This window comes from Spermophilus citellus, assembly GCF_964194105.1.
Source record: "Spermophilus citellus genome assembly, chromosome: 1".
Lineage (NCBI taxonomy): Eukaryota > Metazoa > Chordata > Mammalia > Rodentia > Sciuridae > Spermophilus > Spermophilus citellus.
The window spans coordinates 109550719-109622807 of record NC_138182.1 but is presented as its reverse complement, the minus strand read 5'-3'; the positions used below and the strand labels follow the sequence as shown (position 1 = coordinate 109622807).

At 35.0% G+C, this 72089-nt stretch overlaps 2 long non-coding RNA genes across 2 annotated transcripts; both read left to right on the top strand.

The window, feature by feature from the left end:
* Window positions 1-10942: 10942 nt before the first annotated feature.
* LOC308651710 lies at window positions 10943-15045 on the top strand. Its single transcript, XR_014022647.1, has 3 exons — window positions 10943-11130; window positions 13362-13468; window positions 14984-15045. It is a non-coding gene; the product is annotated as an uncharacterized lncRNA (long non-coding RNA).
* Window positions 15046-17962: 2917 nt separating this feature from the next.
* LOC308655580 lies at window positions 17963-30522 on the top strand. The gene is made up of 4 exons (XR_014023478.1): window positions 17963-18016; window positions 18685-18788; window positions 30121-30235; window positions 30392-30522. It is a non-coding gene; the product is annotated as an uncharacterized lncRNA (long non-coding RNA).
* The last annotated feature ends 41567 nt before the right edge of the window (window positions 30523-72089 follow it).

The following is a 72089-nucleotide window of genomic DNA, read 5'->3' as shown; positions in this document are numbered from 1 at the left end:
TATATAAGTCCTTCAAGCATATTGCTTCAGGGGCAACATTAATTCCCTCATGTTTACTGCAAGTAATAAAAACATAATGGATTTTACCATCTTAGCCATTATTATAGACTGACAGATTAATTTTGTTCAAATTATAATTCAAAATAAAGAACTTACAAGAGTGACAGGCTTATTGCGTATTTTATTTTACAGTCCCAAGCTCTATTAAGTATCCCATTTTGTAATGCCATTTGAACATTCTTAAGTTAGATATGCAAATAGTTGTTTTGTGTTAAAATATGCTGGTATTTTAAATCTATAATTTTCAGTTAGGAATAAATTTTCTTAAATGATACTTAAAAAAAATCAAATAGTAATTCCTTTAAAATAACATCTTAGCCATTTTAGGTGTGTAGTGGAGTAATATTAACAATTCACATTGTTGGAACAACCTAGGTACTCTTCAACAGATGAATTGATTAAGAAAGTATGGTGTATATATACACAATGGAATATTACTCAGTCTCAAGGAGAATGAACATATGGCATTTGCTTGTTAATTGATGGGACTGAAGCTGTCATGCTAAGTGATATAAACCAGTCTCAGAAAAACCAAAGGCCAAATGTTCTCTCTGAGATGTGGATGCTAACCCATAACAAGGGAGGGGAAGTATAGGAGTACACTGAATTGGACAAAAGGGAATGAAGGGAGGGGTGGGAAGAAGAAAAAGAGTAGAATGAATTGCACATGATTTTTGAATGTGCATATGAACACATGAGCAGTATACCTGCACAAGAATGGGATAAAAATTGGAATGGTTTGCACTCCATATATGCATAATATGTTAAAATACATCCTAGGGTCATGTGTATGTAAAAAGAAACAAATTTAAAAAAGGAGAAATAATTTTATATAGGTTTTGTATTCAAATTAACATATTTTATGCTGTCAGTGATGAGAAATATAATAATGTTCTCTGATAAATAAAAAGAATCAGTATTTGCATATTTTCCTTTCCTAGAATGTTTATATGATCATTTGCTTTTTTTGTTATACCATTCTTTTGTTTCCACTTGAAAGACTGCCTGTAGCAATTCCAAAAAGGAAGTCTAGTGGTAATTAACTCACTTAGCTTTTATTTTTTTGCCAAAAAAGTTGTTATTTTTTCTTAATTTTTAAAGGAAATTATTGCTGGTGCTCTCTTGTCAGTTGTTAAATTGTTTTTAGTTTGTGTGTGTGCATCCTTTTTCTTTGAAAAATTAATACATCATATCTGACCTAAAGTTTTCTTCCAAAAAATCTGCTGGTGTTTTTCTGAAAGCTCCATCTTAGGAGATAAATCACTCTTCACTTCTTGTATTCAAAATTTTTAATTTTCATTTTATTTACTTATTTATTTATTTTCTAGTTGCTGATAGACTTTAGTTATTTATTTACATATGGTGCTGAGAATTGAACAGACTTTTATTTATTTATTCATATGAGGTGATGGGAATCAAACCCAGTGCCTCACACTTGCCAGGCAACTGTGCTTCTGCTGAGCCACAGCCCCAACCCATCAAAAATCTTTATTTTTAAATTTTGATTGTTACAATTTTCCTCAATATGGGTCCTTTTTGGATTCATCTTAATTATTTTTCTTTGAGTTTCTTGAATTTGGGTATCCAATTTCTTTCTCATAATTGAAAAAAAAAACGTCTTTTATTTTTTCAAATGAGTTCTACTCACCCTTCTCTTTCTCTTCTTTAGAGATACATGCAAAACACATATTTGTCCTTGTGATGTTGTCTCATAAGTCCCTTAGAGTTTCTTCACATTTAAAATTTTATATTTTTAATTTTCTTTTTGTTTCAATCAATAATTTCAAAAAAATATTTTATTTCAATTATTGTTTTATTTAAATACTGTCATGTTGGCATTTTTACACTTTACATGCATTTTCCTGATTTTGTGTCATTTTTTTAATATTTATTTTTTAGTTGTAGTTGGACACAGTATCTTTATTTTTTTTATGTGGTGCTGAGGATTGAACCCAGGACTTTGTGTGTGCTAGGTGAGTGCTCCACCAATGAGCCAGAATCCCAGCCCTTTTGTGTAGTTTTCTGCTGTTTCCTCATAACACATGTAGGTATTTTTACAAGGACTATTTTTCATTTCATGAAATTATTCATAGACCTTCAAAGTCTTAGGATTGGTCTTTGTAGAGTTATCTCATTTATTTGATTTATTTGTGTTTCTGTGTTTCTTCACGTGTCTTGTTATTTCTGTTATAATTTTTTGTTTTGTTTTTGCATTTGAAGAAACAGCTACCTCTTCCAGACTTTGTGAATCAGTTTTGTATGGGGGACAAGTTTCACAAATTAGCCAGAAATTTTGGAAGCCCCTTGGATCTTTTATGGGAGTGGTTCTTTTCTGGACTTGAAAAATGATTTCTGAATCAGGTTTGCTGGTTTCTTTAAGAAAGTCTTGTACTCTCTTCCTCCCCCTGGTGTCTCATTGCTGTATGGTAGAATCTGATGCTTAGACAATCCTTTTGAGCTCTCTCTGGTTCTCAGCCCAACTCAGGTACTGAAAGTAAGAAATTTCCTCATATGAGCCTTGAGACAAGTGAGACAAATCATTTCCTCAGACATCTCTCTCTCCCTAAACAACACCTATAATATTGGAAGCATCTCCACCCTTCCTCCTAAGAAAGTAGTCATGAATTATGTTTGTCTTGCTGGGTTGGGCATGGGGTTGATAGCAAGTGAATGGAAATGGCCTTTTTTTTTTTACCTCTTTAAATACAACTGTGTATTCCTGGAATACCCCAATTTCATAACTGGCTTATGCAATGTTCTTATGGGATCATTGGACCATAATCTTTGTATGTCAATATTTGTGAGGAAGTGAGGTCTGGGGCTTTATATTCTGAAAAATTTCAGACATCACTCAAGGAAAACATTTTTATTTAATAAAAAAGTTGATAGTAGGCTATTCATATTATAATGTGACTTTCATTCAAGTATAATTTCTTAAATGTGAGCTACATTGTAGCATAACATTCATTTTACAGGAAAGCTTCAATATACTTCGGCCACTTTTATCTTATGACCATTGAGTAACTACAAATAATAACATTTATGATATTTGTGGTATTGTTTAAATATCCTAAACCTTTTGGGTTTTCAAGTTGCAATATTCTTGTAAAATATGTATTATTTAAATTATTTTTCAATGCTGAATAGCTGAATGTATCCAATTAAAGCCATATGCATTCTCCAAGTTCATAATTCAATTTTCTCAAGAAAGTTTAGTCAAATAGTATTTTTTGTGAGCCCTGAAATAAGGGAATCTAATGAGCACACCTAAGATTTTTATATTTTAAGGTGTTAGATTATAAACCAAATCTGAAATCAAAAAGTTTTCCATTTAATTTTTAATATTTGATATTTTTTCTCTCATTGTTTTATTGAAAATATTTTTTCATTCCTTTAATTTGTTCCTCAGAGCCCCATACATCCTAGATTTTACCTTTTAATACTATCCCGTATTTCATGAAATTCAGCTCCTATTCTCTTAACATCTTTTCTCCATGCCAAGATTATGTATATTGCCTTTATTATGTCAATATCTATTTTTCAAATGATATAGTCTGTTGGTAATGCTTTCCATTAAATTTTTAATTTGGTTTATTGATTCTTCAATTTCAAGAGTTTCCAAATTATCCTTCTTCAAAATCTATATCTCCTTCTTGACATGATCTTTCACTTCGAATATTTTCTCTCTGATTCCAATCTTTACCTCATTTTTTACCTCTTATGTCTTCTTATCTTTGAACTTTCTAAATTTATTCCTTGACATTTCCTACACTGCAGTATCAGTAGAGTCTATTGTTGAATCATTCTGTTTTGGATGTTTTCTTCTCTTGTTTTTTTTTTTTTTCATATTGTTTATGTATCAACCCATCTATTCAAATGGATCTGAAACAGTGGGGTTTCTACTCTACCAGCTTTTAGTTATCCTGTAATTTTCCAGTGCCTCAGAGATTAAGGGAAGTCAAATAACTGCAAAAACCCATGCATATAACGTATAGGATTAAATTAAGTACTTAGTTCCTATTATGACATGTACGATGTTGATTGACACAATAAACAGAAATTGTAGGGTCAGCAATTTCTATCATTAAAGATAGTAGTTAATCATGAATTATGTCCATCAAAAACTCAAACAATTGGTATTACCTATGACTTCCAGTGTTTTAAATGCTTCTATTGCATTAGTGATGGGGTCTGACATTATACAAACTAACCAGTGGTAAGAGAAGTTAAAAATAGAGATAATTAAGAGTAAAGAAGAATATATTAGGGAGACAAAGATTTGCAATTTCAAAATAGGGCTGATCCAGTAACAACCTATTGTTCATTATTTATGAGGGGGAAGAGAAGAAATAAAAGTAAAAGAAAAATTAGAGGAAGAGTGAAAGAACAATGAGTCTGGCTTCTGTTGGTTTAACATCTATTTATTTATAGATTTTTAAATTACTGCATTATAGACATACACAACATTGAAATTCACCATGCTTTATTCATAGATGTACAAAGAGAGTTTAGTTTGTTTATTCTACTGTTCATCCCTCTGTTTGTCCTCCATGCCTTCCCTGTAACCCCTTCCACAGATATCTCTATTGAATGCCCTCTTTTCCATTATGTGGTCGAGTATTCACATATGAGGGGAAATATTTGACCTTTGGCTTCCTGAGTATGGCTTATTTCACTTAGAATTGTGTTCTCATTTCATCAATTTTCCACCTAGTGCCATAATTTAATTCTTCTTAATGACTAAGTAAAACTTCATTGTGTATATACACCATGTATTCTTTATCAATTACTCTGTTGATGGGTTTGATGGCTGGTTCTGTAATTAGGTTATATTGTGTTGCTATAAGCACTGATGTGCCTGTGTTTCTATAGTATGCTGATTTCAGATATTTTGGTATATTACCAAGGAATGAGACAACTGGGTCAGATGGTAGTTCTATTCCAAGTTTTGAAAGGGCTATTCATCCAGTTTTCAAGAATGGCTGTACTAATTTGAAGTCCTACCAACACTGCATTTCCCCATGAATTATTCTTTTTTTCTTTTTAAAATTATTTTCAGGTGTATGTACAGTAAAGTGTATTTTGACATATTATACATACATGGACTATAACTTTCCATTCTTGTGCTATATATACTGTAGAGTTACACAGGTTGTGTAATTCATATAAGTACATAGGAAAGTTATGTCTGTTTCATTCTACTATTTTTCCTATTCCCATCCTCTCCTTTCCCTTCATCCTTCTATGTCTAATCCAATAAACTTTATTCTTCCTTTCCCCCCAAATGTTCTGTCTGGTATGTGGATCTCTGCACAATATTCTTGATAATTGATATTTTGAGTGGAGTGAGATCTCCATGCAGTTCTTTTTGAATCTAATAGTTTTATTGAAGTATAGGGAAAGAGCAAGGACATTATAACAGACTTTCTCTTCCTTGTAGTTTTGATTGTCATTTCCCTGATTCCTAAATATGTTTTATGTATATTTATACACACACACAAACACACACACACACACACCATTTGTATTTTTTTCTTTTAAGCAATGTTTTAGATTTTGTGCCTGTTTTGTTTAGTAATTGGGGTTTAATATTTTTTATGTTTTTTATTATTCTGTATATTAATTTCCTGAGGAACAGATGAAAAATATTTTATCAGATTGGTAAGCTCTTTGTTTACATTCTTGTTTCCTTTGTTGTGCAGAAGTTTTGAAATTTGATTTCATCTCATTTATTGACTGTTAGTTTTATTTCTTGTGCTTTGGAGGTCTTGTTAAGTTGATGATTTTGTCAATATGTTGGAGTGTTGGGCCACATTTTCTTTAAGCAACTGTAGAGTTTCTGGTTTAATTCCTAGGTCTTTGGTACACTTGGAGTTGGCTTTTATGCAGGGTGATAGGGATCAAGTTTTATGTTTTTCACATATGAATATCCAGTATTCATAACACCACTTGTTAAAGTGTTTCTGTTTTCTTCAACATATATTTTTGGCCCCTTTGTCGCATATCAGGTCACTTTATCTATGTGGGTTTGTCTGTGTTTTCTTTTCCATTCATCTTCAGGTATGTTTTGGTGCAATATAATGCTGTTTTTTTTTGTTTTTTGTTTTTTTTTGTTTTTACTAAAGCTCTGTGATATAATTGGATATCTGGTACTGTGAAGATCTCAGCATCACTCTTCTGGTTCAGGATACATTTGGACGTTCTATGTCACTTCTGTGTCAAAATGAATTTGAGAAATGTGTTTTGTCTGTGTGTTATGAAGAATGTCTGTGTTGTGAAGGATGTCATTGATATTTTGACTGGGATTGTACTGAGTCTGGTCACTGGTTAAGGTAGTAAGACCATTGGGATAATATTAATTTTGCTTTTTTCAAGAATATTGAAAGTATTTCCACTTCTTAAGATTGTCTTTTATTTGCTTTACTTCACCATTTTATAATTTTCATGGTTGAGGGTTTTCATCTCCTAAATTAGATATTTTCCAAAGTATTTTCTTTAGGGGTTTTGAATGAGACATTTTTCTCAATTGTTTTGAAGAGGGTTTGCTATTGCTTATAGGACTGCAATTGATTTATGTATTATTTTCTTGTATCATCTTTTAGTAGATTTGTTATCAGCACTATAAATTTTCTGATGGAGCATTTTAAATCATCTAAGTAAAATGTTCATGTCATCAGTAAACAGAGGCAACAGGACTTCTTTTTCCTATGTGTATGAAATTAGTTTCTTCCCTTGCCTCTTTGCTCTTGCTGGGAATTCAAGGAGTGGTTTTGCTTTTGTTTTTAGAAAAAATGCTTCAATTTATTTTAATTCAGTTTGATGTTGGCATTTGGTTTCTCCTTCTATCACTAGACCCTCTGGTGTTTTTAACCCAAATGGGTGCTGAGTGTTGTGAACAGGCTTTTCTGAATCTGCTGATTATATCATGGTATTTTTGTACTTAAATTTGTTTATACAGTAAATTTTGTATATATGTGTGTGTGTGTGCGCTCATGCATGCGTGTGTGCATATGTATATATGTACACATATATGTACTTAAATTTTTTTTTGGAATTGGGAATTGAACCAAGGCTTGATTTTCCAGTTAGGTTCATGTGCCACTATCCACTTCTTAATTTTTTTCATATTTTTGTAAATGCATTATAGTATTACACAACAATGGATTTATTGTTACATATTCACATATAAATCTAATATAAAAATTAGCAATATTGTACCCCAGTGTTTCCCTTTTTTTCCTTCCCTCCCCCAGGTCCTTTTACTCATTTTTTATTTCTTCTTTTTAGATATATGTGACAGTAGAGTACATTTGGAGACATTATATATGGATGAGATATACCTTATTCTAATTAGGATCCCATTCATGTGGTTGTACATGGTGTGGAATTTCACTGGTCATGAATTCATATATAAACATAGGAAAGTTATGTTCAATTCATTCTCATGTCTTTCCTATTATCATGCTGCTCTCTCACCTTCATTCTTCTTTGTCTACTCCAATGAACTTCGATTATTTCCTCCCTGTCCCTTATTGTGTATCAGCATCCACATATAAAAGAAAATATTTGGCCTTTGGTTTTTGGGACTGATGTATTTCACTTAGCTTGATAGTTCCTAGTTCCATGAATGTATTGCCAAATGCCTTAATTTGATTTTTCTTTAAGGCAGAGTAATGTTCTATTGTGTATATATAACCATATATTCTTTTGGATATTTTATTTTAAGAGAGACTAGGATGAAGGGTCAGAAGCTTGGAAGAGAAAAGCTATTGGTATGATTCTGTAATTCCCAGGTGTCCTTATGGAGAATAAAATTGACACTTTTACCCCAGGCCATCTGTTCAAGACTACAACAGTACATCTCAAGTAGGGTACATGACAGTCACTTGGAGAGCTCACTCAAACTCAGACTTCTGGGCCTCAACTCAGAGTGTCTGACTCAGGGCCCGGGGTGGCCCTTCTTTATTTCTTACAAGCACTCAGGGTTTGCTAAAGTTCCTGGTCTAAACACTTCCAACTGATGGCCCTGGTCTAGAAATTTCAGGGGCAGTGAAGGTGACATAAGGTCCTCCTTGGGTCCAGTCTTCACCTTCTTCCCTACCTCTTTTCCCAGTGCCCTACAGAGAAACCTACTGTAGCTCCTACTTAGATCACACCTGCATATGTCCATGATAAGTTGGAGCATGTGGGATCTTCCAGTCTCATGGGCCTTCCACAGTTTCAGATTTTTTCCCTGAAGACTGCAAGCCCTATCTCTGTACTTCAACCACTCTCTTCATATCAGTTTTTAGAATCTCATCTTTTGGATTGTTGATTTCCATGTGAATTTTAGAACATCATTTACTCTTAGAATTCCACACTGCATTTTCATGATATTTTATCCTGGACTTTGTGGACACAGGATGTTGCTGATGACAATGGGATTCCTCTTTTTCCCTTTTATGAAAGGAAGCTACCAGTCTGGGACTAACTCCTGTACTGAGTGTCAAGGAGGAGCCAAACATGGGCCCTTTTGGGTTCCTAGGACTACTCTGAAAAATAATACTTACTGGGTGTCCTAAAAGATCAATTTATTGTACCACAGTTGTGGAGTCTAGGAGTCCAAACTGAATTATTATAAGGTATCTGTTCTGGAAGGTCTAGGGGAGGATTTTTCCTTGTCTCCTCTAGCTTTCAGTAGTTGTAGGAAATTCTTGGCATACCTTGACGTGTAGATTCATCTCTCCTTTTTCTGTCATGATTATCACATGTTCTCTCTGCACAGGTATACTTGTCCAAATTTCCTCCTCTAAGGTCATGAATCATTAGATTATAGCCCACTCTAATTGACTATGGACTCATACAACATTTTTATGTGCAAAAACCTCATTTCCAGATGAGGTAATAAGCTGATATGCTGGGAAGGACATGACTATTCAACCCAGAGCATGTATTGAGCACTTAATGTGCCCTATTCCCTGTATTTCCCATGGCAGCACTGTGAGGTACACACAGGCATCACTCACACCGAATATACTAGGATATGAAGCTCAGTAAAGTTGTGCTCCAGCCAGAAGCACATGGAACACACAAGGTTGTAGTCACAGTGTAGCTGTAGCATGGGTCCACCTGTCCATTGAAAGAACCAAAGGCCAAATAATCTTTATGGTATGTGGATACTAACAAATAATCAGGAGGGAGAAGGAAGAATGAGACATGTGTAGACATGAGACTGCTTCCCAGAAATAGTCCCAGAGTACTACAAAGGACTTCAAATCTTTTAGTAGCTGCCTCTTTGAGAATCTTAGAGCAGGAATTGATGAATAAAATAACAATGCTCAAATTTACTCATCAATTATCCCAAAAGTTGCAATATTACTCTTCTAAATTTAGATTACTAGAATTTCATTGAACATCCTATGCGGGTTTATAGTATGGAATTAAAAATATATTTTTCTTCACTATTTAGATATATAAATGACAGTAGAGTGAATTCTGAAATATTATATACACATAGAGTATAGCATATAACTTATTCTAATTAGGATCCCATTCTTATGGTTGTAACATATGGGGCTTCACTGTGTGTGTGTATTCAGGGGCGAACATAGGAAAGTTATGTCTGATTCATTCTGTCTTTTCTATTCCCATTTCCCCTACCTTCTTTTATTCCCTTCTGTCTAATCCAATCAATATGTATCCTTCCCTCTCCCCCCTGATTATTTGTTAGTATTCACATATCATTAAGATTATTTGGCCTTTGGTTGATAGGGTCTATTATGCTGATTTTATGTCCTTTAGGTTTATACTGAGAAGTGGGATAACTTGGTAAAATTGGTGGCTCCATTACAAGTTTTCTGAGGAATCTCCATACTGCTTTCAAGTATTGGTTGCACCAATTTGCAGTCCAACCAGCAACATATGAGTGAACTTTTTTCCTACATCCTCTCCAACATTTATTATTACTTGCATTCTTGATAATTGTCATTCCAATTGGAGTGAGACAGAATGCCCGTGTAGTTTTAATTTGCACTTTTCTAATTTGTAGTGATGTTGAAATTTTATTTCATATATTTGTTGGCCATTTGCATTTCTCCTGTGATGTGCATGTTCAGTTCCTTTGCCCATTTGGTGATTGGAATGCTTGTTTATACAGTGTTAAATTTTCTGATTTCTTTATATATCCTCGAGATGAATGCTGAACCTGATGTGCAGGTGGCAACAATTTTTCTCCCATTGTTGGTTCTCTTCACATGCTTGATTGTTTTCTTTGCTGTAAAGAAGATTTGTAAATGGGCAACTCATGTCCCTCTTGAAGCAGTTCAATAATAAATGATACATGGAAAGCAAAATATAAATTACTTGTGTGTCACGCTCATTTAAAGAGTCATAATACCTTCAAGAGATAAAGGCAGTGATAATCCTATTTAAAATCATGAAAGTAGGTTCATTAAATGTAGGCTCTTTAGCCAAATCCCAGTTTAAGTAAGTCATAGAGTACAGATAGAAACCTAGTTCTGCACTGTTATTTGTGTTTTCCCTGAGCCAAGCTGTAGTAACAGGCCCAAAAATCTAATGAATTCAGTTTGTTTGAATAGAGATAATAAGCCATTCTTATTAAAACCCACTGTCCCAGATAGTATGATGGTTTAGCATTATGTCCTCTTTGCCAGTATTAGATGTTGACAATTTAAAATATTGTTTAGGATTCATCATTGATTTTCTAAATACAGATGTTTGGGGTGGGTGAGGTAGGGAGGGAGGCTCTGCTTGTAATATTAAAAAAAACAACAAATTGCCTCATTCAAAAGTTGACAGATATAGCTGAAGGATGTTAGAACAGTCAGTGAAAGAACTCAAAGAACTCAGAAGTAAGCCTGTATTCTCGTTTCAATTGTATATATATATATATATATATATATATATATATATATGTATGTATTATTACAAACTGTCATTTGTTTTGCCCGTTTTATTCCCCTTTTTTTCCCATTTTGACATCAGAAGAAAAAAATAAAAAAGAAAGTGCATAAAAAAGACACAGGAACAGATAAGAGAAGCAAAATCGTAAGACCACAAGCATATGGAAGAGTAAGTAAAAAGGGTCTTCTCTCCTGTACCTGGGAATGATTTTATTGTGCTTCAGAGTACCAGGTTTATAAGTAGACAGGGCCCCTCTCTCTGTGAATTTCTCCACTGATTAACTTTCGAAATGATCACTAAATTTAATAGAGATCAACCAGTGGGTAGTTGCATAAAAGTTTGTGGCGCATGCAGTGCCTTTTATATAAAAAGATTTCAAGAAGTTAGGAGATGCTTAAAACACCACTATCTGAATTGTTCAACATCCTTCATTCAGAGCACATGATGAAAACAAAACTAGTATCCTGGGAGGCACCTGACCTTTGTCCAACAGCTGGCAAATAGTACCCTCCTAGGAGTAATAAGAATGGTGGAAGTTCATTTTGAAGTGTGAGGTTCCAGATTAGTTGGTAAAATGATCCCTTGCTTCAGGGAGAAGATAAAGATGGTCTCCTACACCCTAGAGGTATGTGGGCTCCTGATTCTTTACACTCTGTAAGTGGTGTGTGAGCATTTTGTGAGCTTGTTGAGCACTTATGGAAGTAAATACAATGCCTTGCTGTACCTTTTGATCACTAGCACCCTGAGGAGTTGCTACAGGGTGTAAGCACTCCATAATCAGTGTTTCTTCACAAACCATTATCTGTATAAAGGGGCTACTTTGAAAATAGAAAATAATCATTTGTGGACACATGAACCTATAGACATGATGTAAAAGGGAGTTTTTAAAAAGGAATTTGGAGTCACCATCAGTGATAGAGAAGACTGGCAGACTCCAGGTGTTACCAGATCCAGGTCCAGGCTCCTCATCACTGGAAAACCAGTAGTCAGGAGATGTGAATTAGTGGGAAAGAAATCAGGTTTACTGAAGGTCCAGCACACTGGTAGAGGGAGGGTGCTGTCATCCTCATAGTGTCCTCTTGGGAATCTCAGGGACACAAAGGATTTTTATAGGAAGAGAAAGATGGGATTGTGAGGCAGTGGGAGAGGTTTCTTTAAGCAGAACTTTTGTCATTGAGGGTGTGTTTCCTTTTCTTTCTTTCTAAATGGACCATCACAATGGAGCTTGACTTTCTGGGGCTAGTACCTATACTTTTTTTGAATCAACATATTTCTTTCTGCATGGTAAATATCACAGAAATTTGCTTGTTTTGTGTTGGTATATAGCTGAAGACTAAGAAGAGGCATGACACATTCTGATTTTATCTGAGAATCACCCGATATTCTGGGCTTTGTAAATCTAAAGGAACATTATACAGCAGTTCACATCTTAATCAGTTAGCCACAGCTTCTCTCCAAAATTTAGAAACCTGTGTGGAAGAGAGGGTGTAACTCTGTGGGGTGCACGGGAGGAAAGCTAAAGTAACTACCTAGGACAGCTCCCAGTGGTGATGTCCTCCCCATATTTTTCTTTTTCTTTTTTTTAAAGAGAGAGTGAGAGAGAGAGAGAGAGAGAGAGAGAGAATTTTTAATATTTATTTTTTAGTTCTCGGCGGACACAACATCTTTGTTGGTATGTGGTGCTGAGGATCGAACCCGGGCCACACACATGCCAGGCGAGCGCGCTACTGCTTGAGCCACATCCCCAGCCCCTCCCCACCTTTTTCATTGATATTTTTTAATGAATCCAGAGGCACTATAACAAACAACTGAACTTATATATTTTTATTTTTAAAAAACATTTTTGTTCCAATCTCTCATTAAGTTGTTGAAACTTGCCTCAAAGTTGAGATATTCTGTCTCGGCCTACTGAATAGATGAGGTGACAAGTATACACCAGTGCACCTGGATAAGAGTGGCAACTGTTACACAGAAGCAGTCCTTATTTTTATTTTTTAATATATTGTTATTAAAATGTTTAAACACTCACAAAAATATAAGTACATGGAATACCGTCCCACCCTTTTCTGTTATCACACTGTTTAAAAACTTAGCTCTAAAGTACTAAATATGGAAGGATAATTCTTGACCAGGCCAGCATATGATGAAATGTACAGTATAGATTAAAAAAACTTTTAATTTAAAGAAATGTACAAGCTTTTGAATTTTTCTGGAAATGAACCTTTTTTCATATGTACTTTATTATGGATAGAAGAGGAACAATGTAGATGACAAGAAGAGCTCATGGAAAAACAGGAGGTAAACTTTCAGCAGATTCTGGATGGGGAGCCAAGGTAAATACAAATGACATTTAATCTCAATTCAGTAAGAATTAAAAACTTTCTGCTTCATGTAAGCAGGGTTACATTCCCAAGAGGCTGGCCTGTGGTACCTGGAGTCTTCTGTACCATCCTGGATGACATCACCTGCCAGCCCAACCCCATCCTGGAAGGTCATCCAGCAGCAGGTAGGGAAGGCTCTAGGGTGACCAAGGGGAGTGGGAGGTGTTTCATTCTTTGTCAAAAGAAGTTCCAGGGGACCAGCACAGTGTTGCTGAGGAAGGTTGGGGTGAGAAGGAGATGGGGGAGGGGAGACCATTGAAGCCTGTTCAGGGGTTCTGTGCAGAGCAGAGGAAGTGGAGGCTGGGTGTTTGTTGGGGGCAGCAGCTTTTCAGAGGTGGTAGCATGCCAAGCTTGGGAACTGGAACGGCTTCAGGGTGTGGGAAGCACACTTGGACTGGAATAAAGGAGAGATTTCTTACATAAATAAGTGTCCTGAAGCGGTGTCATTCAAAGTCAAGGTTCAGAATGTGAGCTGACAGTGGTTGTGTTTCCTCTGAAGAAGAACTTGCAGGGTTTTAGTGCAGGTGTATACTTCACCTGATTAGTCTCAGGAGTGGTTATTTTCTTCTTCACTGATCGTTCATCCCAGTTCAACTGAATGGCAGCGGTCCACTCTTTTGTATGCTAAAGATTTCCACATCCATGCACAACTTAATGTTGTCAGAAACATTTTGTGTACTTCTTTCTTGACTTTTATTTGGTCTTTCCCAATAAGCAGAGTAGCTGTCCAATGTTGTTTATTAACATGGTCCCCAATGTCTATACAGACATTTAGACCACTGTAGATCCTTTTTTGAAGTGCGTGATGAGATGACTTTTAGCCCAAATAGAATTCACACATGTGCAATTAAGTACTCAAAAATATTTTGAACCTGAGGGGGACCATGACATTCTCAAGTAGGAAAGAAAAAGGATACTGCAGTATGATCCTTCAAGATATCTCTGAACAGAAAAGCATTATATGTTGTGAAAAAAATTAGCTATATATTGAGATTTGTGTGTATCTTTTCTAGGTGGAAGAATCTAGAATTGTTTTAGTTTAGCCTTGATCTGTTAGTACTGTAATAATGGTGAGGACATTGCCTTGCCTTTCCTTATCTTTCTTGCTTCCAGTTTCCTTCTGTATGTAAACCTAAAAAAAAAAGTCGAGTGTGAGTGAAGTTCTTATTTTCTCTCTCCTTCTTTTGTAAATGATGTTTATATTTTGACCAGGAGAAACTTAGATGTACCAGAGTTGTACATATTCGTGGTAGTTAAATATATTAACATGGTTATTTTAACTCATTCTGTTTGTGCTCAGTTTTGATAAATGTATCCCTGTTGTCTGAATGCTTAGTAACACACTGTGTTTGGTATTAGAAGTGTATGGAAATAGCAGCATTGTTGCCTCTGATCCTTGGCCTGGTAGTTTTCAGGGCTTGCTTGCTGAGTAGAAGTTTTATGAGCCTCAAGTCAGTGAACTGGTTTCTTGTGAAGAGTATTTCCTGATAGGGTTGCACTCTAAATTCCATTTTTGTGTATGACAGGTTGTGTTGATGGGATGGGACACCAAGTATAATGGGAAGAATGGTGCTCCAATGCTAAGGGAATGACTCCTAGAAACATCAGTTCTCACACTCAAACCAAGTGTGATCTTGCAGGTGCTGGAGAGAGAATCTGAGGCTGACCATGAATCAGTGGATTGGAGACACTTGGAGACCCTGCTGCAAGCTAGGAGGCACTGGTTTGCAGTTGAGCAGAAAGGCAGTGTGGGCTCTGGTTCAACATCCACTTGGCAGACACCATCACCAGTGCTTAAGGATGGAAGGGAGCCCCCGATCTGGATTCTTCTTGACTCCAGGGGAATGACTCAAATTGGAGGTTAGTTGTGGCCTACATGATGGGGAAGTGTGCTCCTGAATATTGCTACTGAGAGGACCACCTGCCTTCTACATGTACCACAGTGCTTTGGATGCCTGGAAGCCCTGGGATGTGTGTCTAGGTATTAGTGAGCAGCAGGAAAGTGGGAGGCAGTGGGAGCTTCCAGAAAGTGGAATTGATAGAATGCAGGACCCTGTCAGGACAGGGTTCTTGTGGGGATTAGGCTGGGAGTCCTGGGAGAAGAAACAGTGGGAGGCAGTGCAGGGGCAACTGGCTGAGGAGTAGCAGTTTGGGTCTGGACATTGGCTGATTGATCTTTGAAGAGGTTAGAGAATGCCAAGCCTGGAGACACACACCAGTAAGGATGTGTGTCCTCAAGGTAGGGCCTGTACCTGGGGGTGAGGTAGGGTTATTACATGGAGGAGGAAGTATTTTATGGTGACTGATTGTGGGCATTGGTTAGAGAGAAACTTCCTTTTGTTATTAAGCATATTGAAATAGCAAATATGAAATCCAGGTTATGAAAAACATTTAGCACTTTCTTTTCCTCAATGAGTCTCCTGCAAACTTGTGACTTTTTCACCATAGTCAATAGGTCATAGCTGGTTGGTAGGGTTTCATTGTTTTGTATACCAGTGACTTCTGTAATTTAAAACAAGCTTACCTTGCCCAAAGCTCTTTTTATCTCTCTTCTGGTACTTTGAATTTTATTTTACCTTTGCCAATAAACAGTGTCTTACCACTGACATTTGTCATCAAGTTGTGCAAGCTGAGTACTCAGTAACTTTGCTGTCTGTCCCATTCAATGTTTTAAGCTCACCCATCTTAAAAACTACCTTGCCACTGAAAAGCTGAATATCCAGGTGTCCTGGTATAAATGCCAGTGTGTTGCACTTTGTACCCTCAACCCCCAACAACCACAGCATGCCAAGATGGAGGATCCTATCTTGTTGAGACCTACAGCTCCAGGAGCAAAGCCTCTTCCATTTTTGTGCTTGAAGGGAAGAAGGAACCCTCAATGCTGGCAGCTGGCTTGGATTAGGGAGGCCCAGCAATTGAGAAGCAAGATATCACAGGAGCTAGAATAGTGAAGTGGATCTTCTCAAAATCACAAGTAGAAAGAGAAAAAGGAAAGACCAATATCTAAGATCAGTGTTGTTAAGAAACAGATGCATAGGGGCTGGGGTTGTGGCTCAGCAGTAGAGCACTCGCCTTGCACATGTGAGACCCTGGGTTCGATCCTCAGCACCACATAAAAATAAAGAAGTGAAATAAAGGTATTGTGTGCAACTACAAGTAAAAAATAATTTTTTTTAAAAAAAAGAAAGAAACAGATGCTTAGTGCTAGTCTGACTTACTCATATATTGAGGTTTGGGGTTGAGAGAACAGGAAGTTGTTCTGACCAAGGAAGTAGAAGCTGTGAATGGATGGGGTCTTCATATTTTTGAAAAAGTAGAATTGTCTGGTGATTGGTCTTTGGCTGACACCATGCACCCCATTTTCCATGAACATCAACTCTGCTGCTGGTGACATCAGCATTCAGCTCATGGGCCATTATCAATGTGTGCCTCTTTGGTAGCTCTGTTTGGATATGTGGAAGTTCCTGCAGTACTGTTTGCTAGTCAAGACATGATGTTGTTGGTCCTGGTGCATTAGTAGCTGATCAGAGCAGACTGTGTACTTGCATCTGTATTGGAGAACCAGCCTTTGAACATGGACTTGAGGATATTTGAGGAAGGAAGCTGTGACATACAGCAGAATTTGAGCAAAAACAAAGATGGCAATATGGTTATTGATATTGTACTTGGGAAAGACATTTCAAAACCCAACAATCTATCAATATATGTGAAAACCATGACTGAAGTGAAGAAAGTGAGGAGTTCTGGCATTCTTCTGAGAGAGTGCCAATAGCCCTCCACTCACTCACTGCACTCTGTACTGCCTTCTGGCGACTTATGAATGAATTCTCTCCATAGCCTCAGTTGATACATGTGCAATGTTTCTTTCCTCTGGCAATTAAATCATATGATGTTTTTTAGGGCATAAATATTGCTTTTAATTTATTCCTCATTGAGAGAGAATTCTCAGAAACTTCAGGGCATTTTTATATATTCCAAAGTACATTTCATCCTGTAGCTACTGCTTTACCCTCTTAAGTCTTTGTAACCAGTCAGGTGGCTCATCACTGTGTGATCTTCTTTCTATTTTTATGTGATCCCTGTTTGTTCTTAATTTTTCTCTCTAGCTTTTTCATAGGGTATAAAACCTTCAACCCTTTGCATTCTGTGTCTGATTATGTCACTGATCATGTCATTCCTTGTTCCGTTCATAACTTTGCTGGACATAGCAGTCTTGGTTGTTAAGTATATACTTTCAAAGCTTGGAATACTTTATTCCAAACCCCCTTGATTTTAGAGTCTGAGGTGAGAAGTTTGAAGTGAAGCTTATAAACATAAATATAATTAAATTTATACAAACAAATATAATTTTATATAAATGTGACCTAATGTTTTTCATGTGTATCTTTTACTATTTTTCTTTATTTCCATTGTTAGATCCTTTGATTATAATATGTCTTGCAGAGCTGCTTTTTATCTTAATGTTTTTTCTTTGGGATTCTATATGTATAGTGTATGTATATGTCTATCTTATTTTTAATGTTTGAAATTTTTTTTAGTGTTATTTTATCAAAAAGGTTGACGCCATTAGCCTGAATCTCTATGTTCTTCTCCAACTTTGCCCAAGATTTTCTATTTGACCTTGAACCCAAAGCAGTGGTGTTTGCCAACCATGTACTGAAGGTTTTGAAAATGTAAGCAAAAATAAACTTTCCTTCTTAAAATTGTTGTATGGTATATGAGTCATATTAATATATAATTATTAACAGGGAAGGAGATACTTTTTAATCAAAATTTTGAGCTTTTGTTTTTTATTTCAGTTTATTCTTTTCCAGGTTTTAAGGCTATTTTGAAGTGGAACTTAATGTATCTCAATTTTATATATTAAGGTTTACATTTTCATTTATACTGCTTTTGCTTCAATGTTGAGTTTCTCTTCAAAGTCAAATTGGAAAAAAAATGATTGAGACTATAAATTTGATCCATTAGCTCCTCCAGGATATATTCTTATTTAATATACATAAGCTTATCTCAAATGATTTGGAGAGTTCTTCAGGCTGGGCTACTTGATTTGAAGAGAAGGAAAATTTAAATTAAAAGCTTCAAGTTATAAATGCATTTTGGAACCAACTCATATCCTTCTCAGCTATATTGGTGTTTATATATTGTGACTTGTTAACCACCTGTGGGAAATTTCACTGAGCTGTTCCAATTATTATCTTGCAACTGTTGTTTTAATATTAAGTGATATTTTTCTCAAGACAAATCATAAGTATGTTTTCCACTGTTATTTTGAGAGCCATATTCACTACACAGTTTTTAAATAACAGATACTTTTATCTCTAAATCTATTTTCTGACAGGGTACAGTAAGCAAATGTTTTGTGGATTTGTATGGAAAATTAAATAACTCTACCCAATGGAAAATATAAACATTTGACCATGTATCTGAATCAAAAACATCAAGGTATGTTTCTATTGTAGATGTAATAAGATTTTGAATCACTCCTTCTTCATACTTATAAACCATTCTTTTAAAAATGATTGTAGTAGAGTGACATGAATTTAATGAAATTCTTAAAACTATATGAGCATCTCAATTACAGTTGAATGGCATTCCCTTGTCTCTCATTAATACTTGACCATATGACACAGAATGAGAATTCAGTAATGAACTTTCCTATGGTTGGAAGAATGATTGATATTAGTGTAGAAACAGAAGATCTGTCCTTGAACCATAAATGCTCTTCAGCAGGGAGTAAATGCTCATATAATTAAATACCTATAACTATAAGCTACCATAACTTCTATATTATGATATGTAAGTAAGTCATTTTATGTTGCCTTTATAAGGTATATGGGTAAGGTTACTTTTATAGTTTTCTATTTTTTGATTCTTATTCTTTGTTATTCAGAAAGTTTTTCCTTGGAACCTATTTTCGCATTTAGCAGTACTTTGGATGCTGGAAAATATATAATAGCATTTTTATTTGGTATTTAATAAATTTACTTTTAATATTGGACAGGTTGTCTATCCCGTTCTGTTTTAGAACATGAATATATCTGTAGGGATATCAAATTGGGGTTAAAATAAATAAAGGACCCAAACAAAAAGCACTAAAGTTAGAAAACCACAAGCCATTATATAAAGAGCATAAATCATGTTGTCTTTAGTTAAGTGGGTCCACATTTAGAAGGTCAGGGGCTCACCCTGCTTATGAATAGGTTGAGTTCTTTTGTAAGTCTTGAGTGTCATAATCTATCTATCTATCTATCTATGTCTATGTTTAGCACAGTAATATAAAAATGCAGAAAAACTTACACATACATGTGTACGTATGTAATAGGGCTTCCAAGAGACAGAGCATCATTAAATGATTATAGATATTTGTAGATTTTTAAGCTGAAACAATCAGTTCATACTGGCTATTATTTTTTTTTCAACATTTTTAAAATTTGTGCATTATAATTGTACATAACAAGAATTTGTGTTATATATTTATACATGCACAAAATTTAACAATATAATTTGGCCAATATTGCTTCCCAGCACTTCTTCCCTCCCTGCCTACGTCACAACCCTTGGTCTTTTTCTTTAATTATCTCCCTTTGATTTTCCTGAGATCATCCCCAACACCTTTCTATTTCTTTTTCCATTCTAGCTTGCACATATGAGAGAAAGCATATGATTTTTGATCTTCTAAGTTTGACTTATTTTGTTTAATATTATGGTCTCCACCCATTTTCCTGCAGATGACATAATTTCATTTATTTTATGGCTGAGTAAAGTTTCATATTATCTCACTTCTTTTTGAATTCCTAGCATTAGGCACACAGGGAAGCTAGTGTTAGTCCATCATATTGATGATAGTAGTAGCACAGCCCTCCTTTCTTGTTCGCCTCCAATTTTGTTGTTCCTCATGTGTGCCTGCCATGATCCTTTGGGTGATCTTTCATCCTTGTGGTGGAATAGTATAACTTGCAGTAAGGATGAAGGATACTAAGCCAGAGAAGGAAACAGATGGCTGTGGAGGGAACTCCATTAGTTTGACTCCATGTCCATCATCTTTTTTCCTTGAGAAGCGTGGGTGCCAATTTTAAGCCAGAAAATGTCTGCAATATGAGGATTGCCTTCATCTTATAAAATTTTATTCTTCTTGTATGTATCACAGTGTTTTTCACATGTGAACTATAATTCTGTATGTAGTATAATTTTGATAATTATTTGACTTTCTCATTTTTTCTGGTTGGGGATATGTTAGTATTGTAATAAGGTTTTTCATTAATGAAATAGGTGGATTGGATCAGGTGATTTCTAATTCTGATTTCATCTTTGATACACCTTTTAATCTTTTACAGTTATTTGATATGTGTTTCTTTTTTTCTGAGCACCTAAAAACATTTTTTATTCATTCCATTTAGTTGTACATGGCAGTGGAATGCTCTTTGACACATCATACATAAATGGAGCATAACTTCTCATTCTTCTGGTTGTATATGACGCAGACTCAGTGATCATGTAGTCATATATGCACATAGGGTAATTATGTCAGATCCATTCTGCTATTCTTCCTACCTCCATTCCTTTCCCCCTTCCTTCACTCCCCTCTGCCTTATCCACAGTACCTCTGTTTGTCCCTAGGAACCCCAACCCTTATTGTCAATTAGCATCTGAAATTCAGTGAAAACATTCAGCCTTTGGTTCTTTGGGATTAGTTAATTTTGTTAAGCATGATATTCTCCAGTTCTATTCATTTATCACCAAATTCCATAATTTCATTCTTATTTAAGGCTGAGTAATATCTGGTTGTGTATGTATACCACATTTTCTTTATTCATTCATCTGTTGAAAGGCACTTAGACAGGTTTCATAGTTTAGCTATAACATTGACGTGGCTGCATCACTGTAGTATTCTGACTTTCAATCCTTTGGGTATGAACTGAGAAGTGGGATAACTGGGTCAATTCCAAGTTTTCTGAGGAATCTCCATGCTGCTTTTCATAATGATAAATTGAAGATTTGCCTTCCCACCAGCAAGGTATGAATGAACCTTTTTTCCTACATCCCCCCAACATTTATTGGTGCTTGAATTCCTGATAATTGCCATTCTGACTGAAGTGAGATGAAATCTCAGTGTAGATTTGACTTGCATTTTTATAATTACTAAAGATGAACATTTTTTCATATATTTGTTGATGGTATTTTCAGATCCTTAGTCCATTTATTGATTGGGTGGATGTTATTGTTGTTGTTATTATTAATATTATTATTAGTAGTAGTATAATGTTTTTGAGTTCTTCATATATCCTGGAGATTAATGCTGAAACTGAGGTGCAGGTGGTAAAGATTTTCTCCTGTTCAGTAGGCTTTCTCTTCATATTATTGTTTCTTGAGCTGAGAAGAATTTTAAAGGCTGCTTCTTTGATTCCATCCCATTTATTGATTGTTGATTTTACTTCTTGTGCTGTACTGGTGTTGTTAAGAAAGTAAGTTCCTAAGCTTACATTCCTACTTTTTCTTCAGTTAGTTGCAGGGTCTCTATGTTCTAATGCCTAAGTCCTTGATCCACTTTGAGTTGTGTGCAGGGTGAGAAGTAGGGGTTTAATTTCATTTTGCTACATGTGTATTTCAAGTTTTCCCAGCACCATTTGTTGAAAATGCTATCTTTTCTTCAGTGTTTGTTTTTGGTGCTGTTTTATAATATTAGATAACTGTACTTATGTGGGTTTTTCTCTGTGTCTTCTCTTCTTTACCATGGTTCTGGTACTGATTGTAATGCCTCCTGCATCACTTTTCTTGCTAATGACTGCTTTGCCTATTCTGATTCTCTAATATTTCCAAATGAGTTTTATGGGTGATTTTTCTATTTCTACAAAGGAACTCATTGGTATTTTTATAGGAATTGCATTGAATCTGCAAAGCACTTTGGGTAGTATGGTTAATTTGACAATATTAATTCTGCCTAAGATAGGCAGAATTAGGGCCTGGGAGATCTGTCCATCTTCAAAGGTCTTTAATTTCTTTCTTCAGTATTCTGTAGTTTTCATTGTAGAACTATTTCATACCTTTTCTTATATATATTCCAAAGTATTATATTGTTTTCTGAGGCTATTTTGAATGGGATATTTTTCTAATTTCTCTTTCAGTTCATTTGCCATTGATATATAGGTACATAAATTATTTATGGGTGCTAATAACCCAATGAATTTTGATGTATTCTATCCCTGTTCCCATTTATTTCTGAAATTTTTTCTCCCCTGATTGTATCTGTTTTCCAATCCTAATCCAGAGTTGTATATTTTAACCTCCAGGCATTAAAAGGTTTGTTTTTTGTCATTAACTTTTTATTTCTTTCATTTATGATCTTATAGGGTTCAAGAAGTTATCTCTATTTCTTGTTTTTACCTTGTACTCAAAAATATGATTTTTTTTTTGGTTCAAGGGATTGAACTCAGAGGCACTTGACAATTGAGCCACATCTCCAGCCTTATTTAGATACAGGATCTCACTGAATTGCTTAGCACCTTTTGTTTGCTGAGGCTGGCTTTGAACTTGCAATCCTTCTGTCTTAGATTTCTGAGCTGCTGGGATTACAGGTGTGCTCCACCACGCCTGACAATATGAACTATTTCAAACAATGGTCATTGTTTCATGGAGAAGCAAATGAATTTATTGTTGATGGATTAAATAGTCCATAGATGTCTGTTCAGTCTATCTGATTAATGTTTTCCATTTAGTTCTGAAGAATCTAGGCTGGCAAGTTTTCTTTTTGGGTGGGCATGGTACAGAAAGGTTTCCCCAAACCTCAGCAGTGCAAAGAGTATGCAGTGTGGTCCTCACAAGGCCTTTCATCTGCCACAAAAACTCTGTGTTCCATATATGGCTCCCTCCAATTGTCACCTCAACCAGCCCCCCAACACTAGACCATTTTATAGGAATCTTGTTTTGTTTAAAAGCATTGACCCAGGTGTTGGGTATATGGCTTAGTGGTAGAGGGCTTTAGCATGTATGAGAACCTGAGTATGGTGCCTATCTCTTTAAAAAAATGACTTGCCAAAATTATTTTTGCCAATGAAAAAGCTTATCAAGAGAGATTGAGGGATACTGGCTGATGTGGGCCATATGTGGAGGTCCTGACCTGAAAGCCTAGAGAAGCAGAGAGTCCATGAGTGTCTCCATGCATCTATTCACTCATTTTGCAAATTTGACTGAGTCCTGGAAGATAAAGTGCAAGTCAGTTATGTAGGTTAGAACAGTGTCCAAGATAGTATGTCTGGTCTCCTTCATTTCAGCTAATATTTAGGGGTAAAACAAATTAAGTACAATATTTACAATGAAGAAGGCCCTGTAAAGGACACAAACTAGGCATTCAGTGTTCACGGTTCCAAGACTGGCTTGCTTCTGAGTGAGGGCTTCATTATCCTGTGATGGCAGGAAAAGTGGGAGCAAGGTGTTACCAGAGGCATTGGATTAAGTGCAGGGATATGAAATAATGCCACAGGCCCTGAGGGGAGGGAGCGAGATCAAGGGAGGGTACAAAAGGATTACGTAGATCATTGCCTGGTCATGGGGACTGTGGACCATGGTGAGTATTTTGAACTTTATTCTAAGAGGAATAGGAAGTCATCTGTGCCTGAATCAGGGTGGGTGTCATGGGTTGGCTCCTGGTATAAACTTTCTTCATTGAACCGATTTTGTTTTAACCCAACTGTTATGTTGTTCTCCCATTTTCATTATATCAAGGTCTCTAATTTTGTTGGACCATTCATTTAATGAAGACTTTTTGTGTTCCTTGTGTTACCACGTTTCTCTGATTCTTCTTGACCCTAGTAGCTTGAAAAGGTGCATGCACATTTGAAGAAACCATTACTTCTTCCAGACTTAAGGACTTATTTGAGGATGGAAAAGATTTTTCCTGCAGAGCAGTACGGGAGGACAAGCTGACCTAGTATAGCACTGGTCTAGTGGCATGGAGCAACATCTTTGTTACCTGAGGTTGAAGGATGCATTGCTTCTCTTTTAGCAGGCACAACTGTTGGTAACATGAGAACCTTCATGGTCATTGGTGGCTAGAGCTATGGGAAATCTAGAGTTGCTATGAGGACTAGCTGGGTCATAGATAGTGCCTCTAGATCCATGCAGAGAAGACTAGAAAAGGTGAAAGATATGGGCCAGGCATTGTGCACACTTTGGTGCAGTGTCAGCTGCAGGCATGTGCAATGTAGACAGGCTACCTGTGGGCAGAGAAGTAGTAAGGAAAAGCTAGGACCAAGGACAGAAGCCAGGGCTGGCAAGGAGTGCCTATGAGGTGGGACCTAGTTTGTTAAAGCACAGGACTATAAGATCAGATCTGATTGTAGACACATAGGGCTTCAGGGAAGGACCAGAAGTAGAGCTTTGCCTGGCTGCTGTGTATCTACAGATCTGGGGCCTGATCATGGATGCATAAAGCTAGAAACCTCACCTGTGAATTGAAGTATGGTGGCAGGGACATGGAGGTGTTGAGGATGGCTGTAAACATGCACTATTTTTTTGTGAGTGGAACTGAGGAGAAACATGTGCAGTGGCACAGAACAACTCTCTCCAGGCAAAGCTACATGGTGGTGGGGATGGTTAATGGGACTCTGGGTGCTTACATATGTTAATAACACCATGAAACAGAGCTGGTGACACATGTGTATGTAACTTCAGAGGCTGCTAAATATGGCGAGCAGTGACTCGTGGCAGGTGTTGGAAGTGGTATTGTGCATGTGCAACTGCCAGTCCAACATCTGGCAGTGTGCATGGATATGGCTGCAGGTGTACACCCATCACATGGGATTGTGCCTCCAGTATGGGCTGCAGCCTTCATGTTCTCTTGCACAGGAAAAGGCTGTTTGGTGACCTTGAGTCTGGATTTGTGGCAACTCTAGCTGAGGTTACCTTGGGTAGGCAGAATCTAGAGGTAGTGGTACAGGTGCCTGGAGACTGTGAATGCAAACACCTTTGAGGCTTTTTGTAGTAGAGAAAGATGCAGGGTTCCTCTGTGGCTGTTGGTTTCCTCAGTGGCAAAACCTACTGCAGTCTGTTTGGAGAAAGCACCTGAAGTATGTAATGGCAAACCCTGAGGGAACGCCAGAAATGAAGGCTAGAGTTGTTTACAGAAGGAGACAGTGCAGAGGTTGTGGGGGTTCTGGTCACAGTAGCCACTGGGGACCATGATTTCTTCGGCTGCAAGTTGATCCATGTGTTGCACCACTTCTTCTTTGTTTCAGGTCATCTCCAAATAGCTCATCTCTTCTTCTCTGCTCAGTAATCTGGGTCGGGAGAAATCAAATCAGAACATTTTGGTACTACACTGGAAAGCCTAGGGTGATGGTTGTTACACTATTCTCCTTTTGCTTTTGAGTGGAACTGGTGGGCTGTTTACTCCCTCTTTGTGTTGAGCAGAGCTATGTCAGGGAGTGGATGATGCAGCAGAGTGACACTAAAATTGCTTTTGGTGCAGTTATTCTGTTGTTTTCTTCTAATCTGTTGCTTTAAATTAAATGCATTCCTGAATTTTTCCAGATTTTTTTAATGGACATCTTAAGTCAGGGATCTCCTTTTCTGCTATTTACTGAATAAAGTAATAGGAAGAGTGCAGTATTTGTTTCCTGCTGTGGACATAGGCAGCTGTGCAATGGCAGAGAGGATGAGTCCTGCCCACCCAGGTCTGGGTGTGGGGGGTTCTCACCTGCCCGCCATTGAGGCCCACCTGATTCTGGTGGGGCATCTCACTCACTGTATGGGTCTTGGGGGGGTCTCAGAGGAGTCCCACCTGGTTCTTGGTGGGGTCTGTACAGAATAGCCAGGCACTGATCACAGTACAGGGGGCGGACCTTCCAGGAGCCAATCAGCTAGGGCCATGCAGATTGTGGAATGCGCATTTGTGTTTATCAGTGTCACCTGGCAACGACTATCTTGCCAGTTGGTTGGCAGATAGGTAATGGCAGACCTGCTTTGGTAGGCCACTTGAGAGAGGTTGTTACCTAATTGTCTTTAGGATGGATAGAGCCTGGAGAAAATTTATTTATATAAGCCTGGGAATCAAGTTTTTCGGATATAACCCTCTTGGGAAGATCCACCAGGCTGCCAAAAATTGTGAACTGGGAAGAATTAAGCGTTATCTGGGACGTGGATGTCCTGTTGATGGCACCGATCATAAAAATAGGTAATAGGGTCTGGGAGGCCAGGGACTGAGGGGTAAGGGACCAATGGGCTGATGGAATTGAAGCCGGCACCGTCCAGGCTGTGCCAATGGGAGCAGAGCAGAAAGGATACCAGTTCTCCTTTCACCAGAATATTTGACTTTAATATCCTGTGGAGTCCTCAATATCCAGGACCTGCATACCTTGGAAGTTCAGTACCCAGGACTTCTAATGGGCAGCTAAACAAAACCAAATTTTTAACTGGTTTCCCAGACACTTAAAATTTCCCTATAAGGTCACTGATTTAAAAAAAAATACACACAACAGCTTTTAATGTACACATTTTCAAAAGCATTGAAAAATTTTCAGATGTAATCTATTACCTGTTGTGTCCCAAGAGCCTCACAAGAACTCTGAATTGGGAAGATGGCTCCATGTTCTTTCTTCTTTTTTATATTTTTAAAATTCTTTCACACTAGTATATTTAGGGGTGTGTCTTCCACCTCTAAAAATAAGATATTACTTATTTCTCACATGCTTCACTCACTAATTTATGAAATTATTAGGATAACTTGGTGTCATCTTGATCATCCAACCATTTTCATAACAACAGTGTTGACAAGCCCTGAATTTTCTGCAAATACTTCATTAACTTCAGTTAGTGAAGTTAACTACCTTTAGCTACCTTTCCACAGAGGACACTAGAGTTCACTGGCAGCTTTCACACTTTCCAGAACACCAGACACAACATGCTTTTTCAATTTTGTTATCACTTTAGACTAAAGTAGAAAAGCATCTGCCAAAAGCTTCTCGCACAAAATTCCAAAATTGCTGATTCCACTGTTCCAGTAGCCTTTCCTGTAGTTATCCATTACTGTGTATCTATACAAGCATGAAGAGTAGAGCATTGGTTGAGAGCATCCAGGCAGTGCAAGCTCTCAGTCACCAGGGCCAAGGGAGTAGCACACAAAGGGTGCCTAGTCTGTACAGTGCTGCCTGCTGGTGCCCTACTGTAGCTTGCCCTACTCGGTTCTGAAGGGACTAAGAGTATCAAAGGTAGGCCCTGCTTGTGGTTTGTGCATTAGAATACTCATTGACCCCAAATGTGAGCTCTCTCTGTGGTTATCAATTTCACAAAAAACAAATAAAAATATCTGTACATTTTTTTAGTTCCACACGCAGTCATTTAGGGTCATGATGACACTAAGAAAATGTTTGCAATGAACAAAGACTTGCCATTCTGTGTATCAAAATACATTATTAACTTTCACAAATTATTTGTTTGCCAATGGCCAAAAGATAAGTGACTGGAACAGGATAAAAAGAATACTCAAATATCTGGAAGGGAGAGTAAAATGGAATTGGTAGGTAGTGGCATGCACAGTTTTAAATGTGGCACAGCAGTTATCATTAAATCATCTATTTGAGGAGCAATAAACAGCTCAAGCCATAATCAACAGCCCAATACCACTACTCTTCATCTTCAAAATACTGTAGCTGCGAAATTTATTTCATTTGTTAGACTTAAATTCCTTCTGTTGCCAAGGACATAAATATTTTTTTCTGTGTTCATATGTCACTGTCACTTGAGCATCTGTAAAATTAGAGTATTTTATCTGATTAAATTAGAATTCCAAGGTTGGAAATGTAGCTCAATGTTAGAGCACTTCTTGCATGTCAAAGCAAAGGGTAAGGGTGCAATCCCCAGCAAAACAACAACAATAACATTGTCATCATCATCAACATAATAAATTTTAAAAAGAGAGGTAGGAAAAAAAGAAGTCTTCTTTCAAATTCATTATTTCTTGGAACGCCTTTGCCAACATGAAGAAAGAATTTATGTTTTCTTCTAGTACATTTCTATATAGATGTCCTATAGTGCATTTCATCTATTGTAGATATTACTATACATACATTTCTTATATATGTATATTTTATTTTACATATGCAATTATAGGTTAATAATTTTGTTTTGGTGAGAATAGAAGAGAACAAGTATAAAAGATTATTACTCCTGAAAAAATATTGCATTACTTTATAAAAGTTTCACATAAAAATACTAAACTTCTCAACTTTAGTATTTTTAAGTGAAGCTTTTATAAAGTAAAGCATTAAAGAATTATTCTTTAATTCTATTCATTTGTACTCATAAAATGAATACGTTTTTAATGCGCAAGAACTGCACAGCTACTTATTTTGTATTTGACATATTCTACTATCTCAGACAACTCTTACATAAAAACTTTCTAGGTGTGACCAGTTAATTCAAACTGACGTGATAGGACTCAATTTCAAATGAAATGGTTCTTCCTCCTTTTCAATCATGCATTCATGGAGGTAAGAAATTGTAAACGTCCCTTGTGAAAAATTAAGACAGTATTAAATACTGAACATTGAAAACACCTGATTCATATATAAATCCCATATATATATAAATACTGAATTAGTTTAACCATACTAATTCATTTGGGTTCTTTTTCCTTTGGCATTAAGTTTGCTTTCGGTTTGGCCTTTTACTGTTATTATTCAGCCTACTTTACCTATCATACTTTTAAAACTGAATTTAAATGCCATCCATGTCATGAGAACTGCCATAAATCTATTGTTTGTCTCACATTTCACTTAAGGTAAGGCACCATGAATTATGATGGTTCTTTATTTTGTTTATGAAGAAAAAATTAAATGCTGCCAATTATAGTTGTAATGCAGCCTGAATTATTAGTGGGATTCCATTGTCAGTGTTGTTAAAATGATAAGAAAAAAAATCACCTTAGACTCATTGAACTACATAGTTTTTAAAATATATTTTTAAAAATCACTACAATACTACTAACTTATTAATTGAAATACTCTTAGTTGATAAAAAGCAATAATATTGATTACAATAGCTACCAATTATGGAGCTGTTGCTGGTGCTACAAAATCTTCAGATGTTTTACGTAGATTCTCCATTAAGCATCCTGGTAGTATTCAGGGAGATACTCATTTTAATCCTTACTTTTTTAGGAAATTGAGGGAGAGTAAGACTGTGGGATAACTAGTACATCACAGAGTCTAAAGTAGAATTCATACTGAAGATGAGCTAAATCTCAAGTCCATCTTCTTTCTAGGCATGTGGGCTGCTCTGCTCTGGGGATGTGGTTCTGTGGTAGAGCCCTTCCTTACCTAGAATGCTTCAGGCCTGGGTTCTATCCCCAGCAATATGAAAACAAAGCAACCAAAAATAAGTAAAATCAATGGAACCAGGCACAGTTGCACATACCCATGATTCCAGTGATTTAGGATGCTGAGGCAAGAGCATTGGAAGTTTAAGACCACAGTGGGCAATTTAGTGAGACCCTGCATCAAAATTGTTTATATAATAAAAATGTGCTTAGGATATGACTCATTAGTTGAGTAACCCAGGGTGCAATCCCCAGCAGTATCAGAAACAAGAAATAGGAAGAAAATGTCAGTGGCATAGGTTGATCATTCATTAATAAAATAAGTAATGACAGCTACTAAATATTGTACCTTCTTCATAAGAAAATAGAGGAATTATGAGCTACTTAATGTTTATAATTGCATAAATAGTTGTGTATTTCAAAAGGTACCTTATGAATTCCTAATAAAGCTTCTTACTTGCACAGAACCCCTCTACATTATGCCTGTGCCTATGGTAATCCAGCAGTGGTGGCTCTTCTAGTGAAGAGGAAATGTAATGTCGATTTGTGTGACAGTGATGGCAACACACCATTGATGAAGGTAGATATACCAGTGGTTTTGCAGGAAATGAATTTGATGAAATGCTTAGAAGAAAAAAATGGTTAATGCCATTTAGTTATAACTAATGGGTAAAACGTGAAATATTTTTCTTGGATTTCCAAAATTTACAATCTATTTCTTGGTTAAAACCAACAGGCCCTACAATATGAGGAAGAGGAATGTGCAATTATTCTTCTAGAACATGGTGCCAATCCAAATGTTCACAACAACAAGGGTGAAACTCCGCTCCACTATGTTATCTTTTATAGGAACACATTAATAGCAACAAAACTGCTTTCATCCAACGCAGATATTGAAGCCAAAAACATGGTATATATATCAATCACTATTATTTTCAAAATATTTAAAATTTTTCTTAAAATTAACAGTAATGCATGTTAAAAAATACTGATTATAAGCAAATTTTCTTTTTATTAAAATACTAGCAAATGTTGGAAGTTCTCCGCGTATTCTTCCTCCTTCTTTTGTAGCTCATGTGTGTATTTAGTTTGCCTCCATCAGTTGAATCCACACTTAGAATTCAAGAGACTCATGCAGAAATCTGAACTTCCAGCTTCTGTGAAGGAACCTGATGCGGTCCCCTTGAGCCATAGTACTGTGTGGTGTGGTGTGCAGGGTTTGCCTCTCACATGCTGGGCACACGTGTTCTTCAGTTTGCTTCTGGCAACTGCAGCACTTACTCCAATCACCTACTTTGCCTCTATAAATGAGGTTACAACTCCTCTTTTTTAATATAGTGTGATAAAGATTTCATGATGTTTTCTACTGATATACAAGAATATGGACTACATAATATATTATGATTCTCTTTCAAATGGGATTAATTGTTTGAATTTAGAAATTGGAAGTTAAATAGTTTTCTCTATATATACTATAAAAATCATGTTCCCACTGGAATTTTTGAAAGGCTGATTAGGTCAACTCATTGCTAGAATGGATAAATTATTGCTAGAAGTAGATAACTCATGGATTTTGCCAGCTGTACTATGTATTAGTCTTCAGCTTTGTTCCTTAAAAATGCAAATGTTTAGTGCCTTTCATGATACTACAAGTAATCTGTGTAGATCAGCATAAATCTTGATGATACACAAAATTTCTGAATTAAATTTTGCCTAAAATTATAAGTAACTTTAAGTAGCAATTAAAGTGGATGAGAATAAAAAGAATTTTGGAAAATAACCAAGCATTGTTACCAGGATTGTCGTTACAAGTGAGAATACATTTTCAATGTTATTTTTATTAGAGTTTATAGTTTTACATAGTAGTTGAATTCATTCCCCCCAAATCTTACATGCATGGAATTCCAGTTGAGTCATTGATTCCCTCTTTTCCATCTGTCTACCCCTCCTCCTCCATTCTCCCCCTCCTCTTCTCCTGGACCTCCTTTGTTTGTTTTGTTTTGTTTTGTTTTTTTACAGCCCTATAGTCTAGGTATACTTCTGTTCTTTTTTTTTTATTGGATGTTCACAACATTACAAAGCTCTTGACAAATCATATTTCATACATTAGAATCAAGTGGGTTATGAACTCCCATTTTTACCCCAAATACAGATTGCAGAATCACATCGGTTACACATCACATTTTTATATACTGCCATATTAGTGACTGTTGTATTCTGCTACCTTTCCTATCACCTGTCTATTTATTTATATTTGGTTGATTTTTTACTTACACATAAAGGTGTAATTACCTGTGGTATATTTATATATGCATATAACATGAATTTTAAAGATTTCCTTCTTCATTGCCTTCCCTTTTTCATTATCTCTGTGCCTCTCAATCTTCTTTTTCTACACATCTTTTGATATTCTGTTCTTCATTTCTTTTTCTTTAATTAACTCCAGCTTCCACATATGACACATTTTACCTTTGAGTTTCTTATTTGACTTATTTCACTTAGCATGATATTCTTGGATACCAACTCATTTACCAACAAATGACATAATGTATTTTTATGGCTGAGTAATACTCCATTGTATGTATGTGCACCAGAATTTCTTAATCCTTTCATCCATTCACAGGTACTTGGGTTAATTTCATAATTTACCTGTTGTGAATTGTGCTACTGTAAACACACATGTGACTGTATTAATATACAGTTACACGTAAAATTTTGTTTTACTAATTTTGGGAAAATAGTGAGTCATGGGATAGCTGTTTCATGTTGTGGTTCCCTTCTTAGATTTTGGGGAATCCCCAAACTGTTTTCCAGGGTGGTTGAACTAGTATGTAGTCCCACCAACGGTGTAAACGTGTGCCTTACCCCCACATTCTTTTTTTTAACCAGGGAGAGAGAGAGAGAGAGAATATTAATATTATTATTATTATTTTCGTTTTCAGCAGACACAACATCTTTGTATGTGGTCCTGAGGATCGAACCCTGGCCACACGCATGCCTGGCGAGCACGCTACCGCTTGAGCCACATCCCCAGCCCCACATTCTTACCAGTATATATTACTGTTTGTGTTCTTGATAATTACCATTGTGGCTGGAGTAAGATAAAGTCTTAGTGTAGTTTTTATTTGCATTAACATAATTGCTAGAGATGTTAGAAGACTTTTTTATATATAGTTGGGACATTTGTGTTTCTTTTGAGAAATTTCTGTTTAGTTCTTTTGCTCAGTTATTGACTGGGTGTTTTTTTTTTGTTTGTTTGTTTGGAGTTTTTAAAAATATTTATATTTTAATTCTTATTGGACACAATACATTGATTTTATTTATTTTATGTGCTGCTGAGGATCAAACCCAGGGCCTCACATGTGCTAGGTGAGTGCTCTACCACTGAGCCATAATCCCAGCTCTGTGTTAATTTTTTTTTTTGAGTTGATTATTTCTCTTTGTTAATCCCCTCTCAGTGGATTAGTTGGAAAAATTTTCTCCAATTGCATAAAAATAATATATTTTTGTATTGAACTTTCTGACATGTAAGATAAATATCTTTCAGCTTATAATAAGAGAAGACACAGGAACAATTATGAAAAAGCAACGTAGTTTACTCAGACTCTATCAATTTTAAGCAGAAATTCCTTACATTGGAATCTGGGATTCTGATTTCATAAATAAAAAAGAATCAAGTGGACTTGTATAACATGGAGAAAACTTCCATGTTGCTGGAAAGCTCTCAGAAATATATTCCTGTAACTTCAATTGTTCACATGTGAATATCTCCAATAAAAAATCAGTGTCAAGTAGGTGTTAAGCAATGGAAAAGCTATTTCTGTACTACTGGACATACAATGCACAGTTGTGTAAATTTTCTCAAACACTAAAACAAGGAATCTTTTCTATGAGGCTTGGTATTACTGGAAAAGTAGACGTTCTTCAGAATATGATTTATACACCCTACTAGTGAGTTGAGAATTTGGCTTGTTAGTGAAATATAATACTTATATCCTTTACTAATATGTATTAGGGAATGGGTCTATTGGGATATAAAATACAGTTTATGTCCTAAAGATGCTCTTGGTTGAGGAGGGTTCATGTTACATAACTCCAAGATGCCAGGATGAATGCTTGACAGTGGCAAATATCCATGGAAACAGTAAATGTATGAAGCAGTTTTAGAAATGCTGGAGTTCATGTGGCCACTCTAGGCAGAGGAGAGGCTTCTCAAAATGGAAGAGCAGCACGTATGGCAGCAGAATGGGAAGAGAAGAGAGTGGCTACACTTAATTTACATTATTATTATATGCTTATGTTCATACAGTATTTTGTAAGGTTAACTTCAGTTGAAAAGTAGTAATTTTGTGAATAAACTATATTTGTTGTTTTTCAGAGGGGCCAAACACCACTTCTACTCGCCGTAAAGAAAAACAGAAAGATGATGGTAGAATTTTTTATTAAGAATAAAGCAAACATACATGAAGTTGATGATAACGGAAGGTATAGTACTTTATATTTTTTGGAAAAAGGTTAATATTGTAGTAAAATCACTCAAGTTAAAAATATTAAATTAATGGGAATGACATAATCATTGGAATAGAGTGAAATTTATGAACATAAACTAAAATTAAGGAGAAGAGCAATTATTCAAACTGAGCAACACAAATAAGAGTATGTAGTATGATTCACATGCCCTTATAATTATTGGCTGATGATTACTATTTGATTTTGTTGATCACATAATCTTGTGTTAGCTAGAGTTTTCATGTTAGTTTTGTAAAATATAGACTTTTAGTTTGTGCTTTTATTCAGTATTGAACTTTTTAAATTTTCTGCAATATTTCATCTTCTCCTGGTATAGTTTTCTGTTGGAAATGCTGTGTTGAGTATAGATAGACATTGAGAATTATTTTTTCCTTTATATGACTATTTTCTTTAAATTACTTAATTTGTAGAATATTGATTTCAGATTTTTCCTAAGTGACGTCTAATTAGTCTTAACAAATTTTGAACATTTATAATGAAAAAGAGTGTAACATATGCTTGAAATCTGGTTGCAAGATTATACATGTAGCATTGATTTCAATGCCTGGCAAATGCTTCTCAAGAGTGAATGACTGAAGCAACAATTATTATTATTATCACCAGTGCTACTGTTATTACGTTATACCTGCAAATACCTTTTTTACTCCTTGACCTTTGTCCGACTGTGAGTTACAATATATTACATCACTCTAAGAAAGAAATGGAGCTTTATTCATTGAAATCTTTGCCAACTCCAGATGAATGACCTCATCATAATTAATGTTCATTGAAGGATTTTAAGTTTGTAACTCTCCCCTTTTGGGACACGTGATTTATTTTTTTATGTGTTTGTTTTCCTTTTAGACTTACAAATGATTTAGAAAGATAAAGATTTGATCTTCCAAGATGTATATGTCTGTTAGTGTATGTAAAGCTAGATGTCAAATTGGTAAAATGTATTACAATGTCTTTTTAAATAAACTTATTAAAATACCTAAATTTGAAGTTATCTCTCTTATTTTAGAACAGCCCTCATGTTGGCTGTGGAACATAAATCAACACACATAGCTGAGCTGCTTCTTCAATGTGGTGTTAATGTGTCTGCTTCAGATAATTGTGGAGAGATTGCCTTGTCTTATGCCATTGCTAGTGGAAATACTGCGTAAGTATTTACATTACAATACTAATCAACATTAGATGTATATCCACTATAGTTACACCTGTTGCATCTTATATATGAGGTGAGATTTCATAGCATTACTATGTATGGAACCGTAGTGAGTTAGGACAGTTCATTAGTCAGAAACCCTTCAAGTCTAGCCAGGAAGCAGTGATGATACTTTGATTGGGCAAAGAGAAGGATGGAGGGGTAATGGAGGCAAGAAAGATGGTGGAGTGAGATAGACATTATTACCTTGGTATAGGTATGACTGCATATATGATGCAGTGGTACATCGTGTAAAATCAGAAATGAAAGTTGTTGCAGTTGTGTCCAATGAATCAAATTGCACTCTACTGTCATATATACATAATTAAAATGGATTAGTTATTTTTAAAAAAATAAGTAGTGATGTGTGCATGAGTCACCTTCAAGGTTTGTTCTCTCCTCTCTCTTCCCCTCTTTTTCTTTTTCTTCTCATGCATGCTGGGAAATTTTCCTACCACTGAGATATACCACTAGCTAATATCTTAGGACTTTGTAAACCTTTATCCTTAGGGTTTCCAGCATTATCCAATTCATTTTAAGCATAACCCCTCCTCACAGGGAGAGATAGTATCACACCTATGATTTTATAATTTGCTATTTGAGTCTTGAAATTCCCTGTTTAGCTGAAGTTAGCTATTCTACCATCCCCCTTTAATTTATCAAGGACCTAATGATATCCTTGATGTGTAAGGAAGATAATTCTGTAGTCAGATGGAGGGGAATAAATAGATTTTTAAATCGTTCCTTTGTCTCTGTCAGTTCTGTTGCTGTGGTGTTTCTGCCAGACCTGGCCCTGCATTCTGGTAGTGAAGAGCTTTTATTTCAAAATATCCTTACTGATCCAATCCCTGAGTCTTCATGGTAACCCACACTTAGACTCAACACTCTTCTTAGTTCTCATGCACTTATGCTTTTTATTCAACAGTTGTTTCCAAGCAGAAGCACTCTGCTTTGACAGCTTGGCCTCTAGCTTTGGCCAACAAATACTAAGCACTCTGACCCTGTCCCCCCTTTTAGGAACCTTATGTGGAATCCCCATATTAGCCTTGCCCTTTCTGGTGCATTATCCTTTTAGGACTTTGTCTTTTCTGTCATAAAATTAAAATCATTCAAATCTATTAGAAAGCTTCAAGTAAAGCTTCAAGTAATCTCTGGAAGAGATCAGAGTTTTCTGTCATCTTGGCTAACAGATCTGTGCCCCAAATCCTTCCATCCCTTGAAATAGATTTCCTTTGACTGCAGCGGGTTCCACATCACTGTTTTCCATGGTGAGTGCCAATTTAGATTGGCACTTCTAGTAGTTTTCCCAAGTAATGGAAATTTCCAAGCTGTTGGAATCGCTGCCTAAAGTTTTCAGCATTTATTAAGGTCTGCCTCAAAAGGAATAGATTAAGCAGATTCATTGAATCTAAGAGAGCTAAGCCCCATCATGACTCCTCAGTATCCATTGTGTTAAAGAAAATTTTGTGTTCCAAGTCAGTTGGAGATCAACATGGAAATGTAGCTACACTTATCTGCTGATTCTGTTCAACTAGGTAGAGAAGAAATAGTAGTAGTCCAAGTTTTTGGCATTTGTTAATTTCTTGCCTTTGTTATTATTGATTAGTCTCACAGAAGGGGATGATTATATTCTCTAATTTAAGGAGATATTTATAAATAGTTATAAATTAATTGTTGATTTGCTTTGAGTTATAAAGCACAAAGAAGTGCCCAATTGATCATGAAAATTAGGACTCAAGCATTTTTTAAAATAATTTTAACTTTTGAATATTAGAACCTATGAAAAATGCACATTAGTTCTAGCTGAGATTGTAAGTAGTTAAGTATGCCATTATTTTACTATTTTGCTTAACGTGTTTCAATATTATCTTAGTAAATCTCCATAACAACCTGGTGAACTAAAGTGATACAACCCTTATTTTTTAAAAGGCCTTAAGCCTAAGAGAAAGAAGTTGTACAAGAACAAAAAAACTATTTTTTACAGAGACAGGGCATTTTCTGAGTTCAAGCTACACTAGTTAATATATATTTACCTTTCCTGTTCTCAATTAATGATCATTTCATCTTTTTTCTTCTTTAACTTCAAGCTATGGGTGCAGTGACACATGCATTTACCCCAGCTACTTAAGAGCCTGAGGCAGGACAATTGCTTGAGCCCAGGTATTTAAGATCAGCCTGACCATCATCATAAAATACCATCTCACAAAACAGAAAAAAACAAACATTGTACAAATAATTTTCAAGTTAACAAAATGTTTATAGGGCATACAGATTAGGAGAGCATATGAAAAAGTTCTGATACTAGATCTAAAACATTATAAAGTATTGAGTTATATTTGGTCAGTGTTTTCATATGAGTGTTAAAATACCAATTTTATTACTTTTTTCAAATATAGAAACAGGGATTTAATTCTTCAATACATGAAAGCACAATCTAGAACATCAGGTAAGACTTAAAATTTCAATTTCAATCCAGGTAAGACTTAAAAAAATGAGTTACTCTTGGTGTTCATGCCCTGTGTAAATAAGAGTAAGAATGTTTGATCACAAAAGAAGAGTGGAAAAAAATAAATGTTCAAATTCCATTCATATTTTTATATCTTTCTTGCTCATATAGAATCCAGGATATCTTAATAATTAACTATAAGAAATTTATCATCTGAATGATATTGTCTGAAGAAATTTTACATTAATGTTGACCCTGAAATTTTATGTCTTTGCAGAAGTAAGAATATTTTTAAATTATACATTCTGTTTCGTATATGGTCACATGATAGCAGATTGGACTTGTTATAAAACCAGGTGTTCTTGTCAACTGTTAATATCAGCTCCTATTGAGTGCCTACATTAGTGACTTTCACAGTGATATTTCTCTACACACATATACAATACTTGAATCCTGACCACTCTCCTTACTTCCATTTTCCCCCTCTACTCCCTTTTTCATCCCCAGTTGCCTTCCCTCTTCCTTAATGTTCCCTCCATCATTTTCTAGTCATTCTTATTTTCTTCCCAGATTCCACATGTTAGGGAGAGAATGTGATAATTGGGGTTTTTTTTTTCTGATTTTTTCACCTTAACATGATGACCACCCTTTCCATCCATTTTACAATTATGTCTTTGTTTCTTTTTTTAACATTTTTATTTGGGGTTTGAAATATACCATTTCCTGGGCCTTAAAATTTCTACTCAGAAATCTAATATTTTTCTGATATGTTTATAATTGCTTTGGCCCTTATTATAGATTTCAGTGTACCTTTGGTAATTTTATAGACTATGATTTGGAGAAGTTCTTTTCGGGCCATGTCCATTTGGTATTCTAAAATCTTATACCTGGATGTCCATAACTTTCACAAGATATAAGAAATAGTTTCTTTTATTCACTGAGAAAGCTTTCATTGCCTGTAGCCTGTACCTCTTCTCCATTATGTGTACCAGTGATTCATAAAAGTAGTCTATGAATTGTGTCTAGTGGTTTTGTAATTTGTTTACAGTTATTTTGATTGTTGTTGATATTGTCTGAATGTGATATTTCATCATCAACTTGAAGCTCTGGTATTTTTTTCTTTCACTTGATCTAGTCTATGGGTCTAACTTCAAGTGGATATATTTATTTGAGGTATTGAGCTCTTTATTTTCAAGATTTCTAATTGATTCTTTTTCAGAATCTGTATTGAATTGTTCTTTCATGCCCTGCATTGTTTTCCTTAATCTACTCAGTTTTTCTTTGCTTCATCTTTGAAATAATTCACTATTTTAACATTTTTTTTTTAATTTTATTCTGGCATTTTTTATATTGCATTATCTTTGGAAGTAGTTTCTAGGGTAATTAACTATAAAACAGTCATGCTACTTTGCTTTTTATCTTATATTTCTATATTGAAATTTGTACATCTTCAGGGATATATATCTTTTCCACATTCATTTGAGTGTCTGCTTAGGAAACTGTTTTCCCTGGATGATGTGTCTTATGCTATTGATTAAATGTGTGATGTTGAATTATTTTCCAAATGGTGTCTCTATTGTAGTTTCCTATGTCTTATCTGTGACTCCTGAATGGTGATAGCTTGCACTGTTAAGTAACAACTTTCTTTGTCAGTGTTGTGAGAGTGGAGTCATGTTAGTGAAATAGTGATATAGGCAGTAGAGGATCTGAAATGCATTTTCTGTGGTGGTTCCTCCATACTTGTCAATAATATGGTGTCTGCAAATATATGGGAGATACCTAGGCTTAGAAACTGCATAAATGAAGATCTCAAACTCGCATAATTCTGTAAGAGTTTCTTCATTTATTTCTAGTCTTGCTTTAGTGTGTCCAGACCACTGAATTTTAGTCATCTCTTTCCATTACTAAATGTGTGTGTTAGGTTAAAGCTTTTTATCACTGTTCTTATTTTTAATTTTTTTTCAGCACCAGGTTTTATTTTATTTTATTAGATATGTATGACAGGAGAGTGTATTTTTTACATACATGGGCTACATCTGATTCTATTTAGGATCAGAGAGAACTTTTGGCCTTTGGTTTTTTTGGTATTGGCTTATTTCACTGAGTATAATAGTCTCAAGTTCCATCCATTTACCAGCAAGTGCCATAAATTTCATTCTTCTTTATGGATAAGAAATACTCCATTGTGTATATGTACCCCATTTTCTCTAACCTTTCATCTGTTGAAGCTCGCCTAGGTTGTTTCCTTAGCTTAACTATTGTGAATTGGGCTGCTGTAGACATTGATGTGGCTGTGTCACTGTAGTATATTGATTTAAAGTCCCTTGGAGATATATTTAAAGTCCCTTGGAGATATATATATACACACACACACACACACACACACACACACACACACATATGCCCAACTCTCCATCATGTCAACTTAGGAACTGATTTCCTCAACAAGACTTCTAAATTGCAACAAATAAAATCAAGATTCAACTGGGGTGATAACTGGTTGAATGGTGTTTCCATTCCACATTCTCAGAGGAATCTCCATACTGTTTTCCAGAGTACTTGCACCAATTTGCAGTCTCACTAGCAAAGTATGAGTGTAACTATTTTCTCACATTCTCTCCAGCATTTATTGTTACTTGTATTCTTGATAATTCCTATTTTGACTGGACCAAGAATGGAATATCAATGTAGTGTTAATTTGCATTTTCTAATTTCTAGAGAAATTTAGCATTTGTGTTTTTTTTTTCTACTTTTTATTGATTTTATATTTTTTAAGTGCACAATAACAGTGGAATGTACTACAATCCTTATTACACATATAAAGCACAATTTTAACTCTGAATATAAAGTATGTTTATGTCAATTTATGCCATTTTACATGTACTTTTTTGCACTACAATTCGTTTTTTATTTTTATTTGTTTCAGTTATACATGACAGTACAATGACCTTGACATATCATACATTTGAACCACATGAGATACAATATTTCATTTTTCTGAGTATACAGGTTGTAGATTCACATTGATCATGCATTCACATATATACACCAATAATAATAATGTCTATTCCATTCTACTATCCTTCCAGTCTTTCCAACCTCTCCTCTCCCCTCCCATCACTTCTCTCTTCTTAATCTAAGGTAGCACTATTCCTTTTTTCCTCACATCTTCATACATGTGGTTTGTATAACAACGAGGCTCTCCTTCCACCATCCGTGCAATTCCCTTTCTTTCTCCCTTTCCCTCCCACCCCTCTTCCCTGTGTATAGGTAATCTTCTTCCCATGCTTTTTCTCTCTTCCTCATTTTGAGTCACCCCCCTTATATCAGAGAAGACATTTGGCATTTGTTTTTTGGGGACTGGCTAAATTCACTTAGCATAATCTGCTCTAATGTCATCCTTTTCCCTGCAAATGCCATGATCTTATTATTTTTTAGTGCTGAGTAATATTCCATTGTGTATGTATGCCACACATTTTTATCCATTCATCCATTGAAGGGCATCTAGGTTGGCTCTACAGTCTAGTTAGTATGAATTGTGCTACTATAATCATTGATGTGGCTGAGTCCCTGTAGTATGCTGTTTTTAGGTCTTTTGGGTATAGTCCTAGAAGAAGAATAGCAGGGTCAAATGGTGGTTACATTCCCAGGTTTTCCAAGGAATCTCCATACTGCTTTCCAAATTGGCTGCACCAATTTATAATCTTACCAGCATTTCAATTCTGATCAAAATCCCAATGACATTCCTCACAGAAATAGAAAAAGCAATTATGAATTTCATCTGAAAATATAAGAGACCCAGAATAGCAAAAGAAATTCTAAGCAGGAAGAGTGAAACAGATGGTATCACTATACCAGATCTTAAACTATACTACAGAGCAATAGTAACAAAAACAGCATGGTACTGGCACCAAAGCAGGCTGGTGGACCAATGGTACAGGATAGAGGACACAGAGACTAACCCACAAAAGTACAACTACCTTATATTAGACAAAGGTACTAAAAGCATGCAATGGAGGAAGAATAGCATCCTCAACAAATGGTGTTGGGAAAACTGGAAATCCATATGCAACAAAATGAAATTGAATCCCTATCTCTCACCATGCACAAAAGTTAACTCAAAATGGATCAAGGGTCTAGGAATTAAACAAGAGACTCTGCATCTAATGGAAGAAAAAGTAGGCCCTAATCTTCCTCATGTGGAGCTAGGCCCCAACTTCCTTAATAAGATGCCTATAGCACAAGAGTTAAACCCAAGAATTAACAAATGGGATGAATTCAAACTAAAACCTTTTTTCTCAGCAAGAGAAATAATATGTGAGGTGAATAGGGAGCCTACATCCTGGGAACAAATTTTTACCCCTCACACATCAGATAGAGCTCTAATCTCTAGGGTGTACAAATAACTCAAAAGCTAAACACACACACACACACACACACACACACACACAAATAATCCAGTCAACAAATGGGCCAAGGACCTGAACAGACACTTCTCAGAAGTGGATATACAATTAATCAACAAATATATGAAAAAATGCTCACCATCTCTAGCAATCGTAGAAAGGCAAATTAAAACTACCCTAAGATACTATCTCACTTCAGTAAGAATGGCAGCCATGATGAAGACAAACAACAACAAATGCTGGTGAGGATGCGGGAAAAGTGTACCCTCATGCACTGCTGGTTGGATATTGAGCATTTAAAATATTTGCTCACCAATTGTATTTCTTGTTCTGTGAACAATCAGTTTCAGATTTTTGCACATTTATTGACATCCTATGACCACTAGAAGAGAATATTAACTATATTGGGTTGTGTGTGTGTGTGTGTGTGTGTGTGTGTGTTAAGTTTTTTGATTTTTTTTTTCATGGGGGCCAGTAGTGGGGATTCAACTCAGGGGCATTCAACCACTGAGCCACATCCCCAGCCCTATGTTTTATTTTATTTTATTTTTATTATTTTTGTTGTAGATGGACACAATTTACTTATTTACTTGTTTATTATTTATTTATTTATTTTTATGTAATGCTGAAGATCAAACACAGGGTCTTACACCTGCAAGGCTAGTTCTCTAACACTGAGCCCCATACCCAGCTCTGTTTTGCATTTTATTTAGACATAGAGTTGCTCAGTGCCTCACCATTGCTGAAGCTGGATTTGAACTCTTGATCCTCCTCTTTCAGCCTCCTGTGCTGGTTTATTTTGAATTCTTTATATATCCAGAAGATTAATGTTCTGAGGTACAGGTGGTAAAGATTTTCTCCCATTTTGTAGGTTCTCTGTTCATGTTCTTGATAATTTTCTTTCCTGTGAGAAAGCTTTTTACTTTGTTTCCTTCCCATTTATTGATTCTTGATTTTATTTGTTGCAATTTAGAAGTCTTGTTGAGGAAGTCAGTTCCTAAGCCAAGATGATGGAAAGTTGGGCCTATATTTTCTTCTAGTGGGTACAGGATGTCTGGTTTAATGCCTAGTTCCTTGATGTACTTTGAGTTGAGTTTTGTGCAGGGATAGGGGTAGGGGTTCAATTTGATTCTGCCACATGCATATTTCCAGTTTTCTCAGTACCATTTGTTTAAGAGGCTGTCTTTTCTTTTAATGTATGTTGTTGGTGCCTTTGTCTAGATTCACAAGACAGTATGTATGTGATTTTTGTCTTTGTGATGTCTTTTCTGTTCCATTGGACATTTTGCCTGTTTTGGTGCCAATCCCATGCCATTTTTGTAGCACTATAGTATAATTTGAGATCAGATCTTGTGATGTCTGCTGTCTCCTTCACTTTTTTTTCACTAAGGATTGTTTTGAATATTCTGGGCTTTTTGTTTTTCCAAGTGAATTTTATGATTGCTTTTTCTATTTCTTTGTGAAATATCATTGACATTTTAATAGGAGTTGCATTAAAACTATAGCATTTTGGTAGTATGTCAATTTTGGTAACATTAATTCTGCCAATCCATGAACATTTGAAATATTCCATCTTCTACGGTCTTCTTCAATTTCTTTCTTTAGTGTTTGGTAATTTTCAAAATAGAGGTCTTTCACTTCTTAGATTGTTTCCTGATTATTTTATTTTTAAAATTGTTTTGAATCCATTGTGATTCATCAGCTGATGCATAATTTGTGTACAGGATCATAATTGATTTATGATTGTTAATTCTAAATCCTGCTACTATGCTGAGTGTGGTTATGAGTTTTAAAAATTTTGTGGTGTAGTTTTGTGTCTTCTACATATAAAATATTGTTGTCAGCAAATAGGGATATTCTGAGCTCTTCTTTTCATATTCATATCCCTTTAATCTCTTTTTCCAAACTGCTCTGGTTAGAATTTCAATATTCATATGTTGAATAGAAGTGGTGAAAGAGGGTACCCTTGTCTTTTTCTAGTTCTTAGAAAGAATGTTTCATTTTTTTTCCATTTGAAATCATGTTAGTTTTGGTTTTTTTGGTATAGAGCTTCTAAAATGTTCAGTTACATTTGTATTATCCCTATTTTTTTTTTACCATTTTGAACATGAATGGATGCTGTATTCTGTCAAATGCTTTCTTCCACTATTGAGATAATTATGTTATGTTTTTTAAGTCTATTAATGAATCCTGTGTTGATTTACATAGGTTGAACCATCCACATTTTTACATAATGCCATATTAGTAACTGTTGTATTCTGCTACCTTTCCTATCCTCTACTATCCCTCCTCCCCTACCCTCCCATCTTCTCTCTCTACCCCATCTACTGTAATTCATTTCTCTCCTTGTTTTTTTCCCATTCCCCTCACAACGTCTTATATGTAATTTTGTGTAACAATGAGGGTCTCCTTCCATTTCCATGCAATTTCCCTTTTCTCTCCCTTTCCCTCCCACCTCATGTCTCTGTTTAATGTTAATCATTTCCTCCTGCTCTTCCTCCCTGCTCTGTTCTTAGTTGCTCTCATTATATCAAAGAAGACATTTGGCATTTTTTTTTAGGGATTGGCTAGCTTCACTTAGCATAATCTGCTCTAGTGCCATCCATTTCCCTGCAAATTCCATGATTTTGTCATTTTTTAGTGCTGCATAATACTCCATGTGTATAAATGCCACATTTTTTTTTCCATTCATCTATTGAAGGGCATCTGGGTTGGTTCCACAGTCTAGCTATTGTGAATTGTGCTGCTATGAACATCGATGTGGCAGTATCCCTGTAGTACGCTCTTTTAAGGTCTTCAGGGAATAGTCCGAGAAGGGCAATAGCTGGGTCAAATGGTGGTTCCATTCCCAGCTTTCCCAGGAATCTCCATACTGCTTTCCAAATTGGCCGCACCAATTTGCAGTCCCACCAGCAATGTAGAAGAGTAGCCTTTTCCCCACATCCTCGCCAGCACTTGTTGGTGTTTGACTTCGTAATGGCTGCCAATCTTACTGGAGTGAGATGGTATCTTAGGGTTGTTTTGATTTGCATTTCCCTGACTGCTAGAGATGGTGAGCATTTTTTCATGTACTTGTTGATTGATTGTATGTCCTCCTCTGAGAAGTGTCTGTTCAGGTCCTTGGCCCATTTGTTGATTGGGTTATTTGTTATCTTATTGTTTAATTTTTTGAGTTCTTTGTATACTCTGGATATTAGGGCCCTATCTGAAGTGTGAGGAGTAAAAATTTGTTCCCAGGATGTAGGCTCCCTATTTTCTCTTATTGCTTCTCTTGCTGAGAAAAAACTTTTTAGTTTAAGTAAGTCCCATTTGTTGATTCTTGTTATTAACTCTTGTGCTATGGGTATCCTATTAAGGAATTTGGAGTCCGAGCCCAGAATATGTAGATCGGAGCCAACTTTTTCTTCTATCAGACACAGAGTCTCTGATTTCATATCAAGCTTCTTGATCCATTTTGAGTTAACTTTTGTGCATGGCGAGAGGAGGGGATTCAGTTTCATTTTGTTGCATATGGATTTCCAGTTTTCCCAGCACCATTTGTTGAAGATGCTATCCTTCCTGTGTTGCATGCTTTTAGCCCCTTTATCAAATATAAGATAGTTGTAACTTTGTGAATTAGTCTCTGTGTCCTCTATTCTGTACCATTGGTCCACCCGCCTGTTTTTGTACCAGTACCATGCTGTTTTTGTTACTATTGCTCTGTAATATAGTTTGAAATCTGGTATCACTATACCGCCTGATTCACACTTCCTGCTTAGAGTTGCTTTTGCTATTCTGGGTCTTTTATTTTTCCATATGAATTTAATGATTGCTTTATCTATTTCTACAAGAAATGCCATTGGGATTTTGATTGCCATTGCATTAAACCTATAGAGAACTTTGGATATTATCGCCATTTTGATGATGTTAGTTCTTCCTATCCATGAACAGGGTATATTTTTCCATCTTCTAAGATCTTCTTTTATTTCTCTCTTTAGGGTTCTGTAGTTTTCATTGTATAAGTCTTTCACCTCTTTTGTTAGGTTGATTCCCAAGTATTTTATTTTTTTGGAGGATATTGTGAATTGAGTGTTTTTCCTCATTTCTGTTTCAGAAGTTTTGTCGCTGATATACAGAAATGCCTTTGATTTATGCGTGTTGATTTTATATCCTGCCACTTTGATGAATTCAGTGATTAGTTCTAGTAGTTTCTTTGTAGACCCTTTTGGGTCTTCTAGGTATAGAATCATGTTGTCCGCAAATAGTGATAATTTAAGTTCTTCTTTTCCTATTTTTATGCCTTTAATTTCTTTCGTCTGTCTGATTGCTCTGGCCAGTGTTTCGAGAACTATATTGAATAGAAGTGGTGATAGAGGGCATCCCTGTCTTGTTCCAGATTTTAGAGGGAATGCCTTCAATTTTTCTCCATTCAGAATGATGCTAGCCTGAGGCTTAGCATAGATAGCTTTTACAATGTCAAGGTAAGTTCCTGTTATCCCTAGTTTTTCTAATGTTTTGAACATAAAAGGGATGCTGTACTTTGTCGAGTGCTTTTTCTGCATCTATTGAGATGATCATATGGTTCTTATCTTTAAGTGTATTGATGTGGTGAATAACATTTATTGATTTCCTGGGGAGTAATTTCTTGTCAAAGGAGCAGGTAAATGGTGCTTGCCAGTGTTCTGACAACACTCTGTTCCAAAACATAGTGTTGTATGTTAGGACATCCCTGCTGCACAATGAGAAAGATGAGCATACCTCCATGTAAATCCAAGGTCAGGCCCACCAACAACTTCTTTTGCTTTAGAGATTTTATTAATAAGTCAGTTCCTGAGCTGATATTTTGAAGTTTTGGGCCTATGTATTCTTCTATCCGGTGCAGGGATTCTGGTCTAATACCTAAGTAATTGATCCATTTTGAGTTGGGTTTTTGTGCATGGTGGGAGGATTAGGGTTCAATTTAGTTCTACTACATATGGATTTCAAATTTTCTCAACACCATTTGTAAAGAGGCTATCTTTGTACCAGTATATGATATTTGTGCCTTTGTCTAGTATGAGGTAATTGTATTTATGTGAGTTTGTCTCTGTCTTCTGTTTCATTGGTGGTCTTACCTGTTTTGTTGCCAATACCATACTGGTTTTGTCTTTATAGCTCTGTAGTGTAACTTGAAGTCTGATATTGTGGTACCTCCTGCTTCATTTTTCTTGCTAGGTATTGTTTTGGGGTCTCTTGTTTATCTAAGTAAATTTCATTATTGCCTTTTCTGTTTCTGTGGGCTCTGGAAGGGAGAGCATTTCTTTGGGCTCTGGAAGGGAGTTGCATTGAAATTTTATAGCACTTTTGGTAGTATGGTAATTTTGACAATATTAATTCTGCCTATCCAAGAACATGGGAAGTCTTTCCATTCCTAGGACCTTCCTCAATTTATTTCTTGAGTGTTCTGTAATTTTCATTGTAGGGGTCTTTTACCTTTTTTGTTAGATTGTTTCCCAAATGTTTTTTATGCTATTTTGAATAGAATAATTTTCCTAATTTCTCGTTTAGCTCATCTTTTATTGGAGTATAGAAACAAAGTTGATTTATGAATATTACTTTTGTATCCTGAAATTTGATGAATTCATTTGTGTTCTAGAAGCTTTCTAGTGAGTATTTTTTTTTGAGGGGATCTTCTTAATATAGAATCACGTTTTCTTCAAACAGTGCTCATTTTAGCCCTTCCTTTCCTATTCATATTCCTTTAATTACATTCCTTTGCCAAATTTCTCTGGCAAGAGATTAAAGGACGGGATTTGTTCAGCTCTCTATTTATCATTCAGTCATGAATTTGGTCTTCTGGTGTTTTATTCACTTATGATCTGATAGATTGCAGAGTATTATCTCTACATTTTGTATTTGCTAAGAGTTGCATTGTGTACTAATAGAAGTAGTGAAAGTGGGCATCCCTGTCTCATTGGAGTTTTTAGAAGAAATTCTGTAGTTGTTCTCCCTTCCTAATTATGTTGTCCTTGGGTGTGTCATGTATAGCTTTTACAATGTTGAGGTATGATTCCTTCATTTTTTCTAGTGTTTAAAGCATGAATAGATGGGGTTTTATGTAAAAAAATAGATGCTGCATCTGTTTTGATAATCAAGTGTTCTCATCTCTGTATCTATTTGTGTGATGAATTACATTTATTGATTTCCATTTGTTGAATCAGTGTTGCATTCCTGGGATGAAATCCACTTGGTCATATGCACTATTTTTTAAAATCTATTTTTGTATGAGATTTAGCAGTATTTTATTGAGGATTTTTGCATCTATGTTCATCAAGGATATTAGTCTGAATTTTTCTTTTCTTGATGTATCTTTGTCTGGACTTAGTATCAGTGTGAGATAGGCTTCATTTAATGAATTTGAAGAATTCCCTCTTTTTCAATTTCATGAAATAATTTGAGGAGGATTGGTATTGGTTCTTCTTTAAAGGTTTGGTAGAAATTGGCTGAGCATCCATCTGGTCCTAGGCTTTTCTTTGTTGGTAGAGTCTTGATGACCTTTTTATTCTCATTATTTGAAATTGATCCTCTTTAAATTTTCTATATACTTATGGTTAAATTTGGGTAGCTCATGTCTCCTGGAATTTACTGATGTCTTAGATTTTCTAGATTATTGGAGTATAGATTTTGAAAAAAATAGCTTCTATTTATGCTCTGTTTCAGTAGTATCTGAGCTGATATTTCAATTTTCACCATAAGTCTTGGTACTTTTCATTTTTCTCTGATAGCTTGGTTAATATTTATATATTTTGTTCATTTAAAAAATTTTTGATTCATTTCTTTTTCAGTTTTTACATCTTGATTTTATCAATTTCATCTTTGATTTTTATTTTTTTCCTTTATTTTGCTGATTTTAGTGTTTTTCTCTAGGTCCTTAAGATATAATGTTAGATTATTTTACTCAGTAACTTTCTATTCTTTTAATGTGTGGGCTCAATGGTATAAACATTTCTCTTAGAACTACCTTCATAGTGTCCCAAAGGTTTTTGTATATTGTATCACTATTCTCATTTACATTTAATTTTTTATTTAAACTCTGATTTGTTCATCTATCTGTTCATTATTCAATAGTGAATTTAGTCTCCTAGTGTTAGTTTTTTTAAAAATTTTCATCTTGTTGATTTCTAGTTTTATTCCATTATGGTCTGAGAGAGTTCAAGGTATTAGCTCTATTTTTGGTATTTGTTAAATGTTGCTTTATGTACTAAAATATGGTCTATTTTGGAAAATGTTCCCTGTGCAGCTAAGAAGAAAATGTATTCAGTCATTGACGAGTAAAATATTCTGTGCATTTCTGTTAAGTCTAAATTATTTATTGTAATTTTAATTTTATATTTAACTTTTGTTGGTATGATCTTTCTAGTGATGAGAGACGCATCTTAAAGTTCCCAATATTATTGTGTTGTGATCGGTTTGATTCTCTATATTGAGAAGGAGCTCTTTGATTATTTAGATGCTTCATAGTTTGGAGCATATATATTTACCACTATTATTTCTTTCTGTTGTATTACTCTACTAAGCAGTATGAAAATGGAATTTCTTATCTGTTCTGATGAACTTTTGCTCAAAGTCCATTATATCAGATGTGAAAATAGATAACCTTGTTCATAAGATCCATGTAAATGATATGTTTTTCCCATCCTTTCACAGTTAGTCTGTGTATATATTTGTCTAAGAGGTGAGTCTCTCGGAGACAGGCTATTGTTGGGTTTTTTTTTTTTCCATATCAATCTGCCAGTGTATGTGTGTTGATGAGTTGAGTCCATTAACATTCAGTGTTATTATTGAGAGATGATTTATGTTTCCTGTTATTTTGGTTCATTTCTAGTTATCAAGTTGAAATAAATTCTACTTTGATTAACTATTCTTTTAGTTTTAGTTTCTGTATGTTTTTATTTGCATATTTTATTTTTTCTTAATAAAATATTTATTGTGTTTTATAATGCCAGCTTTCTAGTTGTGATTTTTTTAACTTTTGTTTATTATGGATGTTATTATCTCATATTAAAATCTGATATTATTTAGTATTCTATGCAGAATCTGTTTTCTTTCAGAGCTTAGTATATATTATTTCAAGACCTCCTAGCTTTTAGGGTCTTTGAAAAATCAGCTGAGATCTGGATCGGTTTGCCTCTGAATATGACCAATCATTTTTCACTATCAGGTTTTAAAATTCTATTATAAGTAAAATTCTATACTTACTCTGTATGTTAGGCATTTTCATACTATTGTGGCTAGGAGTGTTGTAATTCTATATATTTAAAGTTGTATATACCTCCTGTGTTTAATTTTTCATTTCATTCTTAAGATTTTGGAAATTTTCAGTTATTTCATTGAAAAGATTGTTCATTTTTTGTTTTGAAATTCAATACCTTCACCTGTCACAGTGAATCTTAAATTTGGCCTTTTCTTATTATCCCATATATATTTTTTTTAAAATTCTGTTCATGGTCTGGTAACATCTTTTCTTCATGATGAACTTTATTTTCAAGATTATGCACTACTTCTTTATTACCTGAATATTTGTCCTTTAAGTCATCTAGTGTATTGGTGATGCTTTGCATTGCATTTTTAATTTGGTTTATTGATTTCTGAATTTTGGAAATTTCTGATTGATTTTTCTTTAGAACTTCTATTTCCTTATTGATATTTTACTTCTTGTGTCTTCTCTGTGATTTTACTTTTTACATTATCTTTTATCTCATAGATCAGTTGAAATATAAACTTTCAAAATTCCTTCTCTGATATTTTCTTCACTGTGGTTTTTGTGGAATCTGCTTTTGAGTTATTTTGGTTTGTTTGGCATGCTTTGTTCCCTTGCTTGTTCATATTGTTTGTGTGTCTATTCATGTATCAAAATGGATCTCTAACAACAGAACTTGTATTCTGTGCATTTCTAGTGATCCTGTAGATATCTTGTGGCTCACAGATTGGGGGGGGAGCCAAGTAATTTCAACCAACTGTGCATAAAAAATATAGAACTAAATTGCATACTTAATTTTTATTTTCACACAAAGTTAGTTGGCACAATAAACAGAAATGTATCAACTTATATCAGTAACAAAGGTAAGTAATCATGAGTTATATCTTTCATAAAATAAAAGAATAGGTGTTTTCTATAGCTTCAATTGTATTAATTGTTGCTTTAGCATTAGTGGTGGTGTGTGGAGTTTTATAAACCAAGAGTTCTGGGAGAAATTAAAAATAGAGTTCATTATGAAGAAAAAAGCAATGGTGATAGAAAAGGATTAGCAGTTTCAAGATGTGAGTAGGGCAGAAGCAAAGTGATATACGATGTATTGTTTATGAGGAAGAAGGAAAAACAAGTAAAAGAAATAAAGAGTAAAGTGAGAATAATGGAATTTGACTGTTTGTAAGAGAAAAGAAATAGAAACAAAAAGAAATAAAAAGTTTGAAACAGAACACAAACTCAATCCAAAATAGGCTAATTGAAAACTTTAACCCTTAACAACAGAGTAAGGAAAAATAACTATGTTTCAGAATAGTACAAATGAGAAAGCATAAACAAACATGAATGTCCTTCATGTATCCATCAGTACACATACAAAAACTAAAAAGAAAAAAAAAAAAAAACAGGATTGTTACTGAGAGTATGTGCTTGCTGTCTCTTCCAAAGTGTCTTTCCATCTCTCAGTTTCCATTCTCCATGGGATGGTATGGGGAGCTGTGAAAGGTGCTGTCAGCTCCACCCCCAAGGTATAGGTCATGCTAGGTTCTACAATATGTTCTCAGGGGAAGCAGTGAGGTCCTGTCTTTGCCCCAGGTGTTTCACTTCATGGGGAGCTACTGGGCATAAATAAATCAGTGCACACCTAGGACTCTACTCTTCTCCCCAGGGCAACATTCATGGGACAGGGAAGCCAGTCCTTTACCAGTTCTGTTTTTTCAGGGTATTGTTCTTTCTTACCTCCTTAGGTCTGCCCTCAAGCACCAAGGTCTATCACTCCTGCTCATTGAGATTTTGAAGCAACTGCCACTGGTCTTGGGCACAGCTGTGTCAAGGGAGGAGAGGACAGGCTCTCTTTGGCCTATCTGACTAGTGTTACCCCCAGGAGAAATACTGTCCATGCCAGAAATTCTCCTGATTTGCTAGGCTCAGTTTATGTCTTGTGGATGGTGTCTGCCAGATTTATATATCAGACTGAGCCCCAACACATGGATCTAAATTCCCAGTCTGAGTTGGTGCCATTGCAGTGCAGATGTTTAAATATGTCTCCAGCTTCAACTCTGTGTACATTCCAGGCAGACTGGTGGTGACTTTCATGCCACAGTTTAATGAGTAGAATAGCTTGACCCTGTGGTCCCACATTATGCATTCCAAGACTGTCTGCTGCACTTTTCATATATATAATTAGTTTTAGGTAGACACAGTATCTTTATTTTATTTTACATGGATTGAAACCAGTGTCTCATGCATGCTAGGCAAACACTCTACCACTGAGCCACAACCCTAGCCCCTTGTCTGCATCACTTTTCAGTCTTTTTTTGTCCTAATGTACTGATTTCCCCCAATCACATCAGATCCTAAGCTCCAGCTCTGTTTCTCATCTTTGTCTGATATACCCCAAATTCCCCAGTTTTCAAAGTCTCTGTCCAATATTGAGTATCAGTGGCATGCTTTTATCTCCCACCTCACAGAGAAGCAGTTTTCTCATTCTCTGAGTCCCATATGGTGGAGCTGTGAGAAAATCCACTTCCTGCTAATTCACCATCATGTCTCCCCTTGTTTGACACTTATATATTTATGCTACTTTATTTGACAATGATAAGGTTTTCTTTCATTTTTGCAACTTTTAATAAGGATTATGATTATGGGACCAATGATTTACTTTTAAGTATCAAACTTTTATAATTCCTGTTGTTTCTTCCTTGCATTTGATAAGTACAAAGTGGGAAACATAGGAGTTGTTAATGCATTCATTACTTACCTGTCATAAATACAATTAATATTAATTCTAAAAATTTCTCCGAGTATGGGTCTGGAGGAACATTTTATAACAAAACATCAGAGTCATAAAATTTTATATTTTATATTTCTGTTTTTGATTAATTATATATTTTACTGTTTTATTTAATAGTGAAAGAAAGTCCTAAAGATGACTCATTAAGAAGGTATGAATTTATAGATTTTAAATAAAAAAAAATGTCTATTAACTAAGTGGAGAGTGAAGGTGGAAGGATTTGTTGAGTATTCTAGTGTGGGACAGACACCACATTCAGTTAACACTTGTTTCCTAAAGTTATCTTATAAGCACTTTGAAAGTATCTGTGCTATTATAATCTGTTAATTACTAATAAAGAGCTGTCATTCATAGAGGTTGACTATTTGTCCCATATTTGTGTAATTAATAAGTTTCAGGCCTGTGTTTAGACTGTAGTCTTACCTGGCTGACAACTCCATTGTGTTGTTGCACTGTACAGGTTGATACCAAGTGGGACCTATACAGTAAAAATCAATTTTACAATGTATTTCAATGTGTCTGACAAATGTATTCTAAATAACGTATATATTCACATTTTAACTTTCATATTGTGTATCATCAATTTAGAAAGTCAAAGGCAGTTGTGTGTTAATTCTGATTTATATTTTACCTGATAAGCCAGGTTGTAGTCCAAGATTTTGTCCTGATATTGACAGTTCCACTAGTAATCAGGATGTTTTCTTAATATATCAAAAGCTTTTATGGAAAATCTCACAGAGCTATGGCCTCATGGTTTCTAATAAACAAGAAGATCAGGCAAGTGCTGTAGAGAAATTATTTTACTGAAAGTTATGAATAACATCATTTAGACAATGTTATATTACTTATATTAATCCTTAGAGGACATTCTAATTTCTCTACTTCCTGATTTTCCAGGTAGTTTCTCTTCAATTACTACCCCTAACAATTTTATGAAGACTTTTACTTTTATACTTTTTTTCCTTTTTTATGACTATAACCTTTTATTTAATTTCTATTTGTATTTTCTGTTTTGTTCTCTTTGAGTTTGTTTTATTTTGTCAATTGAATATTTTTTTTTCTTTTGACAGATCAAAAGTTTAGAAATTTCAGAATTTTAAGGAATTTTAGAAACCTTCTAGTCTTTCAGCATGTGTTCTACATGCCAGCCAAATGATAGTTTTGAGGATGTACCTGAAACTTAAATATATTAAAGGGAGTTTTCTGGGTACAAACAATGACAACAATGAGATTTAAACTCCAGTTTCTTAATTCTGAGCTCAGTACATTTTCTGGTTATCATTTTTAAGGTGATTTTTTAAATAATAGATTGAAGGTTGACTATAGGAACCCAACTAGAGAGGACAAAACTAGAATTTTTAAGTGAGTACAGTGGTAGAGGATCAAAATTTAACTAGTGAAGGAAAGGGCTATAAAAGTATTCACCCAGAGTAACAACACTGTGTTGGGTAGGAATAAGCATTTTAAAAAAGAGACCAAAATCTTAGGGTTTATGATTAGTTTGATGAGCACAAAACAGGAATGAAGGACACAGAATATTAAAAGCTCTCTATAAAGGCATATTAATACAAAATTTAGAGGAAGTCTTAATAGCTTGTATTTTGCCTGTTTTCATCTCTGCAATGCAAGAATGGATTAGAGACTAGTGAAACAGACTGTGGAAATTGTTAGAATACATGGATCTGTGGCACAAAACAGGTTTTCATTCACCTTCACTTTCTTTCCAAATTGCTGATGTCCTTAAAATGTACATGTAGTGCTGGGCAAAGGAATGATTGGCAGGGAAAGTTATTACAAAGCTTCAGTTGAGTAGTTGGAAAGGTATTCAGACAGGCCAATGATTGAGACTCCATTTAGTTTAACCTTGTGTCAGGAATCTGAATATTCAAGGATGTAGATTTCAAGTTTAGAGACTGCCACTGAGTTTTGCAGATGAGTGACTGGGAAATGGATTCCCAGAGGAAGGAGGGTATTTACATAATAGCTAGGGAAACAGAGGTACAAATACCAAGACTCTGCTTTTCTGGCAGTCTTTTCTCCTGGGTGTCTGAGTGCTTGTAAAGGTTTTAAAGGGCTTGCTAGTTTATGAGGACCTGAATAAAGTGAGACCTATACAGGAAAAATCAATTTTATAATTTATTTCAATGTTTCTGACAAAGGTATTCTAAATAACATATATATTCACTTTTTAACTTTCAATAATTTTTAAAGTTCCAGAGAACTCTGTGCATTAATTGTGGGTAGAGGGAATAAATAGTGTATTATTATTGGTGATTTCCATGCTGAAGAACAACATTGCTTAGTATTTCACTCCTGGATATTCATGAGAGAGAACTGTGCCTCTTGTTTGTTATCTTGTCTTGTGTTTCCAGAGGTTTGTTTCAGTTCAGGTGAAAAAAAAAATGTCAGCCATTAATTGGGTTTTAAATTCAGCCTTCAAGACAGGCAATTTGCAAGAACAAATTATTGTCTGTTTCTGCTCATGTATTGGCTATTGCTCTAAATTGGAACTAAGAGTGCCTTAATATCTATATTGAATATTTTATAGATTCACAGCAGTAGAGTCAGAAAGAGGTGAACACAAGCTATTTTTTTTAATTGGAGGTCATATTTTAATTAATCAATCAAGAAACACCATTTAATAAGTTATACCTTAAATTAAACAGAGTTTATTTTGGAAAAAAAAACTATTCACCATTTTTGTTATACATTTTTGCTTTAAAGATCTATTAAAAAATCACACTCAGATGATTCCTTGTTTGCAATGGTTCAGGACAGCTATGAAGCTCCTATTAAGGTAAAGTGATCTTTTGTAAAAAACCTCATGTTCTTGCTCTGAATTTTGTGTTTTAAGATGTTAATGCTGAAAATTTAGCTATATTTTTTCTTATATTTTATATGAATATTTGCTAAGAATCCATTTTAAAGAATTATGTTGATTTTTTTTTAAGATGCTTTTTGTATCACTGTTCTCTCAAGTACTTGGGGATCGTGGGGGCTGGAAGTAACAATGGGCTGTGAAATACATAGTGAAAGAAAAATTGCATTAGAAACAGCTTTCTAACTGTAGAGGAAATATAATATTTATTCAAGGATTTTTTGTATCAGTTTTCATTACTGTAGTTTTTAAATCATTCTTACATGACTTACAATACTCATGCCTAAATTAATTTTTATAAAATTGTGGAATTTCCCTGGTGCCTTTAGTTTGGAATATATAATATACATTGCACATAACTTTTCTTTTTTTACTTGGACCCTTGGTATTTTGGTAGCATTTGAGGAGACCTATATTCTCTATTTCTTTCTGTGGCTCCATATTTATACTAAAGTAATATTGGGAATTATGGCAACCCCGGAATCTAGAATCTGTATCTTAATACTTGTATTAAAATGGCTTGCATATCCATACTTTGAGTCTTTCCACTAAAAGTGACAGTAATTTAAAAAAAAAAAACTATAAATAGCAGAAAGATTAGAAGAACAGAAGGAAGCACTAGGTCCTGAAGTAGAACAAATTATATTTTATGCTTTTATAATTATATTCTAGTATATAACTTCTATTTTGATGTATAACTGAAAAGAACCAATAAAAATTCTAAAGAAATTTGAGGTAATGAAATTTTTTAAAAATTTACTCTTCATCTAATCAAAGAATAAATGGTGTGTGCAAAGTAATAACCAGTTCTGGAAGCAGAAACACTCAATAATTGTATGGTAATACTTTAGTTTCAGAATTGTTGTTTTTCCATTATAGTTTCTTAAAATATATAGATTCTCTGTCAAATTTTGAAATTTCAAATTTTAGATGTTTCTGTATTTACTTACTTTAATGTTTATTGTAAAACACTATTTTTATGAACTATTCCAGGTTAGGAAATATATTTGCAAATATCCTGAAGAAGCTAAAATAAGGTTAAATGTAAATGATATCTTTTGTTTTTGAAATTACTTTAATTTTATTTCAGTTATGAAGAGCTAATGGATAAAATTTATTATTCATCTATTTTTATGTTGAACATTTCCACCTCTAGTTTTCCATGTGAGAGAAATATATGATACTTGTTTCCTGAGTCTGGCTTATATTATTTAACATTATGCTTCCCTGTTTTATTCATTTTCCTAAAATTAACTTAGTTTTGTTGTTCTCTATGCATAGAAATCTTCCTTGTTTATATATACCACATTTTCTTTATCCATTCTTTTATTAACTAGCATCTAGCCTGATTCTATAACTTGCCTATTATTAATAATGTCATGGCAAGATGGGCATATGTATATCTCTAAAATAAGCTGACTTTAATATTTTCTGGTAAGTACTGAGTAGTATATTTGAATAATAAAGTAGTTCTATGTTCAGTTTTTGAGTAGCCTTCATATGAATTTCCATAGTGATATAGTAATTTATGTTCCTGCCATTCACATGTAAGAGGTTTTTCTCCTCATCTTCCCAGTATTATTTGCCTTCTTGATGATTGCTTTTTTCAATGGTGGAAAATGGGAGCTTGATGTTGTTTTGATTTGCATATTCCCAATTGATAAAGATGTTATGTTTTTTTTTTTCCCCTGAAGTATTAGCCATTTGTATCTCTTATTTTGAGAACTAGCTGTGCATTTGCTCATTTATTGAAAAGGTTTTTGTTTTTCTGGTGTTAAGATATTTGCATTAATATTTTTAGGATATTAATCCTCTGTCAGAAGAATAGCTGGCAAAGCTTTTCTCCATTTCTGGAGGCTACCACTTCTTACTGTTTTGTGTTTCACTTACTATGCAGGAATTTTTCAGTTTGATGCACCCTCTCTTATCCATTGTTGCTCTTATTTTCTGAACTGGAGGGGGCTCTATTCAGGAAGTTATTGCCTACATACTGAAGTGTTTTCCATATATTTTCTTCTAGTATTTGTAAACCTTCTAGTCTGGTACATAAGTCTTTAGTCCTTTCTGAATAAACTCTTGTACAGTGTTAGAAAATAGGCATCTAGGTTTCTTCTTTTACATACGGATATCTAGTTTTTCCAACACTATTTCTAAAATGTTGTTTGTCTTTTCTCCAAAATATGTTTTTGGTGTCTTTGCCTAGTATCACATGACTGTACCCCTGGGTTTGCTCTCTGACTTTTTTTCTATCCATTGGTCTATGGGTCTTTCTTTACACCGGGACCATGGTTTTTATTACTATGGCTCTCTTTTATATTTTGAAATTGGGCATTGTGGTTTATCCATTGTTTCTCTTATGATCAGTATCACTTTGTCTAAGTATTTTTTTGGTTTGTTTTTCTTCCATACAAATTTAGAAGTAGTTATTTTCCCCCCATTTCTGCAAACAATATCATTTGAATTTGAATGGGAATACAAGGAATCTATAATTCATTTATGGTACTATGCCCATTTTCACAATATTAATTCTGCTTCTCTATGAACATAGCAGATCTTTTTAGTTCCTATTGTTTTCTTATTTTTTTCTTCAATGTGTAATTTTTCTTGAAGAGGTCATTCACTTTCTTGTTTAGGGTTATTCCTAGCTATTTTTAAAGTTATTTGAATGAGCTATTACTCTTGCTTTATTATCTCTAGGTTTGCTATGGTATATAGACAGTTTGTGTTTTTATATGTTTATTTTGTATCCTGTTACTCTGATGAATTCATTCATCAAAGTAGAATTTTCATAATATATTATTTATGTTCTTCTAAGAATAGGACTAAATCATTTGCATATAAAAATAACTTAACATTTTAACTTTCCTATTTGAATCCCTTTTATTTCTTTCTCTTTTTCTAAAATTTTAAGTACTGTGATTAGTGAGATTGGCAGCAGCAAACATCCTTGTGTATTTCCTGATTTTAGAGAAAATGTTCTTCTTCATTTTACTATTGGCTTTGGATTTGGTATACTTGGTCTTTATTTTAATAAAATTCTCTTATTTCTAATTTCTCAGGGCTTTGTCATGAGGGCCATTGAATTTGTCAAAGGCTTTTCCTGCCGCTTCTTAAAAGATCATGTAATTTTGCTCTTGATTCTATATGTGATGTATTAGTTTTATTGATTTGCATGTATTGAATCATCCTGGATCAAAATCAGATTTATGGATTCTTTTTTGTATGTGACTAGAGTCTCAAACCAGGAGCATGGCACAAAGGAACCACATCCCCAGCACCTTTTATTGTTCACTTTGATAACAGGTCTCACTAAATTTCCCAGGCTGGCTTTGAAATTACAGTGTTCCTCAAACAACCTGATGCTTTTCTGAGAGTATAGACCTACACCACTATGCATGATATGTATGTTATTTTGTAATGTGTTGTTGAATGTGGTTTGCAAAGATTTTATGAGAATTTTTATACTATGTTCCTCGAGGATATTGATATCTATTTTTTTCTTGTTCTGTCCAATCTTCACTTTTCCAATCAGGGTAATACTTTTCAGAATTGCTTTGGAAGCATCTTTCCTTTGCTCTTAAATGTAATGGGGGATTAATATCAATTCTTCTTTAAATATCTGATAAAATTTAGCCATGTATTCACCTCTGAACCTCTGGTCCATAAGGCTTTTTATTATTGCTTCAACCTAATTGCTTGTTATTGAGCTATGGTTTTCTCTATCTATTTGATTCAACATTTTATGACATATTTCATTAATATCACTTAGATTTATTTATCTTTCGATTTTATTCTTTAAAATAGTCTAAATTTTTTCCCATTCATTGAAATATAAGTTTTCTAATAGTCTCTAGAGATCTTCTGGATTTCAGTGGTATCTGTTTTAATATTTCACTTTTTGTTTCTAGCTTTATTCATCTGTATCTTCTTTTTTCTTTTAGTTCCCTTGGCCAAGGGTTTATCAATTTTATTTACCATTTTAAAAACAAACTATTTGTTTCATTATTACTATGTTTTTTAAAAAAATTATCTATTTTATAATTTTGGCTCTGACTTTAATTAATTCTTTTCTTGTATTGGTTTTAGAATTCATTTACTGAGTTTTTTCTTAGACCTTGGGATGCATTATGAGGTTTTTAAATTGAAATATCTTAGATTTTCAAATGGAGGTAGCCCTTAGTATAAACTGTCCTCATACAACTGCTTTTGGTAGATTAGTGGAGAGATATCGGAAGGGTTAGAAAATGTACTGGGCAGTAAGATTTGTCTAAATATATGCATTTCTGTATAAGTTATAATGAACACCATTATCTCATATATATATGATCCACAACCCTAGCCCTCGTGTTGATAGTTCTCTATTGTCCTTCTATCCTGGTTTTATAGAGTTAGTAGACAAATGAATATAATATGTGGCTGATTTGCAGGGTATATATAACACTGTGATATAAAATATTTCAATTTTTAATATATACTTCTCTAGTTTTTAAATCTAATTTATTTCAAATCTGGAAAATTAGGTGTCTCCTTAGAATACTGATTAGGCAATCTTCATATAATTCATTAGTTGTTTAATTTTACCAGACAACTATCTCTCGGATTCTTCCTCAGAATAGTGTTGGTCATTCATTTGGTGATGCACATCAAAGAGAAAAAGATGGTATAAATGGACATACAGAAGGTAAGAACCACTCATTATAAAATCATTGGATATGATGCATGTTTAAAACATGAGCACTAGTATGATTTAATAGTGGAAGAAATGAAAATAATAAATAGTATGGGAGTTGAAACAGTGTGTCTTGTCAAGTTGCAACCACAGGGTAAGTTGGAGTGGTCCTAGAGGAGCTGAGTTATTAGTTCCAGACCTGCTGAAATTAGAGGAAAGTTGGGACATAAGAAAGGGGAGAGAAGAATTCGGAAATGAAGAATGAGAAAAGACTATAGACAACAACAACCAAAAAAAAAAAAAAGAAAGAAAGAAAGAAAATGAAAAAATAAGCAGATGCACATTGATGATGGCCTGATAAAAATTCCTTGGAAATATTATGATATATCCTCTATTTTTCATGGAACATTTTTTCCATTCTGGCCTGCTTCCCTCTATTTGGCACTCCTGCCACCTTCTTATTCATTTCTGCTCATGCACATGCTCTCCACACTCATCCTATCTTCAGCATTTGGAGCCATCTAGCTACAACGCAAATGTGACTATGAACCTCTCTAGAAGATAAAAGGCCAGCTTTTAAAATTACCCAGAAATCTTTCATGCGTTCAGCCTAACACTCTATCCTTTCCCTTAATTTTACTGTCATCTTGATGGCTCCTCACCAATCCCTATATTTTCAGACAAATACTGACCCATTTAATGCTTCACTCTGTGTAGCCTTTTAAGCTTTCTATAGCCTTTTAAGCTTTCCCCATTTTCTGCCTCTTACTGGTAACTTCATTCCTTTAGTCTCTGCTGAATCCTAGCTCTAGGAAAGCCATTATTCTTGGCACCTTTTTACTCTATTCTCATAGGGAACATAATAATTCTCGGTTCAAATAAACTGTTGATGCTAAGGTGATATAAAAGAGGTCTTCTCAAGTTCAGGAGCCAAAGGGCTAGACAGGGGAAGGAGTAATTTACAAGTCAACTGGTAGGTATCCAGTTGAGCAGTGGCTGAAATGCTGAGACACCTCAAGGGGGTAAAAAGCAGTTTATGACAAGGAGATTGATAATCATGCAGGACTGAACAGACTAAGTCTTACAGAAGAACACATTTTTTTAGAGTAATGTAGAAAAATATTGCATATGCAAGATGTTCATTGATAACAGTAGAGTCTAAGTCACTGTGGAAATGACTACTGATGAATAGTTGTTTTTAAAAGTTACTGTTATGGGGAAGAGAATACCAAATTGTGTGTATCCCCACATTTCCTTAGTGCTTTTAAAATTTAATTCTGGCAAATTTTCATTCATCTTGAGATATTCTGGTTTCTTAAACCTGGTGATACATAGTGTCTCCTCAGGTAGACTGTTGAAGTTTTATACCACTAAAAACATTCCCTGAAAAAAAATTCTCTGCTGGGTACAGTGGATCACCTCTAAACACAGCTATTGGGAGACTGAGACAAGAGCATGGCAGTCTCAGGCCAAAACAAACACTTTAGAGAGACCCAGTTTCCAAAAATAAACAAATATACAACTCTGGCAGAGCTCTTGCCAATGTTGCAATGTTCTAGGGTTAAATCACTGAGTACACACAAGTATACCCCACCAATAAACAGTTAAAGAGATAATAGCACCTAAAATTCAAGTTTATTATTACTTTTTATTTTTGGCAGACAATCATTCTCTCTAAATGTTCTAAGTTGTTTACGTAAATCTACATACATTTTTCAGCTGAACCACTTTGGTTCTCATCATCTGAAGAAGAGGAGGAAGGTCTTGATGACACCAAAAATAAGCAGCCACAGGTGTGTTCACTCAGATATATTTTTTAGAACTTCTGATTTCTTACTGTATTCCTTGTTTTAAGAAAGTCAATATGGGCAAATTTGATTACCTTTCATAACAGTGGTTTGAAATCTAAAGATGATAATTTAATATTGAAACCTAATAGAATTTAACTGGTGATGAATCTGAAAATAGCACTAAAATTCAGGATAACACGTAGATAAATATTATCCTTGTGATTCGGGCAGATTTTTTTTCTGAATATTATTTGGGTTTCTGTTTTTTTAACCCCTGAAAATGATGAAGAAGTTAAAATTAGTGGTTTTGCTAATAACCGTTTTAATTAATGAACAGATATAGTGGTGATGGTTATTGAGTACATTTATGGTAAAAGATGGTCCTTCCCAGTGGCTCAGTTTTAGTTACATATAAACATGGAAAATCACACCCATCTCAGGTGCTCTGTGGGTATCACAGGCAGAGTGAGTGAAAAGACACACATACATGCAGATCCTAATCAGACAGTAATTTCAGACCAGTTTTTCTCATATACTCAAATGTGCATAGCTCACACACCCAGCCCATGGATGGCTGGTGAAATCCTTGAATTTATTTACTATTCTAAAAGCCAAAATTCTAGGTTTCATTTGGTCTGAGGCTCTCTACGGTGCCTCTCCAGGTATTCTTTTTTCCATAGTTGCTCTTTTTTTATCCAGAATGCACACAGGAGCCAATATGTCTCAAACTCTGAAAAATAGGAAGTGCTGTACATTTTTGTGCTGTCATTTTTCTTCATTGGTGTACTTTTAGTTCTCTCTCAGAGGAACATGTTGTTTATTCTACCCAGATCCTGTGTGTTGCTTTCTAACAGTACCATAGAAACATTTCTTCACCCTACTTTGTCATTTTATTAAACTGGATTATCTCTCAGTGAAACACTTACTATAAGCTCTTTAGATCCTGTGAGACTGTGATGACCAAAATGAGGCAAGTCCAATAAAGTCTTATTCCTGCTCAACATCACATAATTCCAAATCTCTTATCACACTGAATCTCATAAGTCTGCTATTTAAAACATGTATTTCAACATAATATGAATTATATTTCTCAAGAATGTTTAATTAAGTATTTAATGCATTCTCATCTTGTGGGGTTGTGATATATGGTTGTTTACACTCTTAGAATACATGCATTTATGTTATTAAATTTTCAGGGAATACCTTTTCTATGATATCCATCCTGCTTTTACCAAATCAGGAGCCATTTGAAGATAAGCGTTCAGCTTCATCTGAAGCACAAATTCTAGGTTGCCCTGTGGAAAATATGACTGTACTTATCTACATTTTAGTTAGCTGCTTTCAAGTCCAAAATTTGGGTGATGTCTAAAAGAGTGATAGTGAAGTTTTCATGTAGCTCATTGGGGTCCTTTATTTTGCAGGTATTTTCTGAGGGTGGTCCACAGATGTGCATTTCTCACTCATCTGGAGAGAAACATTATATAGCAAAAGAGAAAGCAGATGAACATGTCCATGGTAAGAACTACATACTCTACACAGTTCTTTGGACAGAATATTGATTTCTAACATGAGTGCTGATTTATTCTAATACTTGGAAAAATGAACCTAGTAAACAGGTAATAATGAAAAAGTGAGAAAGATAATGAGTTGTCTCTCTTAAGACCAAAGTCCAGCAGCAGGTTATAGTGGGAGTGTCCCTCTTAGTTTCTATACAAGACATGCATAGATCATAGGGGAGTTGGAAAATGTAAAGTAGAGAGGATAAGGGTGAATACACATTGGGAAAGGCAGAGAGAGTGAGTGCAGCGAGTAAATGAAGGAAAAAGAAGCCATGAAGGCTGATAAATTTCAGTCATGTACCAGAATAAAAAGACCACCTGTTCAAAATGTGGAAGGAAAATGGGAGTTTCCAGTTGTGCAAATGACTCAAGGTGTGAATATTTTTTCTCACCACTCATTTCTGAGTTGTCATTAGAAAGGAATTGACATGTGAAGAACTGATCATGAAGAAAGGAAGTTTTTTTTTTTCTTTTTAAGTGAAATGTTCATAAATCCATGTGTCTGGTCATAAATTTATATAAAACAATATTGTAATTAAAACAAATAAAAAATAAAAATACCTATATCATAGACATTCTTCCACTACCTGGGATGAAGCACAGATGGCAGACACAGAAGTATGGGAAGTGGAAAAATGTGCAAATTGTTATGGACTGATACCTAAATTCATAGGTTTCTAAAATATTCTTTGGACAATTTGGAAAGGAGAAGGGAGAATAGACACTGAGAAAAGCAGAGAGAATACAGTGAGTAAATGAAGGAGAAAGGACTTCTCATCGTTCAGGTTTGGGAATATCATTGGGTGGAAAACTGGCTCTATTATTGTAAGGCATTTGAAGGCAGGGAAATGAGAAGCAGACTAAGTGCAGACCCAGACTCTCAGACTCTAATAGATCATATGTGGGGATCCCTATTCAAAATGCATACTCTGACTTACCTGGCCTGCACATCTATGTTTTCTTCCACGTAAGGTGAGATTCCAATGATCACTATCTGCCGGCCACCATGTAAAGACGTCAGGAGAGGATTTCCTTTTAGCAAAACTAAATGCAGAGCCACTGGAACATCAAATGTAATAAAGTTATTTCATACATCTAGTTTTTATTCTGATCTTGTCTCTTGGCAAGTGATAAGAACTCAAAGTATAGAATTTATATTTCTTAGGTCTAATCTTTAAATTGGGAATTAAGAAAGAGTGGTGGACTTGGGTTGTAGCTCAGTGGTAGAGTGCTTGCCTTGCATGCCTGAGGCACTGGGTTTATCCTCAGCAACACAAATAAATAAATACATACATACATACATACATACATACATACATTGTGTCCATCTACAACTAAAGAAAAAAAGAAAAGAAAAAGAAAGAGTGGGGATAATTCATAGACAAAATGGAAAATATAAAGAATCAAGACCAGAGATCAAGATGTTGCTTTTGAAAAGTTCCTGGGAAGGAGAAATGTGGAAGAAACAAAATAAGTTAGCTGGGTAATCTTGGAGGGAATGAAGGGGAAACTGAGAGCATGCAATTCAGGGGCTATCAGTATATCTATCTTTCCACAATATGTGAGAGACTGTAACTTGTCCATCATTTGAATCATGAGGGGCTTGTAAGTTGGGGAAAGATTCCAGCCATGACCATCTTTTCTCCATACCTATCAGACATACTGCTTGCTGTGGTTTAAATTGAGTCATTCTGAGGAGCAAAATTACATTTCAGAATCATTCGTGATTTTTAATGACAGCTCTACTCTTTCTCTTCTTTCCTTTCTTCCCTCCTTCCTTCCTTTCTTCCTTCCTTCCTTTTTTCCTTCCTTCCTTCCTTCCTTCCTTCCTTCCTTCCTTCCTTCCTTCCTTCCTTCCTTCCTTCTTTTCTTTCTACTCCCTTACCTCCCTCTCTTTTTTCCTTACATAATTACTTTCTGTATTTCTTTCCTATTTGCCTGAAAATAAAATTTTGATCATGGGCATTCTACAAATTCACTTCATTACTGAGCTATATCCTCATCCTTCAAAAGCTAATTATAATTTTTTGATAGGCCTGGCCTTTTGTGAATACACTTAAAACACTGGCAAGTCACACCAAACCAAACTCATTTGCAAACAGAACTCTTTATACAGTTTACTCTTTGAATACCCAAAATCTTTGTCAAATATTCATGTGTTTGTGTGTGTAATAATAGATTATTGTTATCAGATAAAGCTGTGCTCTTTCATTTCAACTTTCCCTTTAAATTTTTATGTCTCAAAAGTTTAAACCAATTAACCCTTATTTCTTAGATGTAGAAACTATCTATCTGTTCTCACACAAGGGGATCATGAAAATCTAATCTGTTTAAACCAGAGAATACAGGAATAGAGGATGCACAAGAGGAACCAGCATCCCACCTGAATATAAGAAACAAATAATAGATGTCATAGCTTTCAGTGTCAAAATATGTATTTCAACTGACTCCTTCAGATATCTTTGTTGAGAAATGAACCTAACATTTCCCTGGGATCTGAACACAGCTTTGGCCTTACTAAACAAAAATGAAAGGACAAATGCAGTAAATATCTACATACTTAAAATTATAAAGATTAAATCTTTTCAATAGTATTTCAGTAAGATAGGTTCTATGGCTTGTTTTTGTTTTGACTTCATCTTTGCCATTGAATCTCTTAGGGACCTTCTTTGCTTCTCCACTAGAGGATTGTTGGATTCTCCATCAATCTGTATCTTTGCATTGGTTTATGTTTCCTTGTCTGTTTTATTTATGGTCATTGGACAAATAATCTCAGGTTTGTGAAATGAACAGCATGTTTCACAAAACCTATTCACAAAATTCCTTTAGGAACATGATTGTTGTCAGCCAAACCAGCCAGCACAGAAACCCAGGAGATAGCATATTTTTTAGCACAGCTGAACCATGGACCTCAGATGTATGTGGAGGCATCTGTAATGTATGAGTTGTTTTGTCCTCTTCAACTTTGCTTGATTATATACCCCTTTTGTTTTTCAGCCTCTAGGGATTCATCTGATTTCAGAAAGGTAATTAAATTTCTATATTTATTCTAAATTATTAACTTTGTAGTCAATGAAAACTACACTCTTTATGTACTATCTTCTTTCCAAGCGCACCGATCCCATCACAATAAAAGAGGCGCTTCCACAGAAAGGATTAGGCAAGGTGAAAGAAAAGACAGTCAAATTGGGTAAGTTTTACATTACAACACTCCAGGGAACACAATGTTAAAACACTTGAAATGCTACCAGTGTTCTCACATGTAAGGTGGTTTTCCCAAAGAGGTGGGAGGATTTTCCTCACAATGTCACCAGTAGTCACAGAAAATGATCTCTCCTCTGTGTTTCTGGGAATATCCCCTCAATTCTGAATTGTTTCCCCTGCATATCATACTATTACATTCTCCCTATTTCCAGCCTTTGGAGTGAACTAGCTACCATGCAAATGTCACCATAAGCATCTCTTTAGAATGTGAAAGGTCAACCTTCTGAAGTTTCTTAGAAATATTTCCTGACATGAGCCAAGCCTCATTCTGTATCTTTATACCTTTCCTCTGCCTCAACTGTCCTCTGGCATTAGGCCTCACCCATCCCTTTATTCTGAGACAAATCCTGACCTATTTCATACTCTTTTCTGTGTGGGCCTACAGAATTTCATGCTCTCACCATCTCCTGCTCTCTGGCTACTCACCTCTCACCTGTCTTTTTGAGGGGTGAGTAGCCAGAAAAAACACCATCCCTGGGGGCACATTTTCTCTGCCTTCTTAGGTCATTTTCTCTGACACTTCAGCTGGTCACATTAGCTTCCAGACACATAGGTTCCCCTTTGCCCTTCTCACCAGAGTCACATGGGTATAGTCTAGCCTGCACCAGTTTTTTCTTCCTTCCATCAGGCACAACCTAGGTCCCTTGATAGGCACTTCCAGGATCCTCATGTGCGTGTGTGTGTGTGTGTGTGTGTGTGTGTGTGTGTGTGTTGTTTAGAGGAACTGAATCAAAGAAATTACTGTTGCAGTCTTTCCGAGGATGGCTATGGCTTCAGCAGTCCCATCACCCATTGAGAGAAGAGCATGCTTTCTAAGCACCAGTGCATAGTGCACCTTTTGGTCAGATCAGTTTAAGCAATATTTTTGATTTCAGGTTTCTCCTTAGCAGGGCACATCATGGTACAACTTAGAATGCAACTTCCTCTTCTCTCTCCCCCTTTGTCTGAGGCAGATCTGCATGCAGGTTGTAGGCTTTTTTTGTTTATGGTACACAGATTACTGAATCTCTGGACTTTTTCAGTGTTCAGAAATTTTAGGGATTTGAATAAAATCCCTCTTTCACTCACTTTGCTGAGAAGCTCTTCACCAACTCTTTGGTCTCCATGCAATAGTGCAGCTTAGAATGCAGCTTACTCTATACTAACATTTTCCCAGAATCAGCCCTTCTTTCCATGTGTATTTTCAAGCTTGTTTCTGAGCAAATTTCATTGATCTTGAGTAGACAAATCTTGGCAATATGGTTTGCACTGAACCTTGTATCCTGTCATGTCTCTATAAGATGTGTGTTGAGGATTTGGATCAAGAAAAAATACTCCCTGAGAACTCAATGTTTGTTGGGTGCAAATGGGTACATCTTTATTCACAACTACTTGGAAGTCCAAGCCTTGAAGGATGGCTGTATTCAGTCCACTCAGAGGACTCCAGTTGCCAATTAAAGTGGCCATGGGATAGAACTAAATGGTAGAGTATTTGACAAGAATGCATAAGTTTGTGGGTCCACTCCCAAGGTGTATACACAAAGAAAGAAAAAGAAAAAAGAAAAACTGTGGAAAGTTGAAACCAGTAATTATTCACCAAATATTAAACTTAATTGGAAATCATATTTGGGAATATTCAGTTGTTTTGGTGTTACAATTATCCTTTTCTATTTTATTGATGTTCACGCTTTCTAATGCAGTTCTAAGGAATGTGAGTAAATGTATTCATTTATCAGCAGAGACCCATTTTGACATGACTTCAGAAGAAGAGCACAAAAGTTTTGATGACGCTCAATGTACCCAGTCTCAGGTATGTCAACATATAAAGCATTTCTTCCTGTTTCTTTTTGTTTTTCTTTCTTGAGGAAAGTAAAGGAGGCCAAATGAAAATACCTTTTAAATAGTCTTTTGGAATGCAGGCATTATATATTACTAATTACATCTAAAACCACTCTGAACTGGTTAGAATCTGAAAATAGCATTAGTAGTCCTGTCAACTTATGGCTAAATTTACTATGTAATGGAGGCAAAACAATTATAAATGTTGCTTGTGCTTCCACTTGCTTAAACATTTTGAAAAATAAAAAGTTGAGACTAAATTTGAGACTGACGAATAACCACCTGGGTTATGAATGGTAATGGTCACTGACTGCATTCATGTGAAAGGGTGATGTTGTCAAAGGCTCAAAATTCTAGGGAAAATCAGTAGTTATTTGCTACAAGTTGAAATAAATATATATATATATATATATATATATATATATATATATATATATATATATAACTTTACATCCTGGCTAATGTTTATTTGTTATTTTTTGTTTATTTTTTATTGATTTTTTTAAAAATAAATGACAGCAGAATGCATTATAATTCTTATTACACATATATAGCACAATTTTTTTTATCTCTGATTGTGTATAAAGTATGTTGATGCAATTTCTGTCTTCTTACATGTATTAAACAATTTTTCTGTGGTGACCTTTTCATTTTGTTTCTCATCCTTGCAGAAAATTCAGTCAATATGTTGAATAATTTTATCAAAATGTCTTTGTATATTAAAGAAATGTATTTGTGTGCATTAATGGGGGAATGATGGAATTTAGAGATGCTATCTCATCTTTTTTCTCACATTGCCAACATTCCTGGTGTGAGATTTAGCACACATCTAGATTTATTTTATTTGGCTGGCATATGTAGGTCCTTGGGTTTACAGCTTTCCCTTTGGGGTGTATCCTGGGCAGGGGCCATATCTCAGTGTCAAATCCCCAACTGAACACCTAAGTCTCATATTTTCAAACAAAAACTTTGTTAGTTCATTGTTTAAAAAGTGTAATCCTATTTAATATGAAACATACTCCTCAAAATTCTTTAAAATAAGACTTGAAAGCCTTCTCACATTTGATGGTGAATGCAAAGTTGGATGAGTTACAATGAATATCATTCCTCCCGTCCTTTGGGGTGTATACACCTTTGTTAGCATGTTGTCAAGGAATGCCTTTTCTATGACATCCACCCTGCTTTTACCAAATCAGGAGCCATTGGAAGATAAGCGTTCAGCTTCATCTGGAGCACAATGCTAAGACACCCTATGGAAAGTATGACTGCTCAGTCTGTAGTTATCTACATGTTAGCTGCTTTCAAGACCAAAATTTGGGTGATGTCTAAAAGAGTGATAGTGAAGTCTTCATGCAGCTCATTGGGGTCCTTTATTTTGCAGGTATTTTCTGAGGATCATCCACAGATGTGTGTTTCTCACTCATCTGGAGAGAAACATCATAAAGCAAAAGAGAAAGAAGATGGACATGTCCATGGTAAGAACAACATATTCTACACAGTTCTTTGGATAGAATATTGATTTATAACATGAGTGCTGATATATTCTAATACTGGGAGAAATGAACCTAGTAAACAGGGAATAAAGAAAAAGCAAGAAAGATAAAGAGTTGTCTCTCTCAAGACCAAAGTCCAGCAGCAGGTTATAGTGGGAGTGTCCCTCTTAGTTTCTGTACAAGACAAGTACAGACCACAGGGGAGTTAGAAAACTTGAATTTTTATGTTGGAAAGAATAATGGTCTTCACATTCTACCTGCTTTCTGTTCATTTCTCAGTGTATTTTTATTTTCCTCAGGGAATCTTTTCTAAAGATCAGATTTATGTATTAGATCACAAACCTCTTTTCTTATATCATCTGTCTAAAATTATAATGATCTTTTTTTGTGTCTGTCTTCTCCATTAGATTTTAAGCTAAAGAACAATAGGGGTCTAATCTCATCTGCTATATCTTCAGAGTTCAGCATATTGTGTCACGTGTTTTATGCACTCATTGTTTTAGTGTATAAATAATGCATGTGAAATATACAGCATTCATATATTTAAATTAGTCACATATTTTATTTCTAACTTCTTTTTTCTGACAGATTCTGTTAGCCTATCGAAAACCCAGAAAGCAGTTCTATCACTTCAAAGAATAATAAAAAGCAAAAAAAGTCACTGCACACAGTGTTCACTACATTTTGAAAAAAATGCACAACTGGAAAATGAGATTCATGAGCTAAAAAAGAGGGGATCAGAGTTTAAGCAAGAAAATATAGAATTGAAACAACAACTCCACAATTTGAGGTATTATATCCTAGATTGAAAGAAGGAATGGAATCTTTTCCTTTAATCCAGTAAAATAAGAAGGACAATTTTTTTTTAACTACTGCCTCATCTGTTAGCACTTTGCAAAGGAGAAAACGTGAATAAATTATAAATTCTTACAAATATGATAGCATATTATTAAATGTGATTACTTCTAAAAACTAAGTTCATATTTTTTCCCATAACAATTTTTTTTAATTATTTTATTGTTGGTTGTTCATAACATTACATAGTTCTTAACATACCATATTTCACAGATTGATTCAAGTGGGTTATGAACTCCCATTTTTACCCTGTATACAGATTGCTGTGTCACATCAGTTACATTTCCATTGATTTACAAATTGCCTTTCTAGTGACTGATGTATTCTGCTGTCTATCCCATTCTCCACTGTCCCCTCACCCCTCCCCTCCCCTACTCTCTCTCCATCCCCTCTACTATAAATCGTTTCTTCCACTTATATAATTTTCCTCCTACTCCTCCTTTCCTCTTATATGTAATTGTGTATAACCCTGAGGCTCACCTTCCAGTTCCATGCAATTTCCCTTAACTCTCACTTTCCCTCCCGCCTATCATCCCTGTTTAA